Raw genomic sequence first — 72,089 nt, forward strand, 5'->3', positions numbered from 1 at the left:
TTCACTTTTTTTTCCTACAAAATGCACATCTGCATCTTTTAAAAGTAGCTATGCAAATGGATTTTGATTGCTCTTCTAAGTCTGTCTTGGGTAAAAATAACAAGCTAGTTTAATATGCACCTTTAATTTATTATGAGAAAACAGTTTGCTTTTAAATCCAACAAAACAGAGAATATTTTTTAGAAACCAACAGCACTGATATCTTTGAGCACATTGAAAACATTTGGATTCCATCTGAATATCCACATCTTATTCTTCCAGTGTGACCTGCTTTCCATTATGCAATACCAGAAGTTGAAACATATAAAAACAACCAATGATAATCTTACACCATTTTCTCTGAGTCAAGCACTGTGCTTAGTGATTCCGCTGTAGCATATCTTTTAATCCGCTCTACGTGTACATCCTGTATGTTTAAATACAAGTGGCAATAATCACACACACATAGTCAAAGTGAGTTTCAAGAAGTAGTTAAAAAATTGACACTATTCAGAGGCGTCTGCAGACTTGGTCTTTAACCAGGAGGCCAGCTCCTTTTGTTTTGCTTCAGTTGGGTGTTTGGACCTGGATTCCAAAGGCCCCTCACATTTAGAATGGAACATCTTAAAGCCGCTGGGATAAGCACTGAATCAAATGCCAGGGGTGAGTGTAACACATACCTGGGTCAGTAAGAGCTTCTAAGCCCTGCCTACAGCATCTTAGGGTAGATGACATGTCCTTTTCATTCGAAGCCAAGCCTGACTATGAGTCCAGAAACATTCCCATGTCCCCTGCCAGGACAGGAGAACTTAAAGTTCCACTGTGGCCCTCACACGTAATAGAGACCTCACTGTGGTGCCAGGTGACTTATTCTTGCTCAACTCCCCTGTGTGTTAGATTTCTCAAGCACCTCTGAGCTTCACAGTTTTGAATGTCTTTGAAAAGCCAATTAATGGAAAAAGTGCTTTGACCTTTATTTACTTGTAACTTGCAAGAGGAGAAAATGATGTAGAAATGATGCTGATAATGAATATGTTCTTGGAGTCGACTCTTGAAATAATATCCCTAGATGGGACAATTTTAAGTAATAAAAATTTCAGAAAATAAATATTAAAAAAATACCTCATGACAGTATGTGCTCCAATTCACACTATAGTCAAGAAAATATAGAAAGAACAATGAATTGACATGCATAAATTAAATTTTGAGATAGATTTTACATTCAAAATAATTTCAGTTTTCAATTCATGGTTATTCTCTCTAGTAAGGATGTATCAAGCAAAGAGGATTCATTCATCTATAGCTGCACTGGTTTAGAGACAGACTTCTCTTCTGAGTTTCCACAGAGAGATTTTTATAAAAGGCATTTCTGCTCTCACTTCTCGGCTCACTTTTTGATTTTGAACTCATAAGGAAGCTGAATTATCAGGTCAAGTGACCATTTTGGCCACCATAACCATTTTAATCAGTGTAACATCTGAGTTAAAATTAAATGGCCAGCTTTCTCCATTATCCATCACAATAAGTGATGAATTGACTGAGCCTTTTGTATTTATGATCATTTTCTACGTACCAGACACATTGATAAGTATTTTAAAAGTGTCTTCTCAAATTAGTACCTCTAAAAATGTATAGTTGTTATTTCTGATTTATAGATCAGTTATCTAAACCAAAAAAATTGAAGATATGGGCATAGTTTAGGCCACATAGCTGAAAGCTATGGAAACATGATTCAAAATCAGTTCCTCATTGCTCATCATCTGTTCCTCATCCGCATATATGTCTGAGGATAAGAAAGAAAATGAAATCAAGATTCATGCTTTTATGGAGAATGTAGTTTCTTGGGAGGATCCAAGAAAACTACAAACTATTGGTTGATTGCATAGGTTTAGTTTAAGTTATCACTTTTATGGTGTAAGGCAGGACAGAGCAAGGACCATGCTGGTAGCGGTGTATATAATAAAGGCTTTTACACAGGACTAGTAAACATGCATCTACCCTTGAGGAATAAATGGACTGTTGCCATGTGGAGCAGAGTCATTTCTGGAGAAGGAAGTTACACTTCTTAAGACACAGAAGCAGGATCCAATGGAGCAAAGGTTAGAAACAGTGTTAGAAAATTGTTCTATCTTCCCAGTTGGCAGATTGCATTTGTGAGAACTCTGGGCATGAGCCCTTGTGCAATCAACAGGAAGCTCAATGCTATAATTGCAGCATTGTTTGCAATAATTACTCTATTAAAAATTCCATGCCTTAGTATTATTTCACACCCTTGGGGACTTGCTAATCCTAAAGTTTGTCCCTCCATGGACTAGCAAATTCTTAAATATAAACCTCAGCATTCTTATCAACAAGAGAAGATCTTGAATATTTAAATCAGTCAGCAATCTGCTTTGTTTAACTTTCACAATATGCTATTATTTTCCACCTGTATCACCTCAGAGACAGTGATGTGCATATGTATTTTTACAGGAAAAGTGACAGGGATGTAGTTTCAGTGTACCTGTAGATACAGTTCTTCTTGTTAAAGCGGATACTATTTAGCATATACAATTGTAGGAAGGAAACGATTTCATCTTAAAATGTGCTTTCTTTTTTTTATTGTGAAAATACTGTACAGAGGGGTTACAATTACATGGGCAAGATAATGAGTACATTTCTTACCAAGCATTGTAGCCTCCTCCTTTGTTTCCCCTTCCCATCCCTTCCCATCCCTTCCCATCTCCTCCCCGCCCCCCCCATCCTCCCCTCCCCCCCACCAAAGCTGTAAAGTTCGTTTCCACATAAAGACTTGTAGATCTCATTGTTGCAATGGGTCCACCTGTATCCCTATTTAAACGATTTGTTTTTCCCCTTCCGCTCCACAAATTATACCTACATCAAATACAGTGAAAGCAGGGGTTATACCTTGGGGGAGGGACATACAAAGCAACAAAGAAATCATCTTATAAATGTGTTAGAAACAATTGCATGAAAGAAAAAAAACATTTGAATACATATCTTAGGGTTCATTTCCCTAACATCATCTTATCTGACCTTTCCTGCTTGACTCAGACATATAGTAGATAATGCAAATAAGGGAAACCATGGGACCTATGTTTCTTTGGGCCTGGCTTACTTCTCTTAATATAATTTTTTCCAAGCCTTTCCATTTCCTAACAAATGGGCCAATGTCATTCTTTCTGATGGAGACATAGAATTCCATTGCGTATATATACCACATTTTCTTGATCCATTCATCTACTGAGGGGCATCTGGGTTGGTTCCATATCTTAGCTATGGTAAATAATGCTGCAATAAACATAGTTGTGCTGGTAGCTTTAGTGTGGTCTTGTTTGTAAACATTTGGGTAAATGCCCAAAAGTGGGATTGCTGGGTAATAGGGGAGCTCTATGCGGAGTCTTCTGAGGAACCTCCATACTACTTTCCAAAGTGGTTGAACAAGTTTACAATCCCACCAACAATGCAGTAAGGTTCCCTTCTGTCCACATCCCCTCCAGCATCTGTTGGTTTTAGAGTTCTTGATTTTAGCCATTCTAACTGGAGTGAGGTGGTATCTCAATGTTGTTTTGATTTGCATTTCTTCATGTGTCTATTGGCCATCCTTCTTTCTTCTTCAGAGAAGTTTCTCTTTAAATCTTTAGCCCACTTATTTATTGGGCAGTTGTTTCTTTGAGGATTTGTTGTTGGGGGATTTCATTTTTTGAGTTCCAAGTATATTTTAGATATGAGACTCTTGTCCGTTATATGGCTAGTGAAGTCTTCTCCCAATCCGTAGGCTTTCTATTGATCTTGCTAGCTATGTCCTTTGCCATGCAGAAGCTCTGCAACTTCATGCAATCCCATTTTTCCAACCTTTCTTTGATTTGTTCTGTTTCTGGGTCTCTATTAAGAAAATTTCGGCCTGTGCCAAGGAGACTTAGGGATTCTTCTATTCCATCCTGTAATATTTTCAGAGTGTCTGCTTTGACCTTGAGGTCTTTGATCCATTTGGAGTTGATTCTGGTGCAGGGTGATATATAAAGATCTAGCTTTAGTTTTCTACAAGTGATTAACCAATTTTGCCAGCACCATTTACTGAAGAGGCTGTACTTTCTTTTTCTACTACATTTCTACTCTCCCTTATTTCTCTTCCCTTCTATTCCTTAATAGTCTCCTTTTATTTCTGTCTTTTTTAATCCTATTTTTCATGTGTTCCACCCATGAGAGAAAAAATATGAACATTATCATGGTGAGAATGGCTTAATTCCCCTTAAATTTCCCTTATTGTGTTGATATCCAGTTTCATTCATCTTTATACAGGAAATATAATTTCATTCATTGTTGTATCTCAGAAAACTCAAATGTGACCATATATACCATGTTATTCTTTATCCACTTATCTAATCATTAGTATCTAACCATTAAGCTATGATCAAGTTTGCTACAATAATTGGGAGTATGCAAATATCTCCATAGTGAGCTGACTTTGATTCTTTGGGTGCATATACAGGAGTTTTATGACTGGCTCATATGTAAATTGCATTTGTCTATTCTTGCTCATAACCTGAGCTATTAGACACTTTTTTAGTAATACATTGATTATGCTATAAAGATGGAGTACCACTAAAATATCCTTTATTATTTTTTAATTTTCTTGTTTGGCATTAAGATCTGTGATCATTTTGAATTGTCATTTTTTTCTGTATAAAATAAGAGCTAGCTATATAGTTTCTGTCTTCTACTTGGTGATTTCAGTTTACCCACATGAGGGTTTAAAAACATTGTCTTTTTTTCAATTTATATTTTGAGCATTTTTTTCAAGAATTAGATTGTTGTAGCTGTTTTACCTTATTATTGGGCCTTTTATTCTGTTCTGTTTGGCTATGTCATACTTTTGTTCAAATGCCATGCAGCATTATTTACCATAGCTAAGATATGGAACCAACCCAGATGCCCCTCAGCAGATGAATGGATCAAGAAAATGTGGTATATATACACAATGGAATTCTATGCCTCCATCAGAAAGAATGACATTGGCCCATTTGTTAGGAAATGGAAAGACATGGAAAAAATATTAAGTGAAGTAAGCCAGGCTTTGTATGTCCCTCTTCCACAGTATAACCCCTGTTTTCACTGTATTTGATGTTGGTATAATTTGTGGAGTGGAAGGGAAAAAACATATTGTTTATATAGGGATACAGGTAGACTCATTGCAACAATGAGATATACAAGATGTTATGTTGAAAATGAACTTTACAACTTTGGCCAGGGGTGGAGGAGGGCAGGGGGGGAGATGGGAAGGGATGGTAAGGGCAAACAAAGGAGGAGGCAACAATGCTTGATAAGATATATACTCATTACCTTGCCTATGTAATTGTAACCCCTCTGTATGGTATTTTCACAATAAAAAAATTCCATGCAGCTTTTGTAACCATGGTTCTGTATCATAGTTTTAAGTTTGATATACCTAGAGCATTGCACATTTTCATTTTTGCTGAATGCTATCTTTGCTATTCACAGTATTTTATGCTGTAATATGTATTTTAGGATATGTATTTCTAGGAAAAATGTTTGAAATTTTGACAGAGATTTCAGCAATGCGGCTATTTTATCAATAGTAATGTTGCCTTCCTTTGAATATGTCTCATATAGTGCTTTATTCAGTGCTTTAGAGTTTCCTTTGAAGAGCTCTTTAGCATCGTTGCTTAAGTTTATTTCTGCATTCTTTACAATGGATGGATTTGTGAATGAGATTGTTTGCATGGCTTATTTTTCGCATATTCATTGTTAATATAGACAACGTATTCTGAGTTTGCATGTTGATTTTTGTAACCTGAGAGTTTGAAGGAAAATATCAAATCTCAGAGTCTTCTATTCGAGTGCTTAATATTTTTGAGTAGAGAGTTTGCAAATAGATATTTTAAGTTCTTTCTTTCTTATTTATGTTCAAGTATTATATTGAATAGCACTGGGAGATGTGGACAATCTCCTATTCCTGATTTTTAAGGAAATGCTTTCCAGTGTTGCCATTCAGTATCATGTCTGCAATAGGCCACTCATTTGCACTGTATATGATTGCTCTATGGCTCTATTGCTGTATTGTCCTTTCAGATTTTTTTCAAATTTAATTACTTTCTTAATTAATTTGTGCCTGTCCCTAAGCATTTTTGCTCCAGGCTAGCACTCTCTCACTTGAATCACAGTTCTACTTTCAGATTTTTTTTCTGGTTAACTGCAAATAAATATCTCACAGATTTTTCCTGTCCGGGCTTCCTTCAAACAATGACCCTCAAATCTCAGACTCTTAAGTAGCTAAGATTACATGTATAAGCCATTGGCACCTGGCTCTTAAATTTATTCTTTTAATCTTCAAAAGGTTATACAAAGTGCTTGCTAATTAACATGTCCATTTAAGTATACAGTGTATCTAGATGTGAGTAACCTCTTCCTTTAGCCCTCCTCTTGGACCTCTTTTCCACTAGTCAACTTGATTTTCCCACTTTCTTTTTCAAATACTTACATTTATTGTGACTACAGTCTTCCACTCTTTCCTTTTCCATTTATCCTCCATTTTCATGCTAATCCTCCTCTATTCACACATGCTACAGCTTCCTGATACTCATTTTGTTGAAATGTTAAATGTACTAAGGGTTTTCACCATGGAGTTTCATTTCTGTATATATAATACTTTCTTCATTTGAATAGTGTATGTACACATATACCCTTCTGTGAGTTCACCTAGAAAATGGCATTTTGGGTCTAAGATCCACTTATAAGCAAAAGAGCTAGTGATCTTTATGTGGCTGGGCTTGTCTTACTTCATCCAGTATGATTTCATTCCAGATCCTTTCCTTACCCTGCAGATTATGTAATTTCATTCTTCCCAATGAATGAATGAACTTTAATTTTATACATATATATTTACATCTATATATCATATACGTTTTTGTGATTCATTGAAGAGATCTTATCTTTTGCATAATTTGTCTATTGTGAGCAGTGCTTCATTGAATTTGGGTGAGCAGATAGAAAGAATACATGTTCTAGACTTGCTGTGCCAAGAACGGAAAGTATTTTAGCATCATATCTGGTTCTAAATTCTTGTGAACAATGCTAATGGTCACTACTGTGGCCTGTATTTGAAATACTGCAGTTTCTTTGATGCTCCTCATTTTCATCTGTGTGAAGCAGCATAGAAGAAAAGCATATAAGTTATGGAAAAAACCCCAAACAGAAATCAACAAAACACCAACCAGGAATTCCTTTGAACAAATGATTATGTTATAATTATTGGTCTGGGACACTGTCCCTCAAGAATTAAAATTTCAGCCTAAGGGTCTAATATGAAAAAAAATAAAAACTCAGATGACTAAAAGGATGTCATTGTATATATTCGTTGTATTTTAATATTTAAAAAGGACAAACTGGATACTAGAAATATCTTGTCTGTAGTTTTCATGACAGGCAATTTATATCTGTGGAACTTGGTTTAATTATTTTTGTCTTTTATGCACGTGCATGTGGAGAAGAAAGCTATGAAACAGCCAATTTCCATACATTGTGTATAAATTTTGGGTATGTGCACGTGCATGTGGAGAAGAAAGCTATGAAACAGCCAATTTCCATACATTGTGTATAAATTTTGGGTATGTATTATCTGTAAAATTATATTTTCAGCAGCCTGTTTAAAAGTAAATCATCATCATTATCATCATCAATCATTGCCATCAGTAGCAGCAGTTATTAAATTGGATGCAATGGGTTACTCAGATTTAAGGTCAAAGTAAGGCTAAATACTAAAAACTCTGAGAAGTTTTATTGTCAATATCTTCATGGTTATATTTGAAATTGATATGTGTCAGAGCTCCTGTGAGTGTGAAATTACTTTTTGAAAAATATATTGAAGTAGAGAACTATGGAGTTAGCAATTTATACCAGGTTTTTGGTGTTCCCCTCTCCCCTTTTTGGATAACATTTTACTGGGGGAAAAAGTCATTTGCTTCTCTCCTTGAACATCAGAGGTTGTTAACGCTTATTGTCAAATTTCTTATCATGGTATTCAGCTGATTTCAAGTCTAATTCTCTTAGGCATGGATTTCCAGGCTCCCTGATCTTTGGTTTTCCTCATACTCCTCCACACAATCAAAAGCAAATGCCAAGTTTTTATTCAAAATGATTTGTGAAAGTAATTTATGCTGAATGGAAAATTATCACCTACAGTGTAATTGTGATATGTTACTTTTAACAAGCTATAATTTATATCTTGATATAGGTCAACATATAAATATAGCAAGATACAAATTTTACCAAGTGGTCATTGCTTTTCTAGCATATTTTAGACTACCCAGTAAACTTTGATAATATCCTTATTCAATTGCAGTAGTATTGTTTTGATGAAATTGTTATTTTTCTGAGATTTTCATGGGTTTTAAATTTTATTTTTAACAGATTTTATTTTTTAATAAAAATAGCATAAATGGCATAAATTTGGGGCAATAGTGTTGAATAAAATTTAACCTTATTTATGCCTTTAGAATGATGTCAGCTATTACTACCTAAGGTGAGTTTACCTAGCAGTTTTTCCACTGTTAGAACTCATATACGTTTATAGCAAATTGAGTAAATAGTTTATATGTGACTGCTATTATTTATAAAGTACTTCTTATGTGTCAGAGAGCATGCTAAAACTATAAGCTAGATGTATCTTCTGATATAGTTTACCAAGAAAATACATTAACTAAACACTAATCTAAGCTTATATTTACCATAGAACAAACATAATCTTAAAGAATTTACAAACTTGCTTGTGTGATCCAGGATGAAAGCGATAAAGTCAGGTTTCACATTCCTGCATTTCTTGTTGAGAGTTTACAGTCTTAGCCTCTGTGCTGTGTTGCTTTGAAAAATTATCTTCAGAAAATAAATCATTGCTATCTCTCCCTCAAATATCGTAGCCATTAGCCAAGTCAACTATCAAACATAATTGATAAGCAATGTAATGATATATTTGATAGAATAATACATTTAGTTAAAGTGGATTGGATCACAAAGTCTAAAAAGTTACTCTTTTTTTAAAGTCTAATAATTTTAATGGTACAAATTTACTGTAGAAAACTTGGGAAACATCCAAAAGTACAGTTAAAGTAAAAAAAACATCTCTAATACCACTATCTACTTGTTAATTGAGATAGTATTTTAGGTAAATTTTTAAAAAGTTACTCTTTCTTAAAGTCATGAAAAAACATCTAATTTTTCTAGTTTAATATAAGCACTTTTGGGCTTCTTCCTATGACACTCCGATGGAAAGATCAGTCAACTACATATGTAGTAGATAACACGTGCTCAATACCAACAAATCTTATTAAAGTTTAGTCATACATTTTACTGTCTTAGCATGAAGTTACTTGAACTACATTTTTTTTCTTTTTAAACAATGTCAGTTGACTTGAGCGTTAGCAGTTAGAGCATTAGCTATTAGAGTAAGTTAATTTGCCTACCTATATACTTCACCTAAAATCAGTGCTACCAGGAGAGAAATGTAATTGGGACAGAGTGGTGTCTTCTACTGTGATCTTATGTCTCCTCTGATTTCTTTGTTGCTTTGTATGTCCCTCCCCCATGGTATAACCCCTGCTTTCATTGTATTTGATGTTGGTATAATTTGTGGAGGTGAAGGGCAAAAACAAACCGTTTAAATAGGGATACAGGTGGTTTCATTGCAACAATGAGATGTTCAAGTTGTAATGTTGAAAAATGAACTTTACAACTTTGGCTGGGTGAGGTGGGGTGGAGGGGCATGGATAGGAAGGGGAAACAAAGGAAGAGGCAACAATGTTTGATAAGAAATGCATTCATTACCTTGCCCATGTAATTGTAACCCTCTGTACGGTATTTTCACAATAAAAAGTTTTTTTTTTAAAAAAAGGAATCATGCCAATATTTCTTTTTTTTAACAAGTTTTTTATTGTGAAAATACCGTACAGAGGGGTTACGATTACATGAACAAGGTAATGAGTACATTTCTTATCAAGCATTGTTGCCTCCTCCTTTGTTTCCCCTTCCCATCCCTGCCCTCCCATCTCTCCCCCTCACCCTCAGCCAAAGTTGTAAAGTTTCTTTTTTGACATATCGCCTTGTACATCTCATTGTTGCAATGGGTCCACATGTATCCTTATTTAAAAAAAATTGTTTTTTTCCCTTCCCCTCCCCAAATTATACCAACATCAAATACAGTGAAAGTAGGGGTTATATTGTGGGGAAGGGTCATACAAGAGCACTAGCCTTGAGCAGAAGAGCCGAGGGACAGTGCCTAGACCCAGAGTTCAAGCCCCACAACAGACCAAAAAAAGCCAATATTTCTTATTTTATTTTTCTAGAATTATCTTAATGTAGTGTTAGAAAGGGTCAATCACCACAATGGAAAGACCTGGAAACAATTATACTAAGTGAAATAAGCCAGACCCAAAGAAAAGTGGGTTTCATGGTTTCTCTCATTTGTAAGAACTAGAATATGACTGTGATATTCATAACAGGGGATATCAATAACCCAATTGCTAAGTGCATAGGACCATTTGTAATAAGGCAGATCAACATGAACTCCAAGAATTGGAAATAAAAGGTTCTTATTATGTCCTGTAAAAAAAAAAAAAAAGAAAGGGTCAATCATTACTTACAGAAGCAGCTCTTAGTGCTATTTGAAAGTTCTGGAAGGGAGCTTTACAGCCTTTCCTGTCCATTCCCATCACCTGCTTGCTGGAAACACAATGATGACTTCTTTCTCTTTCTTTTAGGTCCACCCTTCATTTATCTATCGACTTCGCTTGTGTGATTACTTAATTTGCCTCTTTTTGTAATTAACTGTTCTGAAAACCCTGATTAAAGAATTTTGAGTGCTGTCTGAATTTAATAAAATCAAGTGATATCTTACATGATGTCGGACCTGCACATGCTTATTTCTTGAGGGTCAACATGAACAAGATGTCGCATTTCTTCAGGAAACAGTTCATATCCATTATAACTTTTCCTGAACAGAACTGTAAGCTACATAAAATGATCAAGAATGTTTGTTATATTTATTAGAATATAGCCAGTCTCTGACACATACTAAAATATCAAAAAGAAGGGATTTATTTAAAAGAAGAGGAGAGAGAAGGCTAAGAAGAAAGAAAAAGAAATGATGACCAAATGGATGGATGAATGACTGACAGCTACTTAATCATATTGGGAAAGTGTTTACCTCCAGGTTTCTTCTCCATTGCATACTTTTCTAGGTTACACAATTTTTCTTAGAGTTGGAAAGAAATTAATCAAATAGTCTAACAGTAGGTATGAGTAAAAATAAATTGGTACAGGAAGGGACCAATGGAATGTATTATCATAAATAGACCTAATACGTATGTATCATTAGTAAACACACAGTATGCTTTTTCTTAATGTTATATGCTTTAAGTAATTACCATTGGAGAAGTGAATTACAGATAAATACAACATCACCGTGTATGATGATCACCATTGATAATTGAAAATATTTATTCATCTTTGAAACAGACACAGCTTAATATTCTTCAGATACACTGTTTCACTGAATTATTTAAACCCTCAGAAAACTGGTTCTGTTACTAGTCTCATTTTATCTCCTCTTTTAAAATTTTTTATTTTATTGTCAAAGTGATGTACAGAGGGGTTACAGTTACATATGTAAGGTAATAAGTACATTTTTTGTCTAACTTATTACCCCTTCTCTCATTTTTCTCCTCCTTTCCCTCCCTCCAACTCCCAAGCCCAGTTGTACAGATCATTTCCAACATATTGTCTTGTGTATATCGCTGTTGCATTGGTTTATTCCCTCTTTTCGTGTGGTACTAGCGATCTAACTCAGTGTCTTGCACTTAATAGGTAAGTGTTTTGTATTTTGAGCCAAGACCTAGTCCTATTATTCTCATTTTACAAATAATGAAAACATTCCAAATCACACAGATGGAAGTGGTGCACTGAATGAGAGGTAAATGAGTGTGACTCCTGTCTGCTTTTTGGGTGTTGTCTCTCTTTCTAAGCCAGCAGGGTGACAGAGAAGTAGAGGACTGCTGTCCTGGCTTCACTGATCATTTATAATAGGGTAGTACATGGAACAATGGCCTTCTTATTGTTCCTTGGGTGATATATTTTAGGTGCACAACAACAAAAATGAATTAAATATTTTAAGTACTTCTGGTTTAATTAAGACATTGGAGAATGATTAGAGTTTGGAATAGTTAGAAACAGGCAAAAAGAAATTCTCCATTTTCAGAGAAGGCAAAGAATATCTACTTGATTCCATGGATAGTTATGCTTGATGATCTCATCTCATCACAATATGCTCTCCAAAAGTCAAAGAAAATACTTTCCAGTTGCACTAAATCTCAGATAATGGAGACAGTTTCAGAATCGGGTTTTCAAACCTACTTTCTTATGTCTTGAGTTTCCAAAACAGAAACATAAAGGGCGTTTACATTTTTGTCTGCAGTTCGTGTGGAGGAACATGGATAAAATAAAAACGAATTTCACAGTGACTGAATTCATATTCCTGGGGCTTTCCTCTGATCCCAAGACACGGATCATTCTTTTTGTTCTATTCTTATTCTTCTATGTGTTATCAGTGGCCGGGAATATCGTCATCATTACTATTATCCAGTTAGAGCCCCGTCTCCAAACCCCTATGTACTTCTTCCTTACTCATTTGTCCTTTCTGGATATTTGCTACACATCTACCAATGTCCCCCAAATGCTGTCCAACATGGTGGGGAGAAAGCAGACCATCCCATTCTCCAGCTGTGCCACTCAGATGTACTTCTCACTCTCCTTTGGGATGATTGAATGCATGCTCCTTGGAGTCATGGCGTATGACAGATATGTAGCCATTTGCCGCCCTCTGCATTATACTGTCATTATGGACCAAAACACCTGCCTCCAGTTGGCAGCCATTTCGTGGTCCAGCAGCTTTCTGAGTTCCATGGTGATCAATGTCCTCACCTTGAGTCTGCCTTACTGTGGGCCCAATGTCCTGAATCACTTTTTCTGTGAGGTGCCCTCTGTCCTGAGGTTGGCTTGTACGGACACCTCCCTCACGGAGCTGGTTGTTTTTATCTTCAGCATCATCATCGTCTTTATCCCTTTCCTTCTCATCGTCGTTTCCTATGTTCGGATCCTCCACTCTGTTCTCAGGATGCAGTCAGCCTCTGGGAGGTACAAGGCGCTGTCTACCTGTGCATCCCATTTGACGGTAGTGACCTTATTCTATGGGACCGCCATCTTCATGTACATGAGACCTCAGTCGAAGTCTTCTAGGGCAGGGGGCAAGGTCATTGCCGTGTTCTACACTGTGGTCACACCCATGCTTAATCCCTTAATCTACAGCCTGAGGAACCAGGATGTGAAAGGGGCTTTGAGGAGAGTTCTTGCAAAACAGAGGACATAGAAATTATCATTGGGACAGAATGGTCGATAGTTCTTCTAAGATAATTACCCTCTAGTATGAAGAGAGTAAACAAAGCGTGGACTGAGAGTGGTGCTGTGGCTGAAAGTGGTAGAGCAGTAACCTTGAGTGGAAAAGAATGTCTCAGGCACAGTGCCCAGGTCCTGAGTTCAAGCCCCACAACCAACAGAAAGAAAACAATAAAGAAAGAATGCTTAGACTATCAACATCAGTTCAGCTCTTCATGAAAGACACATCAACTCTACTGCAAAATGAACAGAAAACAATGTTTTTCCTCCAGGATATGTCAGAATGTGGATGTGTCTAAACAGTTGTTACAGCTGGGAGAATACTATTTGTTTCTCACAAAAAAGTTGTTTCTGTAAATCTTTAAATTTGATTATTTGTTATTATTTCAGTGAAATGGTACCTGTTTCGTAATTCTGCCTAGAGAATACATGTCATTTTAGTGCAGAAGAATCTCAATGTAAAATGCCAGTATAAAACTTCAGAGTAAAGCTATTTTACATATAACGTCTGGGGTTAGTTTTGTAGTTTCCAAGGAAACAATATTTGGTTATTTTCTTTTCACTTTAAACCTTAAAATTCTTCATCTCTGTGCTTTGTGTAGTTGATTGAAGTACCACTTCACCTAAATTGTGCTGAACTAGTCCTTTCTCCAAATCCCACAACAGCTCCATTTCTTCATGTTTGTTGAGTGACTCTGTGATTCCTCTGGTGTGTGTTCTCCTTTTCAATGGATGAAGAAATACTGTCTTATTTAACTACTAGTTTTATGGTTACTGGTGATCTTCCACTGAATGTGTGGCCTGAAGAACAGCAAATTTTGGAGCAGGTCTTTTCATTGAATTAGGCCATTCATTGATAACCTATTACTAAGCACCTCACATACCAGTTATCCAGATAGAAATGTTTCCTGTCCTCATAGACACATATTACATGTGTACTCATATGCATGTATAAATATGTATAATGGAAAAATGGTATATATGCATTTACTGAAAAGTGACCAGATCATGAACACTGCATTTATAAAGGAAATAACCATCAGAGGCAGTGAAAAACCATAATAACTGGGTGACCTTCTTTAAGTAGACAGCATACAGGACCAGAAGCAGGAATAAAGAGGAAGGTTGACCAGAAGTTCATTCTAGCAGAGGATTGTTATGAACAAAGTCTGCGGGAGGCACGAAAGTCAAAGCCTTAGCTGAAGAAATGAGATGTGATGTATATGTCACATACGTGAACCTGGCCAACTTGTGAAAGGAGCGGTGCCTTCCTTTTGAAGCTTTTAGGCATTGATATTTTCAAAGGCTACTGTGCTTTGGATGAAAAGATCAGCCACATGTAACTTAATGTTGATATAGTTAAGTTTAATAGCGCCTTTGATTGACACATGACTAAATCAGAGGTGAACTGTTTCCAAATTGTTTCTCACGTTATTAATCTACAACTCAGAATGAGCACAGGAGAGGGGAGTATATGTTTCAGAGACAGAAGGCACCTATAATGAAATCTTTTCTTCCATTTAAGTATGAAGAGAATATCAAATCAATATAACACAGGCACTTCAGCCTAAATTCTTCCCTTGGGAGAAATCCGTATGTACCAGTAGACAAAAAAATTAAGGCAAGCCCAGCTCCTCTAAGAGAGATATATGATCTATGCCATTAAAGGTAATATTCCAGAGTCTACATGGGTCTACAAGCTTGATGGCTACACGATTCAACGAACTTCACAGCGGTTGTCATACCAATGGATACATGCTAGGGTTTGAGGGAGCAGAGAGGAATGTTTTCTAGAATCCACAAGCAACATAGTTCCTGCTTCGCTGAGGAAAGGAAAAATTCCTTATCATTCATTGGTACCAGATCACTGGGCTACTTTCCAGCTTTATCAGCAAATCCTCCAACTGGGCACCCAGCACAAGTGGGCTGTGGACTCGCCCCACAGTGTGTAACCACTTTGCCTTTATCGACCCTGTCCGTTCCCTCAAATACACATTTCCTATCTTTTGACGTTTTATGCTCCACGCTTCAACAATAGCTCAGGGCACCTTACCCTTCTTGACTTTTCCATCATCTCCCAAAAGGATGTGTTGTATTTTTTTTCTTTTAACATGAGTCACTTCAGGAGTTTTGTGATTCCCTTTTTTAAATACTTATAGTTATTTTTCCTCAATATGAGACATTTGAACTCAATGTATCTCCCCATAAATATAAACTCTTAGAGGCCAAGTGTATATCTCATATTGTCTATCAATTCTTTTTTTTTAAATACTTTTTTGTTGTAAAAATACTGTACAGAAAGGTTACAGTTATATGAGCAAGGTAATGAGTACATTTCCTACCAAGCATTGTTGTCTCCTCCTTTGTTTTTCCCCTACCATCCCTTCTCTCCTACCTCCACAACTATATTACCCCACCCCCACCCCTCCTTGCCTAAATTGTAAAGTTGGTTTTTCAACATAGTGTCTTGTACATCTCACTGTTACAATGGGTCAACCTGTATCCCTATTTAAGTATTTTGTTTTTTCCCTTCCCCTCTCCAAATTAGAGAAATGTATATACAAGATGCAGGGCACCAACATCAAATACAGTGAAAACAGGGGTTGTACTGTGGGGGGAAGAACATACAAAGAAACAAAAAAATCACATGGTACATTATAAATGTTAGAAACAATAGAAAGAAAGAAAAAACCAGTTGTGTCCCTATCTTTGGGTCCATTTCGTATAACATCATCTTATCTGGTCAGATGTACATATCTTTTCACCTTTTCTGCTTGTCCCACGTTTCAATTCTTAAATAGATTTTTTTCAAATTCTCACCAACTCAATAATAAAGGAAGAAGAACTGAATTTCAGCTTTATTTCACTATGAAATCTCTAGTCCTTTTTTTTTTAAGTGTGTCTGTCCTGGAGCTTGAACTCAGGGCCTGGGCAAGATCCTTGAGCTTTTTCCTCATGGCCAGTGCTTTACTTCTTGAGCCACAGCTCCACTTCTTGAATCTCTGCTTTTATCTATTTATGCTTCCATTACTTTCATTCTTACTTACATTGAGTACAATGATTTTACAGACTACTACAGAGAATATGATTGATACGTTTACCTTTGTCATGTTATTATTTTAAAAAATTAAATATGAAAGAGGAGTCAGTCCTGTTCAAACATAAATCTTTATTGATCCCTTATGTATGAAAATCAAGAGGATAGATAATATATGAATAATAAGTAGTTGCCATTTTATTAATGAAGAAACTATGGAAATAATAAGGGATTTATTTGAAACAGATGTTAGTGGAATTAGAACTAAAAGTGATTATTGTATTTTGTATCAGCTCTTCTCTTGGCATTATAAGTTATGAGTGATACGGAAAATAAAATACTTTCATAGAAAACAGAAGTATATAGAAAATAAAAGAACCAGCCTCATTATCTCTACACATATATAAACTATATTTTATATTTTATTATAGCATATCAATAGCATATTTTTAGATCTCTACAAATATGAACAGGTCATTCATAAATGCAGAAAAATAACAAAATTTATGATATTATGACATTTTATGTGACATATACCTTATAAACATTGTGATAACCCCTTTGGAAAATGCTAAAAGTTAAGCATTAAGAGTCATATTTGATTGATGAAGAAATTGAGTGGGTCTGAGATCAAGTAACTCATCTACAATTACAGAGCTAGAAAAGGAGAGTCTCCATGATGGGCTTGTTATAAATATTCAAAAGTCTGACTGTTTGCCAGTAGTGAATAGGAAGTACTGTCCTTGAATCCAAACATTTAAGTTTGGTAAGTTGCTTGACCCATCTGTACTATTTTAATGTCATCTAATGGGCATAATGCCTACCTTTCATGATGGCTGAACTTGATGATCTATCAAGTGCATTGTTTGTTGAATGACTATCACAACCAATTTACAAAAGGTTATTTTTTAACAAGAAAGTTGTTAACACTTTCTGAAATAGGATTTAAAGATCTTCCTGATTCTGAAACAGCTTGCTCTTTCAGTGATAATATACCCTTGACTTATAGTTAACAGGACAAGATCATATTTATTATTTTACATTTATTTTATATTCATTAAAATTATTTAATTATATATAATTATATGTGAGCTGTATACTTAATTATAAAATGAAATGAAAACTAAGTTTCTGGATTGTTTCTGGACTGCAAATTACATTTGTGCATTACCCAAAGTTTATTACTTTTCTATAATGTAGCACCCAAGAAATGATATGGAAATTCATGATATGATTGAGGAGTCTGAAATCAACCAACTGCTACTCATTTATAATGACATTGGTGTCAGTAGAAACATGGATCCTGGAGTAGAAAAAGAATGATTGGCAAATTGTAGAGTTTTTTTTTTTTGGTTGTTTGGTTTTTTTTTTTTTTTGTCTAGAATATTCTTTACTGCATTTCAGGACGAATATGGCTACTCTATAGGTCACAGTAACGATTTTACTTCCCTGACGTTTTACTATCATCACTGGATGAAGGGTTGGTAGAACGGTTATTGATTTCAATTAAGGATATAATAGACTTGAAATTTATTATTAAGTTTCCTTTTGATCTCAATTTTTTGCCTCTACCTGCTTTTTAAAAAACCAGTTCTAGAGCATGAAATCAGGGCCTAAGCAGTTTCTGAGTATTTGCTCAAGGCTAGTGTTCTACCACTTGAGCCATAGTTCTGTTTCTGGCTTTTGGGGGTTAACTGGAGCTAAGTGTCTCACAGACTTTCTTGTGCAGACTTCCTTTGAATCACTATCCTCAGATCTCAGCTTCATGATTAGCTATGATTAAAGGTATAAGCCAAAGGTGCCCGGCTTTTTGATATCTTTTTTTTTTTAACCGGTCATGGTTCTTGAACTCTGGGCCTGGGTGCTGTCCCTGAGCTCTTCAGCTCAAGGCTAACACTCTACCACTTGAGCTACAGCACCACTTCCAGTTTTCTGGTGGTTTATTGGAAATAAGAGTCTCACAGACTATCCTGCCCAGGCTGGGTTTGAACTGCAATCCTCAGATCTCAGCCTCATGAGTAGCTAGGATTTCAGACGTGAGCCACCAGCACCCGGCAAACATCTTGTTTTTAATTGAGGATTTATTTTTAGCTTGAGAGAACACATGATGGAGCTACAGTCTCTTATTTTGTCAACCATTGTCCTATTAGAGCAAAGGAGAAAATTATTAACAAAGTCTGGGTATTAAGGTGAAAAATAAATGGTCAGACATGAGAAGAGCTAGATTCTTTGTAATGCTAGGAAAGGCAAAATCTTATAGATGGACGTATGCAAACTATTCTTGCAGATATTTGTTTGATTTGCAGAGATTGTTCTCTGTATTTTTTTATGGTCTCTGGGTTTGTCAGAGAAATAAGAGGATGCCAGTGTTCAAAATTGGCCACTTCTTTATAGTGGAAGACAGAAAAGATTAAAGGGATCTCATAAAACCAAACACTTAATTAAAGGAAAATTGAAGGAAGGAAAGAAAATAAAAATCCTCTCACTCATGTAGCTAGTTGCCAGCATAGTTTAGGAATCTAGCTTTTATTCTCAGACTTTGAACACTTTTTAATTTTGTTATTAGGTGCAGTAGATTCAAGATATATCATTTGTATGTTTCTTCTAGAACCTGGCACAAACCAACACTTTATTTGTAAGTTTTCAACAACATGAATAGCTAGATACAAGATTGAGTGATCTTCAAAGCAGCCTCATTTCCCATAATTGCAACTAGAGTCTCTCTGACTTCCTTTCAGAGTAGAAACATTTCCACATTTGTACCACACATTTCTCATGACTCTGAGAAAAAAAACACACCAAGTGACTTAAGGTGATTAGCACTAACTTTCCTCTCTTCATAATATTCTACTTCAATTTCAAATGACTTGTGAATCAAATTTGAATTTAAAAACTAATACCTCTTGAGCAACATGTCTGTTAAAATATTAAATTAGTTATATTTCTTTCAGCTTGTAGATAGGATAAATTATATAGGTCTCTAGGTATTCACACAGTGAGTTTAAAAGAAGATATTCTTTTTTATTTTTTGGTCATTCGTGGGTTTGAACTCTGTACTTGAGCTCTTTCCCTCAGCTCTTCAGCTGAAGGCAAACATTCTACCACTTGAGCCACAGCACCACTTCCAAAGGAGGATATTCTTAAGATAGAAACTCAAAGCCCTAATGCCTATGTGCATCTGATCATATAAAATAATAATTATCAAAATGAATTCCAGGAAATGGGAACAAGATACTTTTTCTTCCTTTTTTTTCTTTTTTTTAAATTTTATTTGTGAAGATACTGTACAGAGGGGTTACAATTACATGGGCAGGATAACGTGTACATTTCTTACCAAGCATTGCAGCCTCCTCTTTTTGTTTACCCTTCACATCCCTTCCCAGCCTCCCCACTCCACCCCAATTCCAAGCTTTCTCCTTCCTCCTCTTTCCCCCCCACCCCCGCACCAACGTTGTAAAGCTCGTTTTGGACATGACAACTTGAAGATACTTTTTCTTTGTGGCTGTTTTTATTTTCTTTTCCTCTTGTCTTTGTTCATTTATCTGTCTTTGTGAGGGTAAGTGGGCAAAAAATAGAGGGATGAAAGGTGAACAAATGTAACATTGGTACTCACTAGACACCATGTTGAAAATGAATTATACAATTTATGGGTGAGGATGGGAAGGAAAAAGTGGGAGGGAATGAGGGAAAGGGTGATGACATGGGTCAAAAGTAATGTACTTTCTTTATCTGAGTTATGTGACTGTTATCCCTCTGGGCATCACCTTTATAATAACAATAAAAACGCATGAAAAAAAGTTGCAAAGAAAATCTTCAGAATTTCACATTGACTCAACCAGGAGAGGATAACTTGAGAAGTATTTATTGGAAAGCTCTTTGTGTTTTCTGTCTCTCTACCATTATAATTTACCTCTGGTAAAACATCATCATCATCCACAACAACAACAGATTGCCATGTTCTGTATTTATTGTGGCTTTCTAATGAGTTTTTTGAAAGCAGCTTTCACATCCTTGTTCCGCAAACTGTAGATCAAGGGGTTCAACATGGGAATGATAATAGTATAGAACACAGAGGCCCACTTGTCTTCATCCAGGGAGTAGCTCGATGTTGGCCTCAGATACATAAACATGACAGTGCCATAGAAGAGAGTGACACCAGTCAGGTGGGCCCCACAGGTGGAGAAAGCCTTAAGGCGACCTTCAGCAGAGCGCATTCTGATGATCGCGATGAGGATGAAGGTGTAAGAGATGAGGATGATGAGGATGGTGCTGAATTCGATGAAGCCACACAGACTGAAGAGTAATATCTCACTGATGTAGGTATCTGAGCAAGAGAGGGCCAAGAGAGGTGGGATTTCACAGAAGAAATGGTTGATGATATTGGAAGCGCAGTAATTGAGGCTGAACGTGAGGGAAGTGTGGGCTACTAAACTCACCAGGCCCGCCATGTAAGAGCCCAGCATGAGAGCAAAGCAGACCCGGTTGGACATGAGAGTGGTGTAGTGAAGAGGTCGACAGATGGCCACAAAGCGGTCATAGGCCATGGCAGCCAGGACATAGCATTCAGCATCCACAAACCCTACAAAGAAAGCAAACTGAGTGGCACAGCTGGAGAAGGAGATGACTTTGTGTTTTGTTAGGAAATCAGCCAGCATCCTGGGAGCAATGGCAGAGGAGTAACCCAGGTCGACAAAGGAGAGGTTGCAGAGGAAAACATACATAGGAGTGTGAAGCTGATTGTCTGTTACAATCAGGATGATCATGCCAACATTCCCTACCACATTGACCAGGTAGACAATGAGGAAGACCACAAAAAAGATGATTTGCAGTTGAGGGTCTTGAGTGATGCCCGTAAAGACAAACTCAGTCACTGTTGAGTGGTTTTCTTGATGATTCATGGCTCCAACTATATATCTGTCTATCTGGATTTGCTTTTGTTGATGAGTATAACAATGAAGCTAAACCACTGGTAACAATGAAGCTAAAGAGAATCAATCATATGCCTGGCACATTATATGTATTTCAATAATAGAAGAAGACTGGGGGAATTTCAGAAATCTTTACATTAATTAGATCTGATGATTCATCAGGTGAATCAGATGACTCTATTGAAGATGATGGTTTGGTCTTTTTCTCAGGTTGGATTGTTCAGAATGGCAAGTTATGCTTCTCCAAAAATGATGGCTTTATCGTGTGACAACAGATGCTTGATCAGGCCTGGCAATTACTCACCTGATTCATTAGTTTTGATGTCCATTTTGATGTTTGTTCTGTCTTTCTAAAGCAAAGTAAATATGAATAAGAATAATGCAATACATTAATTCTCATGGTAAGATGAATGTGAAGTGTGTGAGAAGAATGAAGAATATGAAGTATTTAGTATCGAGGGTAAGAAATAGAAAAAAAAGTAGTGAAGATTATATTTTAAGAGTGAGAAGTTACTTTACGCTAGAGCTTATTTGAGTGTTTTATATATTATATATTACATAATTTTGTTTGCATATTAGGGGTTATTTGAGTGTTATATATGTATATATAATTTTGGTTTTGCAAACTCTATGAGGAATGTTTCACCATTATTTTCAGTTTATTTCAAAAAAAGAGCAAGAATAGCCATTAAATAACTATAACAGAGCCAAAGGGCAGTAAGTGTTTATGCATGGTCTGATTCCACAGTCTGTTTCACTTTATCACTGCCTGATATGTATGACTTGATGGGAAGTAAATCTGAGAATGTGTCTGTCTTTCTATTACCTGTTATGTCTATCAGGCTAGTGAGCTAAGATTTCTTACCCATAGGAAATTGAAAAGGCATTGTCCAATATAGGTCAGTAGTCATGAATCTGTTAAGCATGTGTTTCTTGCTGATGAGATGCAAATCTATTCAGTTGCAGAATTAAGGTCAATCAGACCAAACCATGGCAAATGAAACACAAGGTAACTTAAAAATAAGTAGCATCTCATACATAAAGCTGAAGGGAGAAGACAGGCTGTATATCCCTTAATTGGATAAAAGGACTGAAGAGAAATTAAAGTACTACAATGTTTCATTTATGAAGATATTACAAATCTAGTAGGTTATTACAAATCTTAAGTTCAGAAAGAATGAAAATTGTGCCCTTAGCTTTAATTATGCCATAAAGTATAATTAATCACAATATGAACAGGGGTCTAATAAAACCAAATATTTTGTGGATGATTTGCAGTTTGCAAAGCACATGTCTTTCTCTATTTTCCAGTACTCTGGGAATAATGCGTACATCATTTTTTTCTCCCGCATATTAGATCAATAATAAAACAAAGAAAAAATGTCAACCTGTGAAAATTTATTTGAAAAATTTATTTCTGCTGAAAAAATTTCTCTCATTTATCTGTAGAAAATTACAAGCTCAATAAGAAACAATCTAGTAAGTATGGTGTAGAGATTTCTGTATTTGCCAAAGATGATATGCAAATACCAATTAAATAATTGAAAAGAAATGCTCAAGTATTCAAAATGGGAGAAAGTAAATTCATAGTGAAATGCACACATATTAGAATGGCTGATATTTTAAAGACTGACAAGTTCTGAGAAGGAAATGAAGCAGTTCACACTTTTATCATTGTTTGCAGCAACATAAAACACCTGGAAAACACTGACACTTTCTTGTCCAATCAAACCTAGGTACACAAATTTAATCAGTTAGCCATTAGAAAACCAGAAAATGTAAATCCCCATCTATAGGTGACAGGACAAATATATTGCAGTATATCTGTGAAAATAGAATACTACTCAATGATTATTATAGATAAATATGTTATGACAGAAAAATCTCAAATAATGAAGAAAAGAAGACATGCAAAATGGTAAGGCCTTGTGATTCCATTTATAAAAATCTAGAAAATATAAGAAAATCTATAATGACAGAAAACACACCAATGGAAATCCTTTGTAGAGGTTTAGATAAGAAACTGTGGGAACATAGGAAAGAGTGAATGCCAAGAGGTTCAAGAAAAGTTTTTGGTGTGAGGAGTTATTTTAGAGTTATATTTACTTATGATTGACTCATGCACATACATAACATACTAAAACATGAAAAAAATCCCTTAAATATGTTAATATTAAATGTATTCTATTTGTTCTACATAATTTATACTTCTATGTAATTCCCTAAAATGAACACCCTTTGCTTCTTTTTGAGCTCAGTTCATCCTTGCTACATGAGATCGCTTAGTATTTAGAAGAGAAAGAGATAACCTTGTAATAACATAGCAGCAAGAGTCAGAACTCAGATCTACAACTGTGTGTGTGCTACTCAATTTATGTTACTCAATGAAAAAAGAGGACTAGAAAATCATTTTCTCTTTCTTGCAGATTGAAGGTGTTGCTATGAGAAGATGCTTGCTACATCAGTCCTAAAGCATCTGGCACGTTCTTTTTGTTTTTTGTTCATAGCAGAGAAACCCAGGTTGACCAATGGGTACTACTGATTTCCCACACCCTAGTTATCTACTTGAAGTGTGGGTTTTTATTCATGAATTGGAGTTAAGAAGAACTTCCTTAAGGAAGTTCTGCAAGATTTAGTTGGATTACCTATAAAATCCTGAATTCAATGATTGCTATGTGATAATTACTTAGTACATTTGGTCATTGTGTATAAATGTTAATGTTTTAATTCAGCAGATGAGTTATGAATCAAAACATAAAACTATTGTATGCTTATTACATAGGAGTGATGTATACAAGCTCATAAATATAGTGAGGAATAATTTTATTCAAGGCACTTCTCTGACATATTACAAGTAGATTCAAAGCTATCTTATGCCAAACCAGGGCTTGATTAAGCTAAAATACTAGAAAAAATAACACTGCTTTCCTTTTTAATCTCCTGTAGTTTAGGTACAGCCTGTTTGACTCAAGAAAATGGTAGAATATTGAGAAAATATGTTTATTCCACAAACTAAAGTATTAGCAAAAGCACATCAAAGATATTATCTTGTAGAAGAAAGTACAAATATGTTTTAGGCTTCTGCTCATCCCCTGAAAATGATATTCATAGGAAAAGAGTACTGGAGTAACACATTTGTTTCAACATACTGGAGAGCCTATTTCTCCTCTGTGAATTGTTTTGATGCATTTTCCTTATTTATGAATTTGATGGAATGGAGAATACAAAACTTCACAAACCCCTTTACTTGTAACATTTTCTGAATTCAGATTTATGATAACTAAGAACCAAAAAAGGTTTCATCTCTTTCCCCTTCTGTCCCCAAAAGTGACTTGAACTCTTTTTTTTTACCTGCTGGTGACACATTCAATGGTTCTTTCTATATGAGTAGCACTGTGGAAATATTCTTAAATGGTCCAGGTGGTTGTTTCAGAGCTACTGTTCATGACACCCCTCTCCTGTATGCAGGAGCCATTTAAATGTCAGAGTCACAGATAATTTCCCAGAAGAAATATGATGAAATTATTTTCAGCATTCACTAGAGACAAATTCTTGGTGAGCTGTCATTCCCCAGGGGATTTCCCTTGTTTTTCCTTCAGTCTTAATGATTAAGAAAAGCAGAACAGGAATTTATTTGAAGATACTCATAATGATTCAGTCTTTCATAGACAACACCTGCCCTGTTTATTATTGTTTAAAGATGCCTACATGCTATGATTTTGGGAATGATTGAGTGGTCCTATAGATTATATGTATAGGCCTTTTGACAAAGGCTTAAAGTGGTTGATATTACAATATGGATACTAGAATATAAAATCTAGAAAAATTCTATATATAACACTATAACAATAAAAATAAAACAAAGTGAAGAAATGATCAGAAGACTAAAAAAGTAGTTGTAGCTTAAGATTTATTATCTGAATTGTAATTGCTGATGGTAATACATCTTTTAAAGTCTGTGTTCTAGCATTTAATACAAATTGCACTATTTAAATGATGCTGAGATAAATTAATTATAGTCTTATGTAAGTAGCACAAAGAGCATAAACTATCATAAAACACTGATTATCTTTGATCAATGTGTTTCAGACCTGGTATCCTCGAAATGGAAGATACAATTAAACAGTCGAGCATTATTATATCAGTTTTAAGCTGGACTGTCTAAGCTGATAAAAATTTCTTATCTTAATGGTGGGTAAAGTGTCATATGGTGAAGTTATCTCTTACTTATTGATTATTTGTATGTACTGGATGCAGCAGTATTCTTTCATTATGCTATCTCAAGATTCACCCTTTGAAGTAGGCCTTAGGGAGAAGCTGTGAAATACACAAGCCACATAATCACTGATGCAAAGAGGCTGGGTTTCAAGCCTCAAAGCTTCTGTTGTCTCAACTTCCTCTACTTCACTGTCCCCTCCCAATTATCCAAGCAGCCTAACTTCTTATACACACACAGAAATTGTGTGTAGAAAGTGTGGCCAAAGGCAGAGATATCTTACTACTGTGTGGAATCTCTTAACAATTTTTTTCCAAAATGGAAGTAATCCCAGTTCTCAGGGGAGACAGGAGAAAGGTAATTCATGGTGCTGAGTAATTTGGGACTCAAACTTCATTCTGTACTGGCTCAGATATCCCAAGGGTAAAGCAAAGCACATTTTAAAACAAACAAACAAACACCAAACAGACACGTATGAGACTTGTGATTTTCTTAATGTGAGAACAGAAAGCAATTGGATTATAATAAAGTGACATGAGGGTTAGTCCCCAGAGATCAAAGAACAAGAAGTTTGTCCTACTTAAAGTAAGTCAGGATGCTGACTCTTGTCTGTTCTGAAGACTGTAATAGGGAATACAGCTGCACCATAGAGACAGAGAAAAAGAGCCTTTATTTTGAAAAGTATTTTATCTTGATGGGTGTATTTATCTTTATGGAAATAGGAAACAAAGTCAGATTCATTTCTGTTGAGTGCAGAGTGAAGTTTTCCTGACTCCCTAATTCCTGTTTCACCTAAAAGAAAATTAGAGAATGTGTCTTCTTTAACAGGAAGAATCTGTGTGGTTTTCTTTTCTGATAATTTTTTGCTGTGTTTTAGTAAATTTAGACAGAACAGGAGCAATCAAAAGCATCAAACAAGAGTCTTGAAGTAATAGAAGGTAAGAGAAAGGTATAAAGAATTATTTTCTCATACTTACTAAAGTAAAGAAAAATGTGCAATTCTGTTAATTTCTTTACTTACCCATGTGCCTGAATTTACATAAGCCCCTGAGGGCTTAAGAAAATATAGTAAATACATAATACATTTATTTTTATTACTATAATTTGTAAACCATTAAGAGAATTACAAGCAACTGAAAATAAGACTGCCTGAAAGGCCATTTTTATCACCAGCAATTTCTCAGGAAATACCATTATTATTACTTTCAGAAATACTTAGAAATTTATAGTCCAGATCGTTATTCTACTGGATTGAAGCTTGACTGCAAAATCTTAACAATGTGAGGGAAATTTGGAAAAATAAGGGATAAAGTGTGCACAATAGATAAAATTGGAGAATAGCTTAGATTACAGAGCAAGACACAGTATAAAACAGAGGAGACAGAGTATATAATGGATGTCATGTGGTGCAGAGAAGATAATATTTTGCTCAGAATGCTGATTAATAAATGATCATTGTAAGAAAGACAAATTTCAGCAACTGTAATCATAATTTCTCACCAGAAGTAATGTTAATGTTCTGAGAAATACACTCTTTGTGCAGTATGTACCAGTGTTCTAATCCATTATTATTGTTAGGGACAGTCTAAGTGATGGCAAATGTGACTAGAATAAGAACTTCATTGACTTGATATAAATGTAAACTATACTAGGCTAGTGCTTTGATTCTTGGTAAGTTAATTATTTGTAATGAACTCAAAGAACATAGTAACAGTATCTATTCCTATAAGATTTGATGAAAATAAATATAGACATAATAATTCTGTGCTTATGGATGAAAGAAAATCATCAAAAACAAAGCTTTAGCATGTTGGATTACTTGCTTTTTAAATTCATCATTGCTTTCTGTGTTTAGCACACCTAAGGCATTTTATTCTTTTCACTATTTTTGCTAGACTTACACTCACAGGAAAACTATATTTGAGAAAGAGGAGAAAGATCCATTCTTTCTTTTTCCTTACTTCTGTAGATGATTTTCTTTTTCTTTTTATTGTAAAGGTGATATACAGAGGGGTTCTGGTTATATAAGTCAGATAGTGAGAATATTTCTTTTTGAACAGTGTCACCTGTTCCCAGGTTTTCTCTCATGACCCCTCTTCCCACAAATTGCACAGTTCATTTTCAACATAGTATCTGTCTAGTGAGCATCACTGTTGCATCTGTTCCCCCTTTTGGTTTTTGTTGTTGTTGTTTCCCCTTTATCACTACGTTTGGTATCTGTACCTTTTGTCTTGTATATAAGTTAATCTGTTTTGGGAGGGTAAGGGGCACACAGAGCTGCTGTTCTTAAAGTTCACACATTAAAATCGCTCCACAGAAAAGGAGCTTGTGCATTCATCTAGGTCAATGAAATGAAGATCGAAGGAATGATTTACTAATTTCATATACTCTGTCATTATCTTTCATTACTTCCCCTTCTTCAAACAATTTCAATAGGTTGCACAGTTTTTCTTGCATTTATGTGAACAGCCTAAATGCCCTTTTTCCCATAGACTCTCTCTCCTGCTGATATCTACAGCCAAACGGAGCCCATTTTACAGTCGTCATTTTTAAGACAAAATTTCTCAAATAAGAGAAAACCTTTGATGTTTGTCTTTCTTAGCCTGGCTTACTTTGCTGAACATGATAATCTTCAGTTTCATACATTTTCCTAAAAAGAGCATAATATAATTAATCTTTTTGGCAAGGTAGCCCTCTATGTGTGTGTGTGTGTGTATGTGTGTGTGTGTATGTGCACGTTTGTGTATGTATCTGTTGTGTTTGTGTGTACCATAGTTTACTCATTCATTCATCTCTCATTAAGGCTGATTCTATGTATTGGCTAGTTTAATCAGTGCTGCTATAAACAGGCTTCTATAGGTATCTCTATTAGATGTTGACTTGGATTCCTCTGTGTACATGCATCTACTGGATCATATGAGGAATCTCCATATTAATTTCCATAGTGGCTATATTCAGGTAAATTCCAACCAACAGTGCATAAGGGACCCGTTGACTCACATCCTTGCTGTTTGTCTCCTTAATGGTAATCACTCTGACTGGTCTGAGATGGACTCTCAATGCTAATTGACTTTTACTTCCTTTATTTAACATTTTTTGTTATCTAATAAACACCTAATAAAGGTGTTTGTACTTATTCCTTTGAAAGTTATCCGTTCAACTAATTTGCCCATGTATTAACTGGATATCCAGTGTTCTGGGCACATATTTATAGTATAGTACACTCAAATTAGATAAAGATATCTATCTGCACACATTGATCTTTTATGGTAAAAATATATATTCATGATCCTTTCTAGAAGGCGTTGGAGTGACACATACATACATAGTTGGTGTTTTTTTGTGTGTGTGTGTGTCAGTTATGGGGCTTGAACTCTGGGCCTGGGTGCTGTCCCTCAGCTCTTAAGCTCAAGGTTAGCACTCTAACATTTGAGCTACAGTACCACTTCCGGTTTTCTGGTGGTTTATTGGAGATGAGAGTCTCATAGGCTTTTCTGCCTGGGCTGGCTTTGAACCACGATCCTCAGATCTCAGCCTTCTGAGTAGCTAAGATTATAGGCGTGAGCCATCAGTGTCCGGCTTACATTGTGGTTATTATGATCAAACTACTGTGTAAGAATTTCTGTTATGATCCTGTGAACCTGATTGTTAATGGCCTTTTTAATACCATGACCAATTCTTCCATTTTTTAAAATCAGGGATATTCATTCATCTTTAAGTCAGGATTCTCTAATTGTTGAAGTTAATTGCGAAAAATCTTCAATACTTTACTGAGGCAATTTTTCATTGAAGATGGTGAGTTAGGGAAATTTAGCATAAAGTTTGAACCCTTTAGGCTGTATCGTGGTCAATTTTATTTTGTTCCTTGACTATAAAGCTTTTAAAGCGCCTCATATTTGAAATTTAACTATTTCTCTTGTTTGTTTCTAGAGATTTTTTTCTGCTAGCTCTCAGTATTTTTAATTATTCAATTAATCTAGAAAAGGTATACTAAATGCTTTAATTGTGTCATTTTTTTCAAAAGTACACAGTGAGTAGGCTAATTTGTCAATTAAAATACTTACCATGTCATTTATATGTGTTAGTAAGCTACTTCTAAGATCTACCCTGTATGGAACTCATGAAATACATTGATCTATGTTTTCTTTTGCTGCAGCTCAAATGATCAGATACATGCAAGAGGTTCAGGGAAGAAATCAAACAGAAGTGGTGGAATTTATCCTATTAGGACTCTCAGACAATCCAGATCTTCAAGGTGTCCTGTTTGCCTTGTTTCTGTCCATCTATCTGGCCACCATGGTGGGTAATTTGGTAATGATTGCCCTGATTAAGGCTGAACGCTGTCTCCACACCCCCATGTACTTCTTTCTCAGCAGTCTTTCCTTTGTTGATGCCTCTTACTCCTCTTCTGTCTCTCCTAAGATGCTGGTGAACCTCATAACTGAGAGGAAATCCATTTCATTCAATGGGTGTGCTGCCCAGTTCTTCTTCTTTGGGTCCTTTCTAGGAACCGAGTGCTTCCTGTTGGCCATGATGGCATATGATCGCTATGCAGCAATTTGGAATCCCCTACTGTATCCGGTTCTCATGTCTGGGAGAATCTGTTTCTTGTTAGTCGCCACTTCCTTTGTGGCAGGCTTTGGAAATGCCGCCATCCACACAGGGATGACATTCAGGTTGTCGTTCTGTGCCTCTAACAAGATCAACCACTTCTACTGTGACACCCCGCCCTTGCTCAAACTCTCTTGCTCTGACACGCGCATCAATGGCATTGTGATCATGGTTTCCTCCAGCTTTAATGTCATCAGCTGTGTTGCGATTGTTCTCATTTCCTACCTGTGCATCCTTGTTGCCATCTTGAAGATGCCTTCCGTAGAAGGAAGACGCAAAGCCTTCTCCACGTGTGCCTCCCACCTTCTGGCTGTCACCATCTTCTTTGGGACCATTCTCTTCATGTACCTGCGACCCACATCCAGCTATTCAATGGAGCAGGACAAAGTTGTCTCTGTGTTTTATACCGTAGTGATCCCCATGCTGAATCCTCTCATCTATAGTTTGAAAAATAAAGATGTGAAAGAGGCCCTGAGGAAGATCTTACAGAGACCTCTTCTATAAGAGGTTGTGCTCTATGGGAGAAAACTATACATCCAATTAGTTGGATTGTCTGATTACTTGGTTTCTTTTTCTATGTTAAATAATTATATAAGGTAATGTATACTTCTTGATTTTACAGTGTCTTTTTTCTATTTATTCTTATTTGTCCTGAAATATATATATATATATATATATATATATATATATATATATATATATATATATATGTCATAACAGCACTTAAGTTGGGGAAAATTATTAATTATTTCACATAGTTACATATGAATAAAAACAAAATATTCATACAGCTCATTGAAAGGACTAAGTACTAGAATCTAGACATCTAAAACTGTAGCTTTGGGACATACACACATGGTTCATAATAATTAGGGCAGGACAAGAAAGTACAGGTTTTAAAAAAAGAACAGGTTTGAGTTTTATAGCTCTTCACATTCTCTCTCCAAGTGCTTGCCCTGAGAAAAGAATGTATTTCAGTTAAAAGCTGTAGGAAGAATTAACTACTCACGAATAGAAGATTTTCATCATCTGATGAAATAATTTTGAACATGCCCATTCCACGAAGATACTCACTCATTGGGTGAGAAACTCAATGCATTTCTAGTACATGTTAAAATGCTTGATTGGAACATACCTTGGAATATAAACAAAGATAATGAAATTGTATATGTAATTTTTAACTATGTACCTGTTTGTGGAATCAAATAAGTATTTTCAACTAATCACTAATATCCATATCTTCTTGTCAGAGTGGAGTTTTCCCACAAAATAAACTGGAGAAACATCAGTTTCCACTGTTTTTCTCTTAACATGTCGACATCAACTTTCTTTCAAAGCAACTATTATATTATATACCTATAGGTTTACATCTATTAATTTGCCAACTCACCGCACATCATGTACTCAGATCTTAGTCAATGCTTCTGCAATTTCAATATGTATCTAAGGTAACATTCCCCAACACTGTTGAAATCTGTACCTTTTTCAAGAATGTCAATTTCATTATAATATATTTTCATTATTTCCCTGTTGTGTTTACCAACAAGGTAATAGAAAGGTATGAAATTCTGGCCTTGCAATAAGTTGACTGTTTAATCAGAAAATAATAATGTTAAACAGAGGTGTATTTGAGTTTTTGTTGTTATTTGGTAATTACTTGAATAACCTCTGTATTATGGCTTTTGTTCTTAAAATAACTGCAAGATAATTGGAATGTTATTATAAACACACATTGTAGAAATCCCAGTTTTATTTCAGCTTTACAATTATCTGTGATCAGTGACCCATCAATTTAATAATGTTATAATAATTTCCTTTTTTGGTTTCTAGTTGTATTGTTCTTCTCTTTTCATTTCATTATGCATAGATTAGCATACAATTGTATATGCATATCTTGATCACATTCATTTCTGTTGCCCTGTTATTTTCCTAATCTTATTCGTTAGTTTTCTTTTTTGAAAATAATTCTAATGCAATTAATGATTCTGTTTTTCTCCACAGATATTACGCAGACAGTTACATTCAAGCCCTAGCACTTCCTTTTCCCCTCCTGCTGCTGTTAGTCCTCTCACCTGAGCCATCTGTTTTTGTATTCATAGTCAAACATACACAATATAGATTCCGCATATAAGAAAAATACACATGCTGAAAACATAAAGAAAAACATTTTTTAAAATTTTTTATTGTGAAAATACTGTACAGAGGGGTTACAATTACATGGGCAAGATAATGAGTACATTTCTTATCAAGCATTGTAGCCTCCTCCTTCCTATCCCTTCCCATCCTCCCCCCATCCCCTCACCCAATCCTCCCCCTCCACACCAAAGTTGTAAAGTTCATTTTCGACATAATAACTTGGACATCTCATTGTTGCAATGGGTCCACCTGTATCCCTATTTAAATGATTTGTTTTTCCCCTTCCCCTCCACAAATTATACCAACATCAAATACAGTGAAATACTGTGGGGGAGGGACATACAAAGCAACAAAGAAATAATCTTATAAATGTGTTAGAAACAATCGCATGAAAGAAAAAAAAACATTTGAATACATATCAGGGTTATATTCTTAAAACATAATGGCCTCCAATTTCTCCATTTACCTGAAAACTACAGAAATTTCTTTCTTTGTTATGACCAAGTAATATTCTATTGCATACATATATGACATTCACATGCACCATTTATCAGCTGACATGTACCTAGGCTGATTCCATTGCTTGACTATGGTAAATAGTGTGTGTGAGTACCTCTGCTGTGTACTGATTGATACTTCGTTGGGCACAAGCATGGAAGTGATATACCATAATCATCTCCACTTATGTTCAAGAGGAGTGACAGATATATAAACCCCTTTGCCTAGCCTACAGTGCAGTCCCTATACAAAGAATTTGAGTTTAATATATGTACACAATGTAGAGCAAAAGTAATTCTAGGGCTGGGAAGGTGGCTCAGTGGTAGAGCGCTTGCCTTGCATGCCTGAGGCCCTGGGTTCGATTCCCCAGCACCACATAAGCAAAAAAGAAAAAAAAAGCTGGAAGTGGCACTGTGGCTCAAGTAGTAGAGCGCTAGTCTTGAGCTGAAGAGCTGAGGGACAGCGCCCAGGCCCAGAGTTCAGGCCCCACGACCGGACCCCCCCCCAAAAAAAAAGGAATTCTAAAAGTTAATAGTTGACTTCTTATGTATATACTCACACAAAGTCATATACATATTCATATAGAACCATTTATATCTTATACAATATGACTTACAATCATATATAATATCAGTATTTACATGTGTGCGCATAAATAAGAAGCTTAAAGAATGGGTGAAAAATTTCTAAAATAGTTATTTAATTTTATTTAACTAATTTATTTTTGTAAATTGCAAGGCCTGGGCTGGGCCTTGAACTCAGGGCCTATGTGCTGTCCCTGAGCTCAAGGCTAGTGCTTTTGAGCCACAGAGCCACCTCTTTAATTTGATTTTAGAAATAGGAACAACATTTTAAATGGTTCTTAGATCAAGCTAAGTGAAGAGATGGTGATGGTTTGGAACTGGATGGCAGAAGCTGAGGTGGTAAGAGCAGGTGCTGTGTGAAGCAGCTACATTAAGGATTTATATATTTGGAGGCAAAGTCAACAGAACAGTCTTATGATTCAATGATGAAGTATGTGAAAGGAGAAGAGTTTAAGAGATTCTCATATAGCAGGTATAACTTTTTCAGTATATTTTTAATTGTAGCAAAGTAGATGATGCATATCTTCACTGGTCTGTATGACTCAATGTCATTTGTGGTGATTTTATTGACTACTATGTGGACATTTGCAATCTTCTTTTTCTAAATACATATTTTAATGTAAAGTTACTCTACAGAGGGGTTACAGTTACATGAGCAAGGTAATGAGTCCATTTCCTATTGAGCATTGTTACCCCCTCCTTTGTTTTTCCCCTACCATCTCTTTCTTCCTCACCTCCCCAACTCCTTCCTTCCAGCCCCACTCTGTCCCCCTTGCAGAGTTGTAAAGTTCATTTCAAAATAGTGTCTTGTACATCTCATTGTTACAATGGGTCATCCTGTATCCTTATTTCAGCATTTTGTTATTTCCCTTCCTCTCCAAAATTAGAAAAATGTATATACGAGATGCAGGGCACTGGCATCAAATACAGTGACAACAGGGATTGTGCCATGACAACAAATCCTCAAAGAAAACAAACGCCCCATTGGTAAGTGGGCTAAAGACATAAAGAGAGACTTCTCAGAAGAGGAAATAAGAATGGCCAATAAACACATGAAGAGATGCTCAACCTCTCTAGCCATAAAAGAAATGCAAATCAAAACAACATTGAGATTCCACACCACCTCAGTTAGAATGGCTATAACCAAGAATTCTAATAACAACAGATGCTGGAGGGGATGTGGACAGAAGGGAACCTTAACTGCATTGTTGGTAGGAGTGTAAACTTCTTCAACCACTTTGGAAAGCAGTATGGAGGTTCCTCAAAAGACTCCACATAGAGCTCCCCTATGACGCAGCAATCCCACTTTTGGGCATTTACCCAAACGATCACAAACAAGGCCATATTAAAGCTACCTTTTACCTTGTCTAATATCTTCCCCACAGTTTGTGGTTAGAGTCGTAAATGTCTATCAATAGTCTGTGTGTTAAAGGCTTGGTTCTGTTGAACTTGGTTCTAAGACACTATTGAAAGCTGTAGAGTCTCAGGAGGGGAGAAGTAGGTGGAGGCTTTTAGAGTAGTGAGCACTTGCCCTGGAAAGTTATTCTGGGGCACCAGTCTTTCTCTTCTCTCTGTACTCTGTGACTCATGATGCAAACAGAGTCTTGTTTATGAAGTAGTTCTTCCATCTTTGTCCCTTTCCCCGTATCTCTGTCTCTATCTCTCTCTGTTTTTCTACTTTCCCTTTATTTTCAGAGTCTTGGTATTAATTATTGAGTGAACAATTTGATTTTCCTGAGGAAAACAAAATGTACCTCACAAAAAATTATGAATGTATTTAAATACATAAGGTATAAAAATGTTTGTTGAGCTGAGTGCCGGTGGCTCATACATGTAATCCTAGCTATTCAGGAGGCTGAGATCTGAGGATCATGGTTCAAAGCCAGCCTGGGCAGGATAGTCTGTGAGACTTTTATCTCTAATTAGCTACCAGAAAAAGTGGCACTGTGGCTCAAGTGATAGAGTGCTTGCTTTGAGCTGAAGAGCTCAGGAACAGAGCTCAGGCCCAGAGTTCAAGCCCCAGGACTACAAAACAAAACAAAAAAACCCAAAAACAACAGAAAAACAAGTTTGTTGAAAAAAACCCAGATGCCCCTCACGAGATGAATGGATCAAGCATATGCAACATTCTGTTTTTCCATCAGAAAGAATGACACTGCCCCATTTTGTAAGGAAATGGAAAAGACTTGGAAAAAATTATGTTGAGCAAAGTAAGCCAGACCTAAGAAACAGAGTTTTGCATTGTTTCCTTCATTTGTAATCATTAGAATGTGCTTATATACCTACAGTTAAACCCAATGGACAATAAAAGGCAAATAATTACACCTGGACATGATTTATTAATCAGCAATCTAAACATTCACATAGTGAAACCGAAGGAGGCTATTCTTAGGAGGGTATTCCAAAGGCTCAATAGCTGTGTGCATATGATCATATAAAACACTGTTTATCAAAATAAACTCCAAGAAACACAAAGGAGGTTTATTATTTCACTTTTTGTGTCTCCCCCCTCCGCCTTTATCGCTATTTTTATTTCTGTACCCTTTGTCTGTATGTAACTTTATCTGATTGGGGAGGGGAAGGGGAAGCATAGAAATGGTGGGACAAAGGGTGAACCAATGCAACAGTGATAGGGAATGAACTATACAACTTGTGAGGGCAGAGGGCATGAGAAGGGAAAAAACTAGGAGAAATGGAGGGAAGAGGTGACGGTATTTCAAAAGAAATGGAGTCAATACCTGACTTACCGAACTGCAACCCCTGTGTACATCATCTTTACAATAAAAATTAAAAATATAACCTTATAGCCTAATAACTAAAACCATAACTTTAGCCTGTGTATTATTGAAAGTATTAGCTTCCTTTACTGTTTATGCAAATCTCCCATCTACCCACCCCCCCTGGCCACATACCTACACCAAACTCTGTCTCTATAGGCATATGTTAGGTAGAGGTTTTGGCCTCAAAGGAGATTGCAGTTCCGAAAAGCATCAAATTAAGTTTAGTCTTTTGAGAATTAGCAAAAATTTTAATTGTATCTTTACAATTATTTTGAAAACTCAGGGGATTATGCAAAATAAATACACCAAACCTTTCCACTTTGATTTAAGGTAGGTTACTTTCTGCCCTGATTAACTGGAAAAACACATTCTACATTTTATATTGTGATTAGTATCAGGACTATGAAAAAATATGTTCAGTCAGCGACTTTGAATATTTGATTTATGTTGTTATTTTGGTTATTCTAATTTTTATTGTGTATTTTGTGTTATATTTGAGGGCCAAATAAAGAATAGTTTTAGAATTAAATGCTTGACATTTACTTTCATATTTTAACAGAAATAGAGGATACATCAAGCTAGGAATGTAATCACATTTTGAACTCTATGCAGCCTTATGCAAATACTAAAAAGAATTGATTTTTGATATCAAGTAAAGTAAGTAAAAATATTCTTCCCTCCCCTTCTGCCTCCTTACTTTCCTTCCTCCCTCCCTCTCCTCCCTCCCTCCCTCCTTCCCTTCCTTCCTTCCTTTCTCTCTCCTTCCTTCTTCCTTCCTTCCTTCCTTCCTTGTTTCCTTCATTTCCTTCCCCTTTCTCTCTCTCTCTTTGTTTCTTTGTTTCTTTTCTTCCTTCCTCCTTCCTTCCTTCTTCCTTCCTTCCTTCCTCTTCTTTCTTTCTTTCTTTCTTTCTTTCTTTCTTTCTTTCTTTCTTTCTTTCTTTCTTTCTTTCTTTCTTTCTCTCTCTCTTTCTATCTCTCTTCCTTCCTATTTTGGAGTTTCTTTCTAAATTGAATGGCCATTTAACAAAGCACTTTATGAATTCCATATACCTTGATCAGTTTCACACTTTTCTATGTTCTCACCTAACTCTCCCTGAGCCACCGCTTCCCTCATGCTTCTTAATTTTGTAGGATATTCATTAGATTCTCGTCTGCATGTTCTCCCTCTCCTCCTCATCATTCAACTACCTCTTTCCCCTTGACTCCACCCCATCCTTTTCACTTCCCCATTTCCAGCTGTTTTATTTTGCTGACCTTTGATTTCTAAGGAATTGCACTCTTTGAGATCTCCCTTGAACCTACCATATTTCCGTTAATATGTTAGTATAAACTTGTGTACCATTCAACATATTTACTTATGACTTTGTAAATCTAGCTTCCAAATATAGGGGAAATGTTCTTATTTCCATCCCACATACGTGCATTGCTTGTTGAGCAGTCCAACTATCAGAAAGTTCTTCTCTATCACCTGAGAGCACCCTGCCTTCGTTTTTCTTCAGTGGCTCTTGCTTTCATCTGAAATTGAATGAAGTACTGTTATTTTGCTACCGGACACTCAGTCTGCAAGGGAGTTCTGACAGAATGTGGAATTTGTTTATTTTTGCAAACAATATTGTAGAACAAGAAAAAAATAAAGCTGTGCAATAAACACTATGAAGAGATGCGTTAATGTTCCAGAGAAGAGAAAACAATTCATGTTGTCTGTTTGTTGTTCTTTTTTGGCTTGGTTTCTTTTTCTTTTGTTTTTCAATTCTTTGCAGGTTTTTGGTCTACATAGCCTAGAATTTACTAAATACCCAAAGCCTGCTATATCTCTCAGTTATTCTAATTCTACCTCCCAAGTATTGAAATCAAAAGCCTGTGCCCTCATGTCTAAGAGAATACAAGACTTTATTCTGAAACTATATTATAATATAACATATAAACTTAAATAGAAATTTAAGAAATGCATTGTTCTGTTAAGAAGAGAAAATCAGAAAAACAATGACTTTTAAGTGAAAATGTGATATTGCATGCACATCTTTTCTTCTGGTACAAAACAGTAGGCTATAATATCAGAACATATCCTGCAAATCCAACTTCATTTGTCCATGTACATGATTAAGATATCCTACTGATGCGCAATTCAAAAATTTTCTTAAAGTTGGTTCTGCTTGTCATGAATTTGGAAAATACACAAATGCAGAAATCCATTTGTGAAAATATGTAAAATGTAAGTATGTGTTTATGTACAGATGTGAGAGAAAAAATTTAAAAAAGCGTGTGTGAGTGTATGCGTGTGTGTGGGTTGAGGGGGTGTTTGGAAGACTGTGAAGAAAAGGAAAGATGAGCAGAGAGGTAGCATGAAGATGGATTGTTTAAATCCAGATGCAATTTTTAGAAAAAAGATAGGAATCACTCCATAGATGAACAAGAGAAAGAGGTGAGGTGTGAGCGATAATATGAATGGAATAAAAGCAGAATCAATTAATATTCCCCACATTCTACTTTTCATTTTTCCAAGGATAAGAAAATGTCTTCTCAAAACCACACAACAATGACGGAGTTCATTCTGCTGGGACTCACAGACAACCCAGTGCTGGAGAAGATCCTGTTTGGAGTGTTCCTGGCCATCTACCTGATCACACTGGCAGGGAACCTGTGCATGATTGTGCTGATCAGGACCAATCCCCACCTACAAACACCCATGTACTTCTTCCTGGGCCACCTGTCCTTTGTGGACATCTGCTACTCCTCCAACGTCACCCCAAATATGCTGTACAGCTTCCTGTCCCACCACAAGACCATTTCCTATGCTGGGTGCTTCACCCAGTGTCTTCTCTTCATTGCCCTGGTGATCACTGAGTTCTACCTCCTGGCTTCCATGGCTCTGGATCGCTATGTAGCCATTTGCAGCCCTTTGCATTACAGCACCAGGATGTCCAGGAACGTGTGTGTGTCTCTGGTCACCTTCCCTTATGTGTTTGGTTTCCTTAATGGTCTCTCTCAGGCGCTGCTGACTTTTCGCTTGTCTTTCTGTGGCTCCCTGGAGATCAATCATTTCTACTGTGCAGACCCGCCTCTCATAATGTTGGCGTCTTCTAATACCTATGTCAAAAAGATGGCAATGTTCATTGTTGCTGGCTTCACGCTCTCAAGCTCTCTCTTTGTCATCCTCCTGTCCTATGTTTTCATCTTCACAGCCATCTTGAGGATGCGCTCTGCTGAAGGCAGGCACAAAGCCTTTTCTACTTGTGGTTCGCACCTGACCACAGTCACCCTATTTTATGGGACCCTCTTCTGCATGTACTTAAGACCTCCTTCAGAGAAATCTGTGGAGGAATCCAAAGTAATTGCAGTTTTCTACACGTTTTTGAGCCCCATGCTGAACCCGTTGATCTATAGCCTGAGGAATAAAGATGTCATCCATGCTATGCAACAACTGATCAAAGGAAAGTTCTTTCAGAACATTGCAGTTTAATTCTGTGTTCTTGGAAATCACCAGGTGACTATGATGACTTAGTACATTCTTTTCAGGGCTTGGAATTTCTCCAAATTTTTCCATACTACAAAGGAGTGATCTTCAAACACATTATGTCTATTTAATAGTACTTTGTATATATATATATATGTATATATATATATATTTGAAATAAACTGTCTATAATCTCCTAAGAGTTTTTAAATGTGTATGTTTAACTCACTCATCAATATAATCTTTCTCTATGTATGTCATTCATTACTTTGAACTAAGACATAAGTAATAAGGGAAATTTGGTCCTATTCATTGGGTTTTGTATACTCAGGTGTAGAATGATATCGTATAACAAAGAAATGCGTATACACATTTCCTTCTTGGGGAAAAGATCCACTGATCACTTTCAGTAAGAAAAGTGTGATAAAACATAATTTCCATGTACTTATTATCAAATTTACAAGTGAGACTATCAATATTAAGGAAGGGTCTGTGCAGATATGAATACTTCACTCGTATTTTGGTAGTATACTGAACCATATTTTACTCACTTTTAGATACTTTCCTGTAAGTACAGGTTATAAGCAGTAAAATACTGACATACATTATAATTAAAACGGTATTGTTCTGAAATGTAAGAACAGAAAATGCGATTTCACATTTGAGTTGCTAGTAACTATATATTTTATTAATTAATTTTAGAAACTTGTTAAATGTTATTGTTATTTATTGTCATCTTCAAAAAGTTCTACCAGGGGTTTCTAATTCATCATGTGAACTTAATGGATACATCATTCTTAATAAAGTTGCCCCCTCCATCATACTTTCTTTCCAACTCTCCTTTTTCCCTCCCCTTTATTAAGTTTCCTCTATTTGCATATATGTTTTATTCATCATTCTGTTTATTCATCCAGCCCCTCTCCTGAGCCTCTGTACCTCATCAGTCAGGATGTGTTTCAGTTTTCTAATACTTATTTTGTTGAGTTACCTGCTTGCACATAGTTTTCCTGATATTTTCATAAATGTTTGGTACTTGGATATTTTGTGCCTCCACTGTAACTAACCCTGCTATAGTAAATGCTCATGTGAATTTCTGTCTTTATTGCAACAGTTTTGAAATATTTTGCAAAATTATCCCAGTCCTCTAGTTTTTGTAAAACTTTCCTCCATCTGGAAATTTTGATTGATTTGGCAAGTGAATTATACCAAAATAATATTTCAGAAAGTGTACTGAATAAGAAAAAATAACAATCTCTGTGTTACTGGACTACACTATTTAAATTTAAAAGATATTTATTTGCCTTTGTATTTCTGACTTTATATTTTATTATCTTTAATTAGTTGTACAAAGGTGTTGCAGTTTAACAAAGTTTTTTTAAAATTTAATTTAATTTTATTGTGAACATACTGTACAGAGGAGTTACAATTACATGGGCAGGATAATGCGTACATTTCTTACCAAGCATTGTAGCCTCCTCCTTTGTTTACCCTTCACATCCCAAAGTTTTTTTTTAATTGTAAAAATACCTGTAAAGGGAGATTACAATTACATAGGCAAGGTAATGAGTACATTTCTTATCAAGCATTGTTGCCTCCTCCTTTGTTTCCCCTTCCCATCTCTTCCCAGCCTCCCCTCCCCCCCCCCAGCCAAACTTGTGAAGTTCAACATAACGTCTTGTACATCTCTTTGTTGCAATGGGTCCACCTGTATTCCTATTTTAAACAATTTGTTTTTTCCCTTCCCCACCCCCAAATTGTACCAACATCAAATACAGTGAAAACAGGGGTTATACCGTGGGGGAGGGACATGCAAAACAACAAAGAAATATCTTATAAATATGTTAGAAACAATAGCAAGAAAGAAAAAAAACATTTGAGTCCTTATCTTGGGGCTCATTTTGCCTAACATTAACTTATCTGACCGTTTCTGCTTGTCTCAGACATGAATACAATGCATTTTAATTCAGTCTGTGTTCCATGTAAAATTGGGCATTTCTTTCATTGTATTTCACTTATTTACATATTTTACAAATTGTAAAGCAAGCACATCCATTCTCCATAACTTGAATAAACACACACATATAATATATTCATATATACGAATGCATTATTAATATACACATTAATATATACATGTATCTGAATATATATTATATATGTGTATTAAATATAATATATTTGAAAATGTAAACTTTAATAATAATGAAGTGCTTAAGCCAGTGAATTTATCTTGTGTCAATTTATTTCCTTGTGTATGTGCTTTAATAATTTATAAGAGTTTAAATCATATACCAAATATGAATTTGAACAAGGAAATTCACTTAATATTAAAGTGTGTAAGTTTTTAATCATATTAAAGATTTTTTTGAATATTATTACTAAGTTCAGTATGATTAAATTTGACATTAATAATAAATAATATAAACATAATACATTCCAGAGATTGCCAAGTCATTTTGTGTTCCTTCTTCTATTCCTACCTATTCCTATTCTTACCTATTCCTACCTATCATGGCAGGAATTTTGTAAATATCTTAAGAGTAAAGTTTCCTGCAATTATGGAAGAAAGAGCAAAATTGTCACAATGCTATAGAACTATTTTTTCCCCCTGCAGGGCTTGGGGCTTGAACTCAGGGCTGAGCACTGTCCTGAGCTTCTTTTGCTCAAGACCAGCACTCTACCACTTGAGCCACAACGCCACTTCCAGCTTTATCTGTGTTTGTGGTACTGAGGAATCAAACCTAAGGCTTCATGCATGCTTGGCAAGCACTCCATCATTAAGCCATATTCCCAGCACTGCTGTAAAACTTTGAAGAAGATACCCCTATTTTCTTTTTTTTAATAATTTTTTTTTGGGGGCCGGTCATGGGGCCTGAACTCTGGGCCTGGGCGCTGTCCCTCAGCTCTTCAGCTCAAGGCTAGCGCTCTACCACTTGAGACACAGCGCCACTTCCGGCTTTTTTTTCTGCTTATATGGTGCTGAGGAATCGAACCTAGGGCCTCTGGCATACAAGGCAAATGTTCTACCACTGAGCCACCTTCCCAGCCCCCCTATTTTCTTTTAAAATATTAAGGGAGACTTTCTCATAAAATTGTACAGAATTTATTAAATCATTTCCTGAATAGAATTACAGATGGGGAGCATTGTAATTTTAAATTTATGACAACAAAAGCCAATAATGGTTTTGTTTTCTTTTTTTCTCATGATGTACTATCAGCCTAGAGCTAAACTCCTGAGGACTAGAACTCTTTAAAATGTTTTTTTTTCATTGTAAAGATACTGTACAGAGGAGCTACAGTTACATAAATAAGGTAATGACTACATTTCTTGTTGAGCATTGTTAGACCCCTTTGTTTTTCTCCCAGTATCCCATCCCCCCCCCACCTCCCCAACTCCTTCCCCCTCAGAAGTTGTAAAGTTCTTTTTCAAGTTGTAAAGTTCATTTTGTATGTCTTATTATTACAATGGGTGATCCTGTATCCTTGTTTTATTTTGTTATTTTCCTCCCCTCTGCATTAGAAAAATGTATATATAAAATGCAGGGCTAGAATTCTTCAAAGTAACCTCCTCCACAATGCTGCTAGATATGAAAGATTTGAAATCCATGTTTTCTATCTTCCTTTGAATATTTCTTGTAAGTGTAACATTTGACTCCTACTTGTATTCCACAATTGAGGCAGGATCAATAAGAAGATTCATCATGGGCTTCCAATGTTTCAACAATGATAAAACCACACATACCACAAATTCACTCTCTCTCTGTCTCTTTCTCTCTCTCTTTATTGGTATCAGTAACTTTTTGCTTAAGGCTACAACTCTACCATTTGAGCCACAGCTCTACTTTCAGGTTTTTTGTAGTTGATTGGATGATTCTCACGGATATTCTAGGGTATGCTGGCTTTGAACCTCAATCCCCAGATGTCAGCTTTCTGTATAACCAGGTTTACAGGTGTGAGCCACCAGCTTCCAGCTAAATCCCAAATCCTTAAAAGTTATTATGGCTGCTATTTTATCAACCAGAGCATTAGGTGGATAAATGTCAAATATGTATTCTATCTTGGGCCAGAGATGATATATAAAAGACAATTCTTCTTTGGAAGAATTGTCAAGAATTCATTGTATAAACCATGAAATTAAGAAATGTAAGGGGCGGGGTGGGTTAAAGGGTGATGAGATTATTGAAGGGCCTGACAAAGATTGAGATGTATTGTCTTCACATACTGCTTTGTTAATTGACACCTCTGGTATACAACTACTTAAAATAATAAGAAAAAAAAAAGAAAGTTCTACTCAGATTGCCTCACTTAATGGAATCCAACTGGGTTAAAAGAATAAGATAATCCAGACAAGAACAAAGACATCATCCAAGAAAGTTGAAGAAGTAGAGGCTAATGGCAGAAATCAAATTCCACCCTGAGGCTAGAACAAGTTGGGGAAGCTTCTGTGGTTACCAGACCCTGTAAGAACTGGATCCAGCCACCTGAAAGTGCATATTGAATCCTGAAGAGAATGAGACAGAAATGGAGTTCCTGCCCACTTCCCACCCCTGACCTCTGGCTGATTCCTCATGGTGGCCAATTGCCACGGTGCTCCTTTTGAGTCCATAACTTTAGGTAGACAAAATAAGACAGGCCAAAAGGCAATACCTCTCAATCTGTGTAGAGGAAAAGAAACAAAACTCAGCATAACTATATTATCTCTAAAGCAACCATGCCCCTGCAGATTTGAACAATTGCTTATGTCAAAAAGATCAATGCAGAAACCTCAAAATCAGTTGCTAGGCTGAGTTTATGAAAAGTGAATTGATTTATCAGACTCACAAAACTTTGTACCTCTGCTGTATGTGGTTCTATATTAGAGGTTATAACTAAGAGAGAATATTACTGGTGTTCAACATGAACTAAAATATATACTGACTCCCATTGCATCATTGTTCTTGGGAGATTTAATTCCCTGGTGGTAGTAGAGAGTAGGGGAAACTTCTTTTCCTCAGTGAACTTATCATCTTCAGAATGGGAAGACAGTGCATGTTCATAATGAAAATTGCTTTCTGGAAGAAATAATTAGACCACAGGGATTTGTTTCCTCAGAGAAATTCTGCTATAAATGATTCCAGCTTTTCTTCTCAGTGCTGTCATGGTGAATTCACTTTCCTGTCTCAGGTAGGATAAACTATTGTCCCTCTAAGTCATGAAATACAAAAACAAACATTGCAACTGACCAACAATGGAGCTAATCCTGATATGATGAATTAGTGTCTGTTAAAATAGAATTTATTTCTCATTTATTATCTGTAATGAATGGAAATGAACAACCAGTTAGAGTGGTTTTTATATAATGGAAAGGAAAATGAACCACAGAGAACCCCAATTTGACAATGTTTACTTACAATTAGGAAAGGTCTTCCTTAACTGCTGCTGGATCTAAACCATGGATTAGCTATATAATTCCTAAGAATGTATTCTTTGATTTGATACTTAGTCTCTACAAGACTTTCAACTTGCTCTTTTATTCCAGTGGCTAACATCTTTCATGTGCTTATTATATGGCAATATATTTTAAAAGATTTTTCCTGAATTCATTTCCTCACATAGAAGAAACTGCCATTACCATTCAAATTCTGAGAAACTAAAAATATAAAGCAGAAACTATGGTAACTTACCCAGGCCATACAAGTAGAAATGGAAGGACTGGATTTCTACGTAGAGAGTACCTAGGATTTCTACCCAGGGAGTGCAGATATTCAGGAATTGTTAGACTACTGACTTGAAATGAGTTCCTATGAGTTCATAAGAAGAGAAATAAAATAAGGCATGGTATTAAGCATATGAGCATATGTGTATAGCTATTGGGCCCTTGTGATTGATCCTCTCCTAAGAATATCCTCCTTTGGTCTCACTGTGTGAATGTTTAAGTGCTGTTCAATTTGTCATGTATAAGAATAATTTTTGTCTTTTATTATCCAGTGGTTTTACTTGTAGGTTTATAAGCACATTCTAATTATTACAAATGAGGGAAACCTTGCAACCTATGTTTCTTTGAGTCTGGATTCCTTTGCTTAATGTAATTATTTCGGAGTCTTTCCATTCTTTTCATTCTTTCTGATGGAAGCACAGAATTCCATTGTGTAAATACACCACATTTTCTTTTTCCACTATCAGGCATCTGGGTTGATTCTATATCTTAGCTATGGCAAACAAGGCTGCAATGAACATTTTTTTGCCTGTTTTCCCCCTTTTGTTGCTGTTTTTGATTTCCATATTTTTTGTCTTATATCCAAGTTTATCAGATCTGGGGAGGGGTAGGGATGCACAGAAATAGTGGAACAAAGGGTGAACTAATGCAGCAGCCATACTCAGTAGATACTTTGTTGAAAATGAACCATACAACGTGTGGGGGAGGGGCACTGGGAAGGAAAAAAACTGGGGAAAACAAGGGAAGAGGTGACCCTCTGTGTATCACCTTTACAATAATTTTTTTTAAAGCATAAACAGAGAATAATAGCAACACCAGTGGAGAATTATGTTTCAACATTTCTCATTATTGCCTTGATTGCAGTACAACAGAGCTTTCTGAAACACTTTTCCCTTGCCATATGCCATGCCATAAATATTCAATAACAGAAATGTGTACACACTTAAATTGTATGAACAGTCATCTATCAATCAATCTATTGATCGATCTGTCTGTCATCTCTCTTTCTATTTGCCTATTTAGCTATCTCCTACAACTTCACATGAATCTTGACGTTGAAAAGATTAAATTTGTGCTTCTTAAGTCCTGTGTTTGTGTTGTGTGTCTTTACAAGGTGGAAGGAAGAGGAGGATATCCCCGAGTGTATGATGGAGATAATGAATGAATGACAAAGCCGTATGCGTTTATTTCCTCTTCTTTAGGTCTCATTGGAAGACAAACCAATAATGTTAAAGAAAAACCACACAGTGGTAACTGAGTTTATTCTTCTGGGACTGACAGATCGAGAGGAATTGCAGCCAGTCCTATTTGTCGTGTTCTTACTGGTCTACCTCATCACGGTAATTGGCAATGTGACCATGATTTGCTTAATCAGAAGTGACTCAAAGCTTCACACCCCAATGTACTTCTTCCTCAGTCATCTCTCCTTTGTCGATCTCTGCTATGCTACCACTGTCACACCCCAGATGCTGGTTAATTTCTTGTCCCAGAGAAAAACCATTTCCTTTGTCGGATGCTTCATCCAATTCAACTTCTTCATCGCTCTGGTCATCACTGACTATTACATGCTCACAGTGATGGCTTATGATCGCTACATGGCCATCTGCAAGCCCTTGCTATATGCTAGCAAAATGTCCAGGCGTGTCTGCCTCTCTCTTGTTGCTGCTCCATATATTTATGGCTTTGCAAATGGTTTAGCACAGACCATCCTGATGCTTCGCCTGACTTTCTGTGGACCCAATGAGATCAATCATTTCTATTGTGCAGACCCTCCCCTCATGGTCCTTGCTTGCTCTGATACCTATGTTAAGGAAACTGCCATGTTTGTGGTGGCGGGTTCCAACCTCAGCTGCTCACTCACCATCATCCTCATCTCCTATATTTTCATTTTCACCACCATTCTGCGTATGCGCTCTGCGGAGGGGAGGCGCAAGGCCTTCTCTACCTGTGGGTCCCATCTGACAGCGGTCACTGTGTTTTATGGGACCCTATTCTGTATGTACCTGAGACCCCCTTCTGAGACATCTGTAGAACAGGGAAAAATTGTAGCTGTGTTTTATATCTTTGTGAGTCCTATGTTAAACCCTCTTATCTATAGCCTGAGGAACAAAGATGTAAAACATGCAATAAGAAAAATCATCAAAAAGGAATTATTTATTAAATAAGATTGATGTGATCATATGAAAGGCATCCTTATTCTCTAGCAAGATAATGAAAATAATTAATTAACAAACTACTGTCTCATTATGTATTGTCCTTTTGGACAGGAATCAAAATACGTGTTGTCCTTTTGAATTCACATATGGGAATTAAAATATGTGCTACATCATCATCATCAGAGTTTATAGTGTTGTCTGTACTGATATAGAACTATTGTAAAATAAGATATTATATAAATATATTAACTAAGATTACATAGATATATAACTATCTAAATACATAGACTATGTGAAGTTTCATTGCTCCAAAATTAATATAGAATAGATAATTGCACCTAAAGTACCAAGTGCTATTTTCGACAGTTCTTTAGACATTTATTGTACTTCATATCCTTCCAATTATTTTCCATAAACTGTTTGTCATAGTATGTAAGTTTTCTTGAAGTTTCATTCTCTGGCTTTGAACCATGATCCTCAGATTTTAGTCTGCGGAGTAGCTAGGATTACAGGCATGAGCCACTGGTGCCTGGCTTTGACTTCTGTCTTAAAGGTGTAAAGCCTTTCTGTTTATATATATGTACAAGTATATGCCCATATATACTTGTGAAGATCTTCCATTTTAAATCTCTTTATTATCATGTCTTTCAAAATGCTAATTCTTATATTTACATCTTTTGAAGTGATTTATACTCACTTTCATTTGCTGTTTGATTTTAGAAATTATATTTCCACAAGTGATTATGTTGGTACTTATCTACATGATCAAACTTTGGAATTCACTTCTTAAATTCTTTGATAAAATATTTTCATGATATGGCTTCCCAAAATAAAAGAATATAGTCACTTCATAAACAAAATATCAGCACTTCATATCATGTTACTCTTGCTTTAGATATTTCTGATGTTCAGATACTATGAAGTTGAATTCTCCTGGACTAGGCTATTTTATAAATGATTTTTCCCATTTCCTATGATAAATGCAAATGTTAATTTAATATTTCTTATCCCTGAATAGTATTGTATTATCATTTGCTGGGCGACTATCATTATGTGTTAAGAGAGTTATATAGCAATGTTTTAATGAATTTGACTTGATATAAATGAAATTTATCTAAAATTTTTTAGCTATTTTCCACTAACGTTCTTAAATTGCATTTTCCATTTCCTAGTAATGGAAGCAATTCCTTGTGGAATTGTAAAGATATGCCTGTGATTTGATTCTAGGATATAACTTAGGGCTTCATGCATGTGAGGCAAATTTTGTACTGTTGAGCTGAACTAAATGTATTAGTTTACTTTTAGTTGTACTTTGTACATGATGTCTAAGGAATTATTTTCTTAAATAAAAATAGTTCTGAATTTTCTACATGTGTTTTGAATTTTGATTTGCATTGTGAATCCTTTATTCTTTCTTTTATTACAAATGCTGCAGAGCAGGTTTATGTTCTATTTTTTTAGTTTGTCATGTTTGTATTTTTACTTTTGTGTGTATGTGTGTTTGTGTGTGTGTGTGTGTGTGTGTGTGTGTGTGCGCCTATCCTGAAGCTTGAACTCAGGGCATGGTAACTGTCCATAAGTTTTTTTTCCTTTTTTTTTTCTCAAGACTAGCACCCTGTCACTTGAGCCACAGCTCTACTTCCAGCTTTTTTCATATATAATTGGACACAACTATCTCAGGACTTTCCTGACTGGTCTGGCTTTGAACCACAATCCTTAGATCTGTCTCCCAAATAGAAATGATTACAGGCATGAGTCATTAGTGCCTAACCTACATACTTAATCAGCTTGGCATGCATAGTATGCACCTGTCCAGCCTTTGAGAGGCAGAGGCAGGAGAAAGAAAATAATCAAATTTCCATTTCTGACTAATCAGCATTTCCACTGAAATTGTGGTCCTATTGGTCAAATTTTTATGGATGTATCAGTCTAGTCATGGAATCTTTATGTTCGGATCCATTTGTCAGATACTTTATCATTAAATATTGTAATACAATATTTTGACCAAACTTTTTTTTTTGTCAGTCATGGGGCTTGAACTCTGGGCTTGGGCGCTGTCCCTCAGCTCTTCAGCTCAAGGCGAGCGCTCTACCACTTGAGCTACAGTGCCACTTCCGGTTTTTTGGTGGTTTATTGGAGATAGGAGTCTCACGGTCTCTCCTGCCCGGGCTGGCTTTGAACCGCGATCCTCAGATCTCAGCCTCCTGAGTAGCTAGGATTACAGGCGTGAGCCACCAGCGCCCTTGACCAAACTTTTTATTTTTAAAGATAATTTCATTTTCAAAGATAAAAACTAGACTTATTATCCTCTTAGTTTAAGATTGGCACTTAATACATATCGCATTATAAGAACTTTTAAGAGGTATTGTGGTAGTTGTATTTGTATTAAAATTACATTCCAGGAAAGTATAAGTGTTTCTGAATATGAAAAGTATATGTAAAGTTATTGATGTATATTTCATATGGAGACTACTCCTAGGAGAAATTTTAAAAAATCAGATCAAAATGATATGGCTATATACCTCATTGCATATGTTTCATGATATAAAATTTGGCCAAAGCCTTATCTAATTTTGCACTCACAGTACAGCAACAGTTGCAATTTTTCTGAGGACAATTAATTAAATAATTCATATTAATTTCAAGAAGAAAATGCATCTTTCATTATTTTCAGAATCATCATTCTAGGTTTCTTTGAAGTTCCTGACATTTGCAGTGACCTCTACCTTTAGCTTTTGATTGGATCTTTTGATGTGGGGCTATTGAAAGTCATAGAGATGGCATTTGACATTTGGAATGTGCTAGGGATAACAACAAGAATTTATGCTTCCTGACAGATCTCTCAGATAGATAATGGCAAAAGAATTCTGAGCTTGATATAAAAGACTAGGGTAGAGGAGTGAATGACGTTGGAGAGAAAGCCTTTGAAGGATGCTGTGGGATCCTCTTCCTGCATGTGCCATGTGTCGACTTCACTGGGGTAAAGGGAGATTGGTGTTCCTTCTTATTTTTTATTTGTACCTTGCCTTTTTAATGGGATCTTTATTTATATCTATATTCTTTCTGAATATCAGAAGATTGGACAATGGGATTACAATGTAACATGTCCATGTAAGTATCCAGTTGTTCCTTTTCAGAGTCAGACATTCTGTCCGGTGATGCTTTTGAAAAGACTTATCAAAGACACCTGTTTTTTTTTTTTTTTGGTCCGGTCGTGGGGCCTGAACTCTGGGCCTGGGCGCTGTCCCTCAGCTCTTTAGCTCAAGGCTAGCGCTCTACCACTTGAGCCACAGTGCCACTGTGACTTTTTTCTTTTTGCTTATGTGGTGCTGGGGAATCGAACCCAGGGCCTCAGGCATGCAAGGCAAGTGCTCTACCACTAGCCACCTTCCCAGCCCAACACCTGGTTGTTAATGCATAGCAATACTCTTCTCCTAGGTGCTGATATAGATATTGAGGCTGCCACAGCTTGAAAATGGAAGGAAAGAGGAGTTACTCCCTAGCTCTGCCGTATCTAGGTTACAACAATACAGAGGAAAAGACCACAATGTCCTAAATTACAAGGTCAAACCCAAATTTTCCTGCTGTCCTGCCAGTCATTTGGGCGTTGGACTCCTCCATATAGGCCTCTGTTGAGATAAGATTTGGAACAAAAGTTGAGTCAATATCCCTTCTAATTTTCAAATAACAGTGAACCCAGAAATACTGAAATTCAACAGTTACTATTAGAGCTATTTCTGTCTCCATTGTGACATGACTTGAATACTTGAATGTCACTCTGGCCTGGATCAGAGATGATATGTAAAAGAAAGTTCTGTTCTGAGGGCTGATGTCAAAGGAATCTAATGGAGACAAAACAGAGGGGCCCTATTGCGAACATCATTCGAGGAAGTTGAAACAGCAGAAGCTAACAGCAAAATATGATTTATCACCTGAGCCTGAGAGTGAGAGATCAATGGTCACTGTCATCAGTGATAGCTAGATCTGGAAAGGCGATCAACCACTTCTATTGTGCAGACCCTCCCCTTGTGGTCCTTGCTTGCTCTGATAACTATGTTAAAGAAACTGCCATGTTTGTGGTGGTGGGTTCTAACCTCAGCTGCTCACTCTCCATCATCCTCATCTCCTACATTTTCATTTTCACCACCATTCTGCGTATGCGCTCTGCGGAGGGGAGGCGCAAGGCCTTCTCTACCTGTGGGTCCCTTTTGACAGCAGTCACTGTGTTTTAGGGGTCCCTATTCTGAATGTACCTGAGGCTCCTTTCTGAGACATCTGTAGAACAGGAAAAATTGTAGCTGTGTTTTTTATCTTTGTGAGTCCTATGTTAAATCCTTTCATCAATAGCCTGAGGAACAAAGATGTGAAAAGTGCAATAAAGAAAATTATGCAAAAGGAATTGCTTATTAAGTAAGATTATTTATGGTCATAGTGATAGAACATACCCTTATTCTCTGACATATTAGTAAGCATTTTGAAATACACTTTAAGAAAAGTGATTTATGTCTATCTTAGTTCAAATAGGAAACTAACAATATGTAGTAAGTTATGAGACAGTGGTTATAGCTCTTTTTCAGTGAACTTATTTTTAAAAGCAAAGACTACTGAAGTCCTGACCAGAGACCTTATAATTGCTCTTCAAATTCAATAAGGAGCAGATGACTTGTTTATATTTCCCCTGTTCCCATGTCATTTTGGTTGGATTCCCAGATGTTCGTTTTCCTGATTATCCATTAGGTTTTATTAGTGCTTAGTAGTGTATAAATTATTTTCCAGAAAATCCAACCACAAAAGGTGAGATTTTGGGGAGTTTTTGCAAATTATATAGTATTTAAATATTTTACTTACTATTTCAATATATATTTGACAACATGTTTCTTTTTGAAAAATTTGTTTATTTATTATTATTCTAGAGTTGATATACAGAGTGTTCAGAGTTACACGAATAAGATAGTGAATAATGAGTACAACTCTTTTTGAACCATGTTTCCTCTTCCATAGCTCTCTCCCAGTTTTCCCCTCCTATCACTACCCAATAGTGTCTAGTGAGTTACCACTTGTATTTTATTCCACCTTTTTGGTGTTCTTCCCCTTCTCCTCCCAAATATAAACAAACAAATGAGACAAATGTAAAAGAAAACAAAAACAGCACCAAAAATGTCTCTTGCTTCCTTGTCTCTTAAATTGATCCATTCACATCCTCACACATCAGACATAGATGGATATACCAAATTTGTTAGAAGGGCTTTGATATATTTTCTTAACAAGTAGCATTTGTATCAATAAGCTACCTCTTATTGTATTCTTTGTTCATAATTTCCTGTTGTTTTAAAACAGAATTATCTTAATGTTTTTACCCATATTGATGCATGGCATTTATGTATGTGGAATTTACTTCAGTAATGCTTTTGAAGTTAGGGCCTTCCAATCTGCTTAGCTTTTTTACTCAAGGCTATCGCTCTACTACTTTAGCTACAACTTTATTTCCAGCTTTTTTTCTGATTAGTTGGAGATTAAAGCCTCTTGAATTTGTCTTCCCAAGCAGGTTTCAAATCTAAATCCTCAGATCTCAGCTTTCCAAGTAGTTAAGATGACAAACATGAGCCAGGAAGCCCAGCCATCTCTTGCTGATAGTTTTCTCTGCTGTAGGCAGGTCCTTTCTTCAAATAGCTGAGATGATAAGAATGCACCACCACATCTGGATTTTACTTTGTCCCTTAAAAATAGTAAATATTAACACTGTACTAGGTACAGATTTGTTATACACAATGTTAATGTCTTTAACATCTTCAAAGATTCTGTTACTATGTGTGCATGATTTATCTGATGAAGTGAAAGATTTTTATTTGAAATTAGCATATGTAATACACAGTTTTATGAGCTTATGTGGTGTGCAGGTACATGTGCTTGTTGGAACATACTAATGAGCTACATTTCAAGACCCAAAAGTTCAAATTTATTAACTTTTTTCTATTGGTTCTGGGCTTGAACTTAAAGCCTGGCCAGCTGCTCCTGATTCTCTGTGCTCAAGGTTAGCACTCCAGTTGAGCCACAGCACCACTTCTGGTTTCTGTGTGGTTAATTGGAGATAAGAACTGGCTTAGAATGGCAATCCTGAATAGTTAGGATTACAGGCGTGAGCAGCCAGCTCTTGTCTTAATATACTTGTATTGTATTGCATTTTTTATATGTTGTCAAAAAGACAACATTTTCTTTCATGAGTGTATCTACCCAGTTTCTTCCCATGAGTGGAGATTTTTGCTCCTGCATATTAGGAACATTTTCCTATTACTCTAAACCTAGTAGGAGAGAATACAATTCTATTTTTGAGCAAAGAATATCACTGTAGGACCCATCTATCATACCAGAACTCAGTAAGAGGATAAAAAGTGAGATGAGTCTTACATAGTAAGATTCAATCTCAGAAAGCCAAAGTAATAATAGCAATCATAAATAAAAATAAAATCATTGTCATTACATTATTTGAATCCTGCATACCTTCCTCAGTGAATTTGTAATGTTAAAATCTGTCATGTATCAATGTCTCATGTCTGTGCCAGTATATTGATAAAACTTCATCCTAGGATTAATAAAATAGTTTGCCACACTCTTTTAGAAATTTAAATTGTACTCGATGTATCTCTGAAGGAAAAAATACCACCTTATACTGAACAGAAATACCTGAATTCTCTAAAGTCTCCATCCATCATTTCTATCAAAGACTATTAAAACCTACTTCATTCATCCGTTAGTGGTGTCTGAGTGAATGTTTAAAATGTGTATTTAGTCGTGTATCTACTCTTGGTTGGCAACACAACTACATGATTCCTACCTTGTCCATGATTTAGCAAACTCAAGTGATGAATGCTCATCATCTCTGTGTGCTCTGATCATCCTTTTATTCCTACCCAAGTGGACCAAGTTCCCAAACAAAAGATGTCTGTGCTACCCACAGTTATCCATGACATTTGAAGAAAAGTAAAGCATATAATAGAGAGGATGTGATGATCCAAGAGTGGAGCTCTTTTGGGACGTGCATATGAGCAAAGTGTGGATAGGACCAATATCCCATGAATGTCTGTAAACAAACACAGTAAATATGAAGGCCCAGAGGCAAGATTTTTTTTTATCAGAAAGGCCTTACAAGAAGAAGAATGCACATGGAGTAGAAAGAAAATTTTAAGCAAGGAAAGAGTTTCACTTAGGAAATGATAGAGATTGGATGGAAGATCATGCTCATCTTCATCAAAGCTTATTGCCCAGAAGTAATTGTCTTTCTCCAACTCCGATTTCAATACTTCATGAAGGAACTAAGGGTATTGGTTTTGTTGACTATTCCACTATTCCACAGTGATAGTGTTAATTTTATAAAGTGAAGTGAATAAACCAACATTTATTGGATGAATGCATAAGTGAATGAGAAAATGAGAGTCACTTTCTAGCAGCAATAAGTAGAATTGTATTTTAACAGGAGTGCTAGCTGTGCTCTGTCCAACCTCAGAAAGATGAACTGATTTTTCTTTCTTTAGTTTCTAAGTTGCTTGATTAGGCATACATGATTCATTTCAATTGCTTGAATAGAAAACATTGATTTTAATTGTACATTCCAACATTTTATATTTTAGACTTCTTGAGTGTTTGCAGAGATGAAATCTGAAGAGAATGATCATAACCTTAATAAAGCATCTTCCACACAAACACACACATATACACACATATTCATGTGCAAATACACATATAACCTATCGAACATGATTCTATTTATGAAAAGTATATTTCCATAATATAGGTAATGTTGTTTTTTCATATGTGTATGGATATGTGCATGTGCATAAAGCAAAAAGACCAAGTTATGATTACAAATGGTGAAGTGATGCTTTTATACACAATGGAAAAATGTAGCTGATTCTAGAGATAGAAACATGAGTTTGAAATACAATTTCAGTATTCTAATTGAGTGATAATATTGCTCTGGTAGTAGGTAAAACAGAAACTATGTAGGTAGCGGGTAGCTGATTTGCAGTTACAGATATTCTCCAGGTAAAGTAAATGAAAATATCTAATGGACTGGTTACAGAACATGTGAGAAAGAAAAGTAATAGCTCCATTGGTCCACTATAACAAGGTGACAGCAGTCCTGAGGAATGGACTGTAAAAGCACGTCTGAGCAACAGGGTCAAATTCAGACTTAAATGCAATACTGCTAGTCAGTATAACAACGGATGTTGTGCGTAGCTCCCAGTTGAGTTAGTATTCCAAAGGAAAATTATACAGTGTTCCCCTTCAGTGTTCCAGTGGCTGTAATTTAATTTCATCACAAAATGGCTAGCTCAAATAAGTTAACTGACTGCCACAATTTTAGAGATTCCAATCCTTTTTTCCTCTACAATGAATAGGCTTGAAATGTCACCAAAAGTCAAAACAAATAAGACATTTAGCACCAACTAAATTAACTAATAATTCCCACTGCTTTATCATTCTTGGGAGATTTGAGTCCCTGATAACAACAGAGAGTGAGCAAAACTCACGATCTCAATAAACTTTGAGATTTCAGGGTAAGAATATAGCTGTTCCTCATAATGTAAATTACTTCCTGGTAGATATACTTGAGCCTGGGAGGTTTTATTTCCTATGAGATAATTCTGTTATAAACTCTTCAGGTTCTTCATGTCAATGCTATCATTTTGAAATTGCTCTTCTGTCTCAGGTAGGATGAAAATATCATCTTCTTGCATTTTGAGATCTAGTAATCGATATTGTAATTGATCTGAATTCTAATTAGATTAATTAGAAACTGTCTATGGAAATGCTATTACTCTCCTCAGAGTACAATTCTCATGAGAGAATGTGCAATAGACTAGTGCTTACATAAAAGGAAAGAGAACTAGACTGAACTAGACTGAAGAGAGCATTATTATTTCAATCAATGTTATTGATTGCTTCCAAACACATTTCCAATATCTATGCATCTGTAACCACAGATTAGGCACAGTCCTTTTTCCTCAGAAGCTCCTGTTTCGCTGTGGACTGTTATTCTTTCCTAGACCCGTGTCTCTCTCCATAACAGCACTGGTTGTGACTTGTAAGTGTGTTCTGCATGCCTCAATTAAGTCCCTTCCATGGAAGGACTCTACTGTTGGCCAAATTTAATGCATGAGACAAATTGTGATGCCCTGACAACCACTTACGTACCTCCAAGATGATTCTCTTTGGCACTTTCTGGTCTCAGATCGGTATGTGGTGGATTTTTTGTAAAAGAAAAGCCACTGATATAATACATCTGTAAAACATATCTATCTGTGTGCTCAGTGGTTGTATCACTTCATTCCTTTTTTATTTTTCATTGATCCTAATTTTATTTATTTTATTTTATATTGTGAAAATACTGTGAAAAGTTAATGGAAATGTTAGTTGTTTTAAATCTTGGTGAATATTCCACTAAATCGTTAGTACACAGGCATTGGAGCACCAAGAGTTAGTTTCTTGTTTGGTAGTATTAAGAGGAAATTCAGATATATCTTGTGAGTGTGAAAAAGAAATATATATACCAATTTCATTAAGTTTGGAGACTCTCTATTTCTTTATTTGTTGGTCCTGGAGCACACATTTTGGGCTTGGGCAGTGTCACAGAGCTTCTTTTTGCTAAAGTCCAGCACTCTACCACTTGAGTTAAAGCACCACTTCCAGCTTTTTCTGTGATTAATTGGGCTGGCTTCGAGCTGTGATCCTCAGATCTCAGCCTCTTGAGTAGTAAGGCTCACAGGTGTGAGCCACCAGCTCTCAGTTGAGACTATTTGTATTTTTATCTTAGGCAATATGTCCAAAGTCTTCATGGGCAAAATGGGCAAACCCAATAGACAAGAACTCTTGGCTGATGATTTTTATAATGTAGATTTCTAAGCGATCTGTGCTGTCACTGATCTCATGGTCATTAAGGAGGGTTTGTATGACATAACCTTAACAGTATATATGTTAACAAAAAATAATGTCAAATTTCCATTCTAGTTTCAACGATCATCTTTTTTTTTTTTTTAACAAATGTTGGGTGATGTGCTTCCTTGCATCTTTTTTCACCCTGGTTGTGGTGTTGGCTAATGACTTTAGAATCTCCTGCAGGATAGATAAGCCTGTAACAACTTGAGCCTTGTGTTATGTGTTTTGTTTTTGATACTTAGTCTCCTTTACTTAGCCCAAGCTTGAATTAGGTTTGTAGTCCTCCTGATTCTGACTCCTGAGGAGCTGGGATTGCAGGAATACACTACAGTGTTCTGATCCAAGCACCCTTAGCATAGTCTCAGTTATAGAAAGTATAAAACTGTTATCAGTATTATTTCACCCAAATCTCAAAGGTGTATTTTATTTTTTAAGGAACTTCAGTTAAATTTAATTCATCTTATTATTATTTTTAATATTAAAAACCTTAGAAATAGAAACATTGAAAATAAATTGGGCAGAGGATTTGATTCTAAGATGTCTTTCATTTGATGTATTGTTTTTCATAAGCAACGCAGCTCATTAACACTTATTCACACCAGTATTACTGTATGTATATATATATGTCTATGTACATTCACATATCTATATCATTTATATCCTTTGCATATAAATATACCCATGTTATAAACAGATATATTTGTATACACAAACTATATTCAGAAATAGCTAAAATTTACTTTCATTTTCCCCAAACCAATTATTTGTAAAACTGGACAAAATTATACAAATAAATGAGGTCCTGACCTGGTTTGGAAAATCTGAAATAGGTTTTGAAGACACTCTGACATGGACAAGAGTAGGGGACACAAACTCACAGTGAAGAAACAGCTTGAAAATTATCCTGGGTTCACAGTGGCTGGGAAAGATACCCTAATTTCCCAAGGGGAGGCACCGTATTGGCTCTGACCTTCCCAAGTCCATTCTACAGTGGAAAAAATAGGTCAGTTTCAATGATTATACTTTGCTAAACACATCCAAACTGTGCTAAAAAAGATTAAAATTATGAATAAAATTAATGCTTATATTAACATTTTTAAAGAAAAGGCAAAAGATGAACTAAAGATTTGTAAAAAAGCTTCAAATGATGTGAAGCTTATCTAATCAAAATTGCATATTATGAATTACTTTAGAGTGAGAAAAAGATGATAAATGATAGATGAGAGATAGAAAGTGATAGATGATAGAAAGATAAATAGATGGTAGATAGGTGATATATTCTATATACATATATATATACATGTATAGAAAACTTCATATTAATTTACCTGTTTAAAATCTTAACCTAATGTTTCTGTACAAATTATGTATGCCAAGTTTGAAAGAGGAGAAGAGAATCTCAGACCAAGGTAATAAAGGAAGGACAAAGCCATATGAATTTTATTTCTCTTTCTTTAGGTGTCATTGGAAGACAAGCCAACATAATGTTAAAGAAAAACCACACAGTAGTAACTGAGTTCATTTTTCTGGGACTGACAGATCGAGAGGAATTGCAGCCCGTCCTATTTGTGGTGTTCTTACTGGTCTACCTCATCACGGTAATTGGCAATGTGACCATGATTTGCTTAATCAGAAGTGACTCAAAGCTTCACACCCCAATGTACTTCTTCCTCAGTCATCTCTCCTTTGTCGATCTCTGCTATGCTACCACTGTCACACCCCAGATGCTGGTTAACTTCTTGTCCAAGAGAAAAACCATTTCCTTCATCGGATGCATCATACAATTCAACTTCTTCATCGCTCTGATCATCACAGACTATTACATGCTCACAGTGATGGCTTATGATCGCTACATGGCCATCTGCAAGCCCTTGCTATATGCTAGCAAAATGTCCAGCTGTGTCTGCCTCTCTCTTGTTGCTGCTCCATATATTTATGGCTTTGCAAATGGTCTAGCACAAACCATCCTGATGCTTCGCCTGACTTTCTGTGGACCCAATGAGATCAATCATTTCTATTGTGCAGACCCTCCCCTCATGGTCCTTGCTTGCTCTGATACCTATGTCAAGAAGACTGCCATGTTTGTGGTGGCGGGTTCCAACCTTATCTGCTCACTCACCATCATCCTCATCTCCTACATTTTCATCTTCACCGCCATTCTGCGTATGCGCTCTGCGGAGGGGAGGCGCAAGGCCTTCTCTACCTGTGGGTCTCATCTGACAGCGGTCACCATCTTTTTTGGGACTCTGTTTTGCATGCACCTGAGACCCCCTTCAGAATCATCTGTAGAACAAGGGAAAATTGTAGCTGTGTTTTATATCTTTGTGAGTCCAATGTTAAACCCTTTCATCTACAGCTTGAGGAACAAAGATGTTAAAAATGCAATGAGGAAATTTATCAGAAAGTAATTCTTGTTAGGTAAGGTAGACTTTGTCAAAGGTATATACAGTGCTCTTCTTATGTGACCAGCTATGAAACATGACCAATTTATAACCCACTTCTGTATTATTCTATCTGTCATTCTGACCTCCTACTGTGTTTCTACTACCTAGAATTTATTGTATCGGATCTGAAGTTTTAAAGGGCACAGACAATCAATGTTTTGTCTAGAGCCAAGTTGTTTAAAATATTATTAATAAAGATTCCATTTATAGAATTCAGCTAAGCACAAGTGATGAAATACAAAATTACCAAATGTTCTAACAATGATGACTCACTTGATTGTTGTAGAATTAAATAATTTCCAAACTATGATAAAAATGTTTGACGATATTTAGTAAAGTTTTCTATCTTTTTTTAATACCTTTTAGGCAAAATGAGCCCCAAGATAAGGATTCAAATGTTTTTTCTTTCTTTCAATTGTTTCTAACATATTTATAAGATGATTTCTTTGTTGCTTTGTATGTCCCTCCCCCACTGTATACCTCTTGCTTTTACTGTAGTTGATGTTGGCATAATTTGTGGAGGGGAAGGGAAAAAACAAATTGTTTAAATAGGGATACAGGTAGACCCATTGCAACAATGAGATGACAAGACATTATGTCGAAAAATGAACTTTACAACTTTGGCTGGGGGTGAGGGCATAGGCGAGTGTGGGAGGGAGATGGGAAGGGATGGGAAGGGGAAACAAAGGAGGAGGCTACAATGTTTGATAAGAAATGTACTCATTACCTTGCCCATGTAATTGTAACTCTTCTGTACAGTATTTTCACAATAAAAATTATATAGGAAATAAATATTTGGATATATTTGAAGTGATTTCTCTAAGATCTTTTTTGTAAATGATAATTCTAGCCTGACAAAGTTTTTGTACAGCAGATGTTTGATAGAAATTTCAACTTTCTCTTGGTCAGATTAGCTTTTGGTTGGTTAAAAAGCATATATCCCTATCCATATAACACCTTTCTTTCATCCTTATTTTCATTGCCAGTTCTTTGTAAGCAGATGGAATTTGGTGTTATAGACCAGTAATGCACAAATGTGTATAACTGCATGGGCATTGCACAATTCTTCCCAAGTTATCACTTTTACTTGACTGTGTTTAATCGTGTCTCTCTTGTAATAAACCTTATCCTTTGTCTGATTTTAGATTATGATTTTACGTACTTCCTTATTCATATTGACTCATTCATTTTTGACACCATCATCAATTATGAATACATTTGATTATGAGTTACAGATCAAATAGGTATTTACTGTTTTGTATCACCATGTATTAGTTGTCTGGTTCCTACTCCAAACTGCAAGAAATGTGAAGGAAATGTTGGCTCTTCTACAAGCACAAAGCATAGTGTCTCCATTCCATAAATTATACTGATGAAACAGTTTGAGGTAAACAAATCAATTAATTGGAGTGAGAGCCATAATCAGTGTAAATGAATAAAATCATATTTCAAGAAGAATTATGAAATTGAAAGGTGGACTCCAGAATATTTGATAACTCACATCATTTCAGTATTCCATAAAATATTTTTGGCTCTCCATTACATTCTTAAATTACTATTCCAGATATCAGTAGTTCATCAGATTGCATCTTTTCCCTCATTTGTAGTAATTAGAATGCACCTATAAATCCATATGTAGAAGACCAAAAAAATGGATATGATAAATTAAACAGAACTCTAAACATTCACACAGTGAGACCAAAGGAGACTATACTTAGGAGAGGATCACAAGGGCTCAATAGCTACGTGCATATGATAAAGTGACATTTATTGAAATGAGCTCCAAGAAATGGAAACGAGATTTTTGTTATTTTGTTTTTTGTGTTTTCCATGCTTTGTCACTGTTTTTGACTTCTGTACATTAAAAAATATTGTAAAGTCAGTGTACAGAGGGGTTACATTTTGTCTTGTGTCTAAATTTATCTGTTTATAGGAGGCTAAGGGTGAGTACAAAAATGGTTGGACCAAGGGTGAACTAATGCAGCAGTAATACTCAGTAGGCACTATGTTGAAAAGGAACTTTACAATTTGGGGGGAAGAAGGAGAGGAAGAAAAAATCCTGGAGAAAGCAAGGAAAAAGGTGACACTGTTAAAAAAGAAATGTACTGACTACCTAACTTAAGTAACTGTAACCTCTCTGTATATTACCTTTACAATAAAATTCAAAAATGAAACAATAAATGATTCCGTTCTATGTGATTGTGATTGAACTCAGAGTATATTTTGAAACAGTGAGTCATGAAAGGACAAATATTACACGGTTATGTTTATAAGAGTTATTTTTAACAGTTTAACTCAGAATCAGAGTAGAAAGCAGGAGCTTGGAAAAGGAGAGATCTGGGTCCCTCTCCAATGTGTGTAAATTCCAATTGTGCAAGACAATTAGTGTTCAGAAGTCTATTATAAAATATGCTCCTCAAGTGAACAGATTATACTTTTAACGTTACGATGCAGATCTCACATTAATTTTTTAAAAACCACAGTACAGAAGGATAAATCTCTGTGTGTCTTCTCAGAGCTCTTGGGACAGGCACAGATATATTTGAAATGACAGAAAACATAACTGAAGCAACCTGTTAACTTCCTGGTCCCAGGGTATTCCAATTAAAACCAAGGAAGGTAGAAAGGTGATTCCCAGTATGAAACTCAGTGCTGCTACTCCTCAGTCCCTTTGAGAATTACATTAAGAGGGCCTCCACCTCCCTCATGCTAGTATAAATGGGACTACATTTCACAGTTTTCAAAGGCGTGAAGAAACGTGTACAATTTAAGGCTCAGAAAACAGTTGAATGTGGGAACTGGAAGTAAGTCCTTTTGTTTTATGTCCCTACTTGAGTCAAGTAGTCATTCTGGCATAATTGCATGTATGTACCATCTTTATCAATCAGAAGTTTATTGTTTAATTTTAGTTTTAACTTAAAAAAGCTTTTGTGACCAATTTAAATTAATGGAGAACAGGGATGTTGATTTTTAGCTCTAAAAAAGGCAAACCTTTTGTCAGGGCTTATTTATAATGAATTAGCCAGACACAGAAAACACCATTTATATTTCTATTAACAACCTTCATTCTCTCATTTGATTCAGATTTTAAGTTATCTTGAACATTTGTTGGTAGGAATAAACTACTCATGGTGCTTCTACTGTTCATTTCAAGTACATTGCTTTTCTCTACTTTCAAAAACATACATTGGAAAAACGTATTTCCAATTATAAGTCTTTAGAATAAATTTAATATGGATGCACCTAATTTCTTTAAAAAATGTATATATGCATCCTTTGCTGATTTTAGTACCAGAGTTTGAAGTTGATTTTTGGCTTATTTACATTTGCTTTGATCTTCTTAGTTGATACTTTTCAGAAATTTCACTGGGCAAGATAAATAGGAAAATGTGAGGCTATGTTCAGATACAGGATTGGCTTATTATAATAGAAACATTCATGGAGTCAATCCACAGGATATATGAGCATCTTATATGTTAGAGGTAAGATTTGAAACATAGGCTTTCAGTTCTAATATAAGGATATAATTTTGTTGTAATTTTCTCTTTTTGCCCACAGTGTTGTTTTATTTTTCAACCAATTTCAAGTACAAAGACTATGAAACAATATTTTCCCAATTTGAACATTAGATAAATTGAGTAAGTTGTTTGCAATCCTTCACTTTCTCTGATTTCATAGATTTTTTTTCAAGATACTTAAACTTAAGTGCTTGTTGTTTCTTTTTACTCATATTTTTCTCTTTTTTAAAAAAATTTAATTGTTATGATACAGGTGAAGCACAGAGGGGTGACATTTACATAAATCAGGTAAGGAGTACATATTTTTGGACCATATCCCCCCTTTCTTCAATCTTTCCCAGTTTTTCCCTCCTATCCCCACCCACACGTTGTGTGGTTCATTTTCCACATAGTGTCCAGTAAGCACCAGTGCTGCATTTGTCTACCTTTTGTCCCTTCAGGTCTGTACCTCTCCCCTGACCCTCCCAAAGACAGATAAACAAACAAATAGAACAAAAAGAAAAGGAAATGCAAACAGCCACAAAATAAAAATAAAACAGAAAACAACTCTTATTTCCATGTCTTACTCATATTTTTTGACATAGCGAATTACTTGAAATATACCCAAAAGGAATTCATAGAAAGAAACTAATCAATGAAGAAAGTAAAAATTTCAACACTAAAAAACAATTCTTATTAAATGCTTTTCTTTGTTCTTCTGAGACTTTTCTTATTCATTTGAAATTAGACAGCCTACAGAATTTATCTTTATAACTAGCTCTTAGAAATTGTTTACCCTGTCGGCCATCATTATACATGCTGAAGCACTTCCTTTTGGAAGTGTTCATGTACACACACACACACACACACATTCACACCCCATATGTGTATACGAAGGGGCTGGAACTCAGTGTGCCTGGGAATTATCCTTGATTTGCTCAAGACTAAGGCTCTAGCACTTGAGCCACAGCTTTACTTTCAGACTTTTTCTTGTTGTGGACTTTCCTACTTGGGCTAGCTTCCAGCTCCCATCCTCAGATCTCAGGCTCGTGACTATCCAATATTGTAGGTGTGAGCCAAGGGTGCCCAACTAATTTCCTCCAATTTCTAAGTGAGCCAGTGACTCAAATGCTCACTCCTCTGTCCTTATCCTCACTGTCAGCTCTGACAGCCTGCGTCCCTTATGGATAAACAATCTATACAGTAGAAAAGGACTCCACTCAGAAAAAAAAACAGACTTGATTTCATACTCTACTTGCCCATACTTGAAATTTGAACAAGGTCCTCTTCTATTTCTCTTTTGTACTAGACTGTATAGTATGTATTGGTCCCAGTGTTGGGCTTAATTTTTTCAGTTTTTCTTCTGTTTTACAATTAACTACCCCATGTGTGATTTTTCCCTTTGTTATGAGAAGGATCACCTGGTAAAATCTAGCAAGCCCAGAGGCTCTGGGCTCAGGGGCCCTCATCTTCTGCAGCCTGAATTGTGGTTTTCTCTCTTTGTGCTGCAATCATAATCTTATTTTGCCTTTTTCATTCTACCTGTCTGAACTTTAATTTTTGTGTGGATTATACGTAGGACACGAAGTTAAGATGATTAAAAATACCACGGGGGAAGATTCCTTAAGTTGCACGAAACAAATTACACTCAAGTACAATTTCTGGCTGTATCTGTCTATCATGGGAGTAAAATTCTCAGCTAGAATTTTTTTCCAGTTGGCTTCATGATGTTTGGGATCAGAAAACCACTAACGCTTCCTAAGAGGATTCATTTGGTAATTTTGCATCTTCACGTAATGCTTCTTGCCTTCTTCCTTCACTTCCTCACTAAAGGAAAACAATCAGCCTTCATGTAAACTCTTTCTTTAACCTCATCTTTGATAATGGAAATATTTGTTTACTTACAATTTCTATCAGTTATTACCCAGTGGAAAGAAGGCAAAAAAGCAGGGATGCTCATTTTCTGTATGTACACTGCCTAGTCACACACTATGTTGAGCAGCACACAAGACTTGTTTTATGTTTATTTAATTAACATGATGTCCACAATCAGGTGAGACACAGAGCACAGATATTACAGCCACTTTGTTTCAAATGTAGTGCCTCATCCAGATCCAAGTTAACTATTGCTGATTATTCATTCTTTTATGCTACCACGTGTGTTCTTTGTTTTAGAAAACTCACTCCATAATTATGTGCTGCCAATGATAAACTGGTTTTCAACTGACCTTTGGTCCAGTTTTCTTAAAGAACTACTATAGCTGGTGTGAATGGTAGAAGCATTTCTGAGATGTAATGTTTTAATAATACACACACGTCAGATTGAATATACGTAAAGCAAAGATCATGGAGATTAAATCAGTCTAAAAAGTGAGAGTAGTGTTTCAGAATGATTCACAGAGCCTTGAAGGATAAGTAGGTTGGAAGGCAAAAATAGATATCAGGGACATAAGCATAATAGAAATGTAGCTCAGTTTTACTTGTGGGCTTATATATGTGACTGTAGCTATTGGAATCACAGAATAGTGATTTATTACAAAGATAATGCAATGGTTTAATAAAAATAGAAAACAAGAGTCCAGTAAATTCTCAAGTCAAAGCTGACTGCAAAGGTAACTTATTTGTATCCTTATCTCTGCTTGACTTTCCTAGCTTCTAGGGCAGACCCTGAGTCTCAGGACATGGACATCACAAATGGCACTATGGTAACAGAATTCATCTTGCTAGGGCTGACAGATCGCCCAGAACTCCAGCCTGTCCTCTTTGTGCTGTTTCTGGCGGTCTACCTTTTCACTCTCTTAGGCAACCTGGGCATGATAACATTAATCAAACTAGACTCTCGCCTTCACACACCCATGTACTTCTTCCTCACGAACTTGGCCTTTGTGGACTTGTGCTACACATCCAACGCCACCCCACAGATGTTGGCTAATTTCTTATCAGCCAAGAAGACCATTTCCTTTGTGGGCTGCTTTATCCAGTGTTACATTTTCATCGCACTTCTTCTCACCGAGTTCTATATGCTGGCAGCCATGGCCTATGACCGCTATGTGGCCATATGCAACCCTCTACGTTACAGTGTGAAAATGTCAAGGCAAGTTTGCCTTGGCTTGGCCAGTTTTCCTTATGTCTATGGCTTCTCAGATGGCCTCTTCCAGGCCATCCTGACCTTCCGCCTGACCTTCTGTAGGTCCAATGTGATCAACCACTTCTACTGTGCTGACCCCCCTCTCATTAAGCTCTCCTGCTCTGACACTTATGTCAAAGAACACGCCATGCTCATATCGGCTAGCTTCAACCTCTCTACTTCCCTCACCATCATCCTTGTGTCCTACGCCTTCATTATCACTGCCATCCTCCGGATCAAATCAGCAGAGGGAAGGCGCAAGGCTTTCTCTACCTGTGGTTCTCACATGATGGCTGTGACCTTATTTTATGGGACACTCTTCTGCATGTATGTCAGGCCACCAACCGATAAGACTGTTGAGGAATCAAAAATCATAGCTGTCTTCTACACGTTTGTGAGTCCGGTGCTTAATCCATTGATCTATAGTCTGAGGAACAAAGATGTAAAGCAGGCCTTGAGGAATGTGCTCAGAAGAAATACTGTCAGGACAATGTCAGTGCCTGTCAGTTTCATGAAACAATAACTGTAATTTTATTCCAAATGCATGTGGTCTTGGATGATGAATTTCAGTGTTCTCCATGAATATATCTTGAGTAACCCAGTTAAAAATGCTTTTAAAATGAGATGAAGTTGGTTATATTTTTGGTGCTGTTTTTGGGCTTAAGCTCAGGGACTCAAGAGTTTTTATTTGGCTTTTTGCTCATGGCTGGTGCTCAATCACTTGGACCACACTTCCACTTCTGGCTTTTTTGCTCATTAATTGGAGGTCTGTCCAGCCTGGCATTGAACCACAGTCCTTAGAACTCAGCCACCTGATAGCTAGGATTACAGGCATGAGCCACCAATGCAAGGATCTCTCTTTCTTTTTTGTGTGTTTTATTCTAAATCTTTCCCTTAGGCAATTCCATGCATCAGCAAGGTAATTATTGCCTTGGAGATTGTTAGAAATGAATATTCACAATTTGTAAATCAAATAGCTCCATTGTGTTTATATCCATACATTATTCAGCTTTAGAAGAGATTCATAGGAATGCCTGACTTCTTGAGCATTTACTTTTGTAGGACTGGAGTCACAAGGTGGGTGTTTTACCATTTGAGTCATATCTATATAGCACAGCTAACTCTTACAAGTAGTGACTTAAGTAAAAACTCCCAAATGATAAGCACGGAACACTGGTGTATTCTTATTGCTTACAATAGCAAGTGTGATAAACGTATTTTAATATGAGTACATTCCATTCCTGTTGTCAATTTTCTTTTGGTTGAAGGATCTTTATTATAAGTCTTGACTCATGAAGTAAAACCACAAACTATGTGCAATGATAGGGATTTTTTGTTTCTTGTGAGTGTTCTTGTGTAATAAAGGAGGTGGTGGGTGAAGAGTGGAGTAAATGGATCATACTTTTTGTAGATGCGAATGTGTGTGTGTGTGTGTGTGTATACATGCACGCACGTGTGCTTATACTAAGGCTTGAACTAAGGGCTTCACTCTCTTGGTCAGCTATTTCCACTTACATATGATGCTCTATTACTTGAGTCAAATCTCTACTTCCAAATTTTTGCAAGTTAATTGAATATAAGATTCTTATTTTACAGGCATGGACCATCTGCACTCAGCTAATTCAAGAGAATTTTAACATATTTCATTTTATTATACAATAATCAAAACTTTTCTAGGGCAGGAATCTTCACATTCGAATCTAGCGTTGATTTTGTAGAGTCAATGTGTAATATCTGGGATATTAATTTTGGTGGTTTGAAAGGGTAATCAGTCACATTATGTAAACTATATGACTTGTTGACTTTCATGTCAAGAATAAATCACTCATGGTTAAAGATGACCCAAGATCACTTCTTTGAATGAATTAATATGTAGTGTATAAGGAATCACTTGCTGTTTTTGTGTTGTTTGAGCTTCTGGCCTTTCATTCCTTCCACTTGCTTGGTGAGATAGCTGTCACTCTATCACTTGAGTCATACATCCATTTTTGTTACTCTGTTGGTTATCTTGGAGACAAAATATCATGGGCCTTTTCTGCCTGAGCTGACTTGGAACCACCATGTTTGGATAGACATCACTTTTTAAACTCAGATCTTATTACAAATTAGTTCAAGTGAACTTAATTCAGGTCAGCATAGACTACCTAAAAATGTTCAAGCATTTTATTTCAGAGATCTGTAACATTGTCTTGATTCAAACCATTTTTATTAGCATTTGTAACTAGAATAATTCTGAGTCAAGTATATAATAATACTATTATGAATAATAGTGCAGCAATATAATAGTTGCCATAAATATAAAGACATCAGATATGAGTTTCATGCTTATTGAACTTATTCATTTTGATTTTGAAAGGTTTTTCTGATATAATTAGTGTGTAAATTGTCAATTTTGAAAAAATATTGTGAACAAATTTCCAACATTTGTGGATGAACACATTTTGGTTTGCAATAAATTTATGCAGTAAGTCTTTATGGATCATTTGCACTTACACTTTTCCAGACTGTAGTGAATGCTCTCTTCGGTCATAGTTTGGAAGGCAATACAGAGCAAATTAGCAAACAGGAGTATTAAAAACAATTGGGGTGGTTGATGTATGCTGTAATGTATAAACACATCTGAATATACATTTTAGCTGTCAGTTTGATGCATTCAAATGTATACTGATGTCTAAAAACTAGTCTATAATTGGAGGAAATTTAAGAGAAATAAATTCAAAGCAGTGGCTATGTACTTAGGGAGCTACTTAACTTGGAATGAGATTGGCAGTGAATGAGAGAGAGGAAGACCAAGAACAAGGATGTAGATAAAGACCACTGTAAGGGCTTTGCTTCTGATACTTCCTTTGGAGAATGCTTCTCTGATGAAGAATGTATGTATCTCTATTCTCGTCACAATTAAAAATTATTTAACCACATGTACTATATCTTGTATCTAGTTGCATATTTTTCTTCATTTAATTAAAAAATTATCTTTAAGTATTTGTACAAAGAGGTTCTCATTTAACAAAGCAGTTTATGAATGCCATGTATCTTGAGCAATGTCACACCTTTCCCTACCAACAATAAAACACTTCCCTCAATTTTGTTAATTTTTAAATATATGCATTGAATTTTCTGATTGGATTCTCTGGCTCTTCTCCTCACCCTGCCCCTTTTGGGTACCTGCTTTACGGTGTTACTTTGCCTAAAAAATTACACTTGAGTTTTCCCTTGAATCCACTGTATTCTAGTTAATACATTATATACACTTTCATACCACTCAGTGCATTTTCTAATTAGTTTGTAAGCTAAATCTAGTTTCCATATACAAGGGTAAGCATGCATCTTTTGTCTGACTTACTTCACTAACAGTTTTTTCCCCAGGTCTTTGCATTTCTTTATAAATGGTACAATATTGTTTCTATTAATGCATGAGCAAAATTATGTGTGTGTGTATATATATATATATATATATATATATATATATATATATATATTTGGGTCCGGTTGTGGGGCCTGAACTCTGGGCCTGGGCACTGTCCCTCAGCTCTTCAGCTCAAGGCTAGCACTCTACCACTTGAGCCACAAAACCACTTCCAGCTTTTTTTCTTTTTGCTTATGTGGTGCTGAGGAATCGAACCCAGAGCCTCATGCATGCAAGGCAAGCGCTCTACCACTGTGCCACCTTCCCAGCCCCATGTATACTATATATTTGATCCTTTGGACCATTTACGGGCATCTGGTTCATATATATATATATATATATATATATAATATGTATATTATATGTACATAGTAAGGAATAGCATTATGACACTTCTAATTGCGCATATAATAAAGCTTGATCATAGTCACGCCATTATTGAAGTTTTAATTCTCCTTTATGTCATTCTCTAGTTTTGTTCCAAATCCCGGAAGGCTCATTTTTGGTTTTGTGTCTTTTAATTCTATCCTAGAGTCCACATCTAGAAAAACCATGTGACACTTTTCTTGAAGAGAATGTTTTATTTTATTTTTCTTGATGAACTCAACACCATATATTGTCCTTAAGACAACAAAAATAGTTGAGTAAAATTTCATTTTATATGTGGACCATATTTTCCTTGTCCATCATGTTGGCAAGTAAATAATGCATTGGTAAAAACATATTTTTAAGGTTTCAATATCATGTTCTTTCCATTTGAAGAATAAAATAATTTATATTTATATAAAATTATGAACTAATTTATGTAGGTTGATATTTCTGTGATTCCTTCTCCAGTCTGAATTGTATGTGTCACATCACATTCACAAAACTGCTGTAAAAAATTGCCATTTACAAATTCCTCTGATTGAAGTAATTTGGAAAACATAAAAAAATGGATTTTTGATGATTTACTTCCAGGTGGATTTTAGTCCTCCAATTGAGAAAAATTGGTAGTTTCTAATGAAAAAAACAATCCTGTGAGAATCAACTCGTGATTATCCCAAACAATAAATGCAAAGTGATTACAAATTATGCTGTTACATGGCTGACATCCCAAGATTCTAGTGAATATGAATCTATTCCAATTATTTCTTTTCCCTGGAGTAATTCTTTGTAGTTACATTGTAATTATTTCTTTAGGGCTTACTGAAAAATACTTTAGGGACATCAGCTTGAAATTACAGATTGGGTATAAATTATTCTTGACAGATCTTTCCTTGGACCACTAGTGTCTCTGTGAAGATTTTTTTCTGGTGTCAGGTAGGAGTGAAAATTCTGACTTCTGTTCTCACATTTTCTGATGTATCTTCTTGGTAAGAATCAGGTGACAATAAAAGCAGGTCTAGTTCTTACACAATAAAAATAAATCTGTGTGTATTATATATGTGTTATTTAGATCAATGTAAGATTTTAAAAGTTAGTGGAATATTGCCTTGAGTATAATCATTTTACTATATAAATAGTATTTCCTCTTTATTGAAAATGAATACTAAACAGACAAATAGGGAAACACACTTCATCTGATCATCTAATATTTTAGAATAGTTTCTATTGAAATAAAAATTCATTTATGAAAAATTCATAAATGAGATGAACTAAGTTGGAATTGTACCCATTTTAACAATAATGAAATGTTTATAGTATATCAAGACAACTATTTAAATTATTGGAGAAATAAACTTAGGAAGATAGTTTAATATTAACTTTGAGGTTCATTAGTAGTAATCAGCAAAGGATTGATAAACACATAGGTGAATAACCAGAATGGTAGAGATGTTAAACAAACAAACAAAAAACTGGTTGTAATCTAATATTGAATAGATGAGAGCAGCAAATCCCGGAGTGAGTCTTTTCTAAATGAGGACTCAAAGAAATTGTTGCTGACAACACAGGAAAGTATCAAATCATTATTTATTCCATGACCTCAACATAATGCTCATTCATTGGAACCACATAATATCTGTTGCTCGCTTTTATCTCTGGGACATATAGGCATGGAAACAGAGAGGCAGCTGTGGAACTCTGTTGTATGGACTCCACACATGGAAAAAGCTCCTTCCTGGGAGAACAGTATTTGCATGAGCTCTGTGGTATCACCAATTATA

General features: G+C 35.8%; 7 protein-coding genes across 7 annotated transcripts; 6 read left to right on the plus strand and 1 right to left on the minus strand.

The window, feature by feature from the left end:
- Positions 1–12,478: 12,478 nt before the first annotated feature.
- On the plus strand, positions 12,479–13,414 carry LOC105995498 (olfactory receptor 2D3-like). Its single transcript, XM_013029212.1, has one exon. It carries the CDS (start codon positions 12,479–12,481, stop codon positions 13,412–13,414), a length of 936 nt encoding a protein of 311 aa, XP_012884666.1.
- Positions 13,415–20,421: 7,007 nt separating this feature from the next.
- Positions 20,422–21,391, minus strand: LOC105995441 (olfactory receptor 1019). Its single transcript, XM_013029154.1, has one exon. The coding sequence runs from the start codon at positions 21,373–21,375 to the stop codon at positions 20,443–20,445; it is 933 nt and encodes a 310-aa protein (XP_012884608.1). The 5' UTR covers positions 21,376–21,391; the 3' UTR covers positions 20,422–20,442.
- An 8,391-nt stretch (positions 21,392–29,782) lies between these two features.
- On the plus strand, positions 29,783–30,736 carry LOC105995442 (olfactory receptor 1020). The gene has a single exon (XM_013029155.1). The coding sequence runs from the start codon at positions 29,783–29,785 to the stop codon at positions 30,734–30,736; it is 954 nt and encodes a 317-aa protein (XP_012884609.1).
- An 8,006-nt stretch (positions 30,737–38,742) lies between these two features.
- On the plus strand, positions 38,743–39,690 carry LOC105995437 (olfactory receptor 5M10). Its single transcript, XM_013029149.1, has one exon. It carries the CDS (start codon positions 38,743–38,745, stop codon positions 39,688–39,690), a length of 948 nt encoding a protein of 315 aa, XP_012884603.1.
- A 6,915-nt stretch (positions 39,691–46,605) lies between these two features.
- On the plus strand, positions 46,606–47,544 carry LOC105995427 (olfactory receptor 1030-like). Its single transcript, XM_013029137.1, has one exon. It carries the CDS (start codon positions 46,606–46,608, stop codon positions 47,542–47,544), a length of 939 nt encoding a protein of 312 aa, XP_012884591.1.
- An 11,408-nt stretch (positions 47,545–58,952) lies between these two features.
- Positions 58,953–59,876, plus strand: LOC105995425 (olfactory receptor 1030-like). Its single transcript, XM_013029136.1, has one exon. It carries the CDS (start codon positions 58,953–58,955, stop codon positions 59,874–59,876), a length of 924 nt encoding a protein of 307 aa, XP_012884590.1.
- Positions 59,877–66,090: 6,214 nt separating this feature from the next.
- Positions 66,091–67,059, plus strand: LOC105995335 (olfactory receptor 5M11-like). Its single transcript, XM_013029039.1, has one exon. The coding sequence runs from the start codon at positions 66,091–66,093 to the stop codon at positions 67,057–67,059; it is 969 nt and encodes a 322-aa protein (XP_012884493.1).
- Positions 67,060–72,089: the final 5,030 nt, after the last annotated feature.

The sequence above is a fragment of the Dipodomys ordii genome, unplaced genomic scaffold (assembly GCF_000151885.1).
Source record: "Dipodomys ordii isolate 6190 unplaced genomic scaffold, Dord_2.0 Scaffold117, whole genome shotgun sequence".
NCBI lineage: Eukaryota > Metazoa > Chordata > Mammalia > Rodentia > Heteromyidae > Dipodomys > Dipodomys ordii.

Coding starts and splice junctions, on each gene's coding strand:
- LOC105995498 (XM_013029212.1), top strand. CDS start 12,479: ATGGATAAAATAAAAACGAATTTCACAGTGACTGAATTCATATTCCTG.
- LOC105995441 (XM_013029154.1), bottom strand. CDS start 21,375: ATGAATCATCAAGAAAACCACTCAACAGTGACTGAGTTTGTCTTTACG.
- LOC105995442 (XM_013029155.1), top strand. CDS start 29,783: ATGATCAGATACATGCAAGAGGTTCAGGGAAGAAATCAAACAGAAGTG.
- LOC105995437 (XM_013029149.1), top strand. CDS start 38,743: ATGTCTTCTCAAAACCACACAACAATGACGGAGTTCATTCTGCTGGGA.
- LOC105995427 (XM_013029137.1), top strand. CDS start 46,606: ATGTTAAAGAAAAACCACACAGTGGTAACTGAGTTTATTCTTCTGGGA.
- LOC105995425 (XM_013029136.1), top strand. CDS start 58,953: ATGTTAAAGAAAAACCACACAGTAGTAACTGAGTTCATTTTTCTGGGA.
- LOC105995335 (XM_013029039.1), top strand. CDS start 66,091: ATGGACATCACAAATGGCACTATGGTAACAGAATTCATCTTGCTAGGG.